Genomic DNA, 71,516 nt, shown 5'->3' with positions numbered 1-71,516 from the left:
CCTTGGCCCGGTTTCCAATCATTGGTTTGGGGCCTTTTGTTCTGAGGTATTCTGGTTTGGTTCCGACCCCCAACTTTTGGGTGAGTAGACAAGGTGTCACCTGGAATGCAGGTATTTTCCCTGGAGCAGAGCAGCCAATGGATTCACTGCAAGTTCCGGGAGGAAGGAAGGAGACTTTGATGTAGACGTACCCTCAGGGAGGCCAGGAGCACTGCAGCCTGTCTTTGTGGTGCTCTGTCGGACTGCAGAACCTATGGCAAGCATGTAGCCCTTTGGCTTTGGAATGCACACCTTGGGAACTCACTCAGGTTTCAGGGTAACCAGGGCAAACAGCCGCAGGCCAGGACCAGCAAACAGAACAGTCAGGTGTGGTAAGCCTTGGGCCAGTCTCAGGATGTCTTTGGTGGCTAACCAGAGGGCGGCTCAGTTTTTCATCATGACCAGGCAGCGAAGCACCAGACACACTCAGTATCACTCGGATCCTCCAGGTGACATCCGTAGCCAACCTGTTTGTCTCTGAACAACTTATTAAAAATTCCAGAGAGGCTGCATCCAGTAAAGTCCTAACTGCATTTAGTCAGCGGTTTCTTGCTTTCCTTTTTTCTAATGGCATTAAGTAAAATAACATAGATTCCAAGGGCTTAACCCAAAGGACTCTCTTTCCTCCATTACCCTCCCCCCAAGGGTCACCTCAAACAGTTTAGCACTCTGACTGCCTGGGAGTTTACAGGCTGATGCACCTTTGAGAGCACTCAAGTTCACTGCTGTGGGACAGAGTAGAGCTGCCTCTATGGGTTTCTGAGACTGTAACTCTTTATAGGAGTAGCAGCCTCATCTTTGTCCTGCTGAGCGGCTGGTGGTTTCGAACTGCTGATCTTGTAGTCAGCAGTCCAACGTGCAACCACTAGGCACCAGGACTCCTGCTGTGACACCACAGGGGGACCAAGAAAGCTCCGACCCAGGGGGCTTTCTGGAGGGTGGTCTGTGTCCGGTGGCGACAGTGCCCTGTGGGGCCTGGAGCGGGTTACCTGTCCACTACCTTGGGAGGAATCTAGCTTCACAATGAGCAAGCTCTCCAGGGTGCCGGCAAGGATAGGCAGCACCCCAGAAGGCCATCTGTGACAACGTGGCACAGACTCTCAGGCAGTGACCTTTTTCTCAGGTCAGTATGGAAGTCAAATTTGGTTCATCCAGGACGGGTCTTCAGAGGGCTTCATCAGAAACTCCACACAGAAGGTGACCACGCCATGCGAAGCTGAGAAATGGATGGGCTTTCCAGAGGTATCCGAGCAGGTGCGGAGCGACCAGTGGCAGACGGATGGCCTGCTGCCCCCACCCCCCACCCCACCCCAACCCCTGCAGGGCCTGGGGAGGGTGCAAGGGGCCAGCGCTGGCCTGGGCTGGTTTCCACTGGCCACGGTGAAGGAGGAGGCCATGTGCTCTGTGTTGACCTCACCCGACAAGCTTTTGGGGGTTCCAGTGTTTTTGGGGGGCCCCTTCTCCCCGAGTTGCAGCAAAGACAGCTTGAATCTTCTGGCCACAGGCTTCGTGAGGCTCAGGGGACGCCCAAGCGAGGCAGTCGTACAGGACTTCGGAAGCCCCCGGGACATCAGGGGGGCCTGTCTGAGGTTGCAGTGGCTGTTGACCTTGTCCCCAATCCAGTGTCTGTGTTGTAGAAACCTAGGACGAGGAGCGGGGAGGAAGCAAGAGGAGAGACAGCTGCTTGTCCAAGGGGTGCTGCCTTTGCGGGGAACCCCAAGGAAACTCAGCTACTGACCCGCCGAGTGGCACGTGGGTGGAAGAAAGGCCTGGACATGGGTTTCCGTAAGCCTGCCAGCCACGGAGACCCCGGGAGCAGACTGACTCTGTAACACATGGGGCCCTGCGGGGCAGAATCCATCCGACAGCTATGTGATGGCTTCCCAGGAGACAGCCGGGATGTTGGGTGAGCGTTCGACTGTTCATCCCAACGCCAGTGTGGTCCCAACCCACCCGCCGCTCCAAGGGCGAGAGAGGAGGCTGTCTGCTCCAGGACAGACTGACAGCCTCGGAGACCTCATGTAAGGTGGCTGTGAGTGAGAACCGATTGATACCCCTGGGCAGCAGGGAGCCATCAGCCATCTGCCAGACCTCCTTGGGGAGAAAGAGGGTCAGGCCGGTCAGAGGCACTGCCGGCTCTGCTGATGTGCTGGTGTGGCAAGTGGAGCCAGGGGCCCAGCCGTGGACCTGCCATAGAGCGAGAAGGTGGCAGTGAGGCGTGGGATGCCGCTCATGAGGACTCAGGCCATGTCTGTACCCTTTCTCCAGGACACACTCAGTATGGAAAGTACCCATCACACTGCCCCTCTGTGGTGCTAGGCAAGCCTGGGGCTTTCTAGCAACTTCCAGGAGTGTCTGCATTATCCCCATTTGCACTTGGCATCTGAAATGGGGGCCACGGGAAGCCAGGGCATAGCAAAGAGGAGGGGTGATCTCGTTCCGCACCAGTGGAAGGCCTCCTCGGGCCTGACACCAGCCTGCTCTAGGGGTCCAGTCCTGTGATCTTCCCTCCAAGTGAGTCTCCGTGGGGGGCAGTGAGACATTTTATTTGTTTCCCTTTAATATAATTTTATTGGGGGCTTGTACATCTTTATCACAACCCATACATGTATCCATTGTGTCAAGCACATTTGTACATTTGTTGCCATCATCATTCTCAAAACATTTGCTTTCTACTTGAGCTCTTGCTATCAGCTCATTTTAAAAAATCGTTTTATTGGGGCTCATACAACTCTTATCACAATCCATACAGACATCAATTGTGTAAAGCACATTTGTACATTCACTGCCCTCATCATTCTCAAAACATATGTGCTCCACGTAAGCCCCTGGCATCAGCTCCTCATTTTTCTCTTCCCTCCCCACTCTCCCCTCCATCATGAACCCTGGATAATTTATAAATTATTATTTTGTCATATATTACACTGTCCGACGTCTTCCTTCACCCACTTTTCTGTTGTCCATCCCTCCCCAGGGAGGAGGTTATATGTAGATCCTTGTAATCAGTTCCCCCTCTCTACCCCACCCTCCCTCAACCCTCCCGGTATTGCCACTCGCCAGTGAGACGTTTTCCTGGGGTCTGAAAGGGCATTTTTCCAGAACGGGGAGAGAGATGTGAGGCAGTAGACTGAGGACCCTGGAGCCTGCCCCCACTGTCTATGTGTTCCTGGTCTACAGAAGTAACCCCCCAACCAAGAAGGACACAAGCCACAACATAGGCTCTGAGAAACACATTCTCTGGAGCTGTTCTGGCCGGTGCTTCCCCTGTACTATGGGTGAGCAGGTGCCGTGATGGCCTCTTGCTGCTCACAAGGCAGGATGGGAAGAGCCCAGAGCTTGCTTGGGAGGAACGTCCCTACAACTGGTGTCTTGGTGATGTAGCCACAGGCATGACGTGGCTTAAAGCATCAGGGATATTGTGCCAGCTGAAGCCACTATAGCCCAAGACGCTGGCCCATGAGAAGGAAGATCGGAGTAGAGTGGAAGTCATCCAGAACGCTGGCTTAGAGGAATGGACATGTGAGCCAGACTTTAAGATCCACTCCCATACGTACAGGAGGGTTATGCGTAGGGCTGCTAACGGCAAGGTCTGCAGTTCAAAACCAACCACCAGGCTCCTCAGAAGAAAGACCGGGCTTTCTACTCCTGTAAACAATTACAGTCTCAGAAACCTACAGAGGCAGTTCTACCCTGTCCTATAGGGTCATTATGAGTTGGTATGGACTCGGTGGCAGTGAGTTTATTTGTTGTTTTTTTTCCCACATATATACATACATTCAACCACCTGTTCATCACCCACTCACCAATTCACCCATCTGTCCATCCATCCATCCATCCATCCATCCATCCATCCATCCATCCATCCATCTATCCACCTTCCCACCTACCCATATATTCAGCCATTTATCCATCCTTTATCTATCCATTCATCCATCCATCTATCCATCCATCCATCCATCCATCCATCCATATTGGCTGGAACCTTCATTGTGCCCATCCCCGTGCCAGGGAGAAAGTGTGTGGTGATTGGCTCATTGGTGTAGGATGGAGATTTTGTCCACAAAAACTCTGAGCCAGGAAGGAGAACACGATGCGGGTGGACAATGAAAGGCATTGGCGTTCTCTCTCCTCCCCCCACCTTGCTGCAGAAGGATCTTGTGGCTTCACCCAAGGCTGCTGCCAGTTTGGGGCTGCCACATGGTGGCCAGTATGCATTCTCCTGAAGGCTTAAACTCGAGTGGCTCATGGCTAATCATGCAAGAAATATTTATGAAGGGTCGACTGTGTGTCCTTCAAGGCTCCCTGGTGGCGGCGTGGTTACACGCTGAGCTGTTCAGTGCAAGGTTAGCCATTTGAAACCACCAGCCGCTCCACAGGAGGAAAAGGGGGCTTTCTCCCCCCGTGAAGCGTTCCAGTCTCAGACACCCGCAGGGGCCATTCTACCCTGTCCTACAGGGTCCTGGTGAGTCGGCATCAATTCGCTGGCCGTGATTTTGTCTTTGGTTTGGTATCTTCTAGCGTGTTGGGTGAGTCAGGTCATGGTGAAGGGGAGAGACAGAGGGACCAGCAGCTCAGCACAGTGGAGCTCACCATCACACCCTGGCCCTGTTAGTCTGGACTTGACTCCTCTGTGAGTCTCACACTCGCTGTCCTGTGTGACGATGGTGTGCATGTGTGAGGTACACAAGAATGTGTATGCCGGTATGAGTGAAAAGTGTGTTTGTGTGGGTGTGCAAGCATGCCTGCCTGTATGAGTGCGTGCGAGCATCTCTGTGTGAAGGTCTTTGTGCATGTGTATAAGTATATTTGTGTGTCGGTGGCAGTGTGAGAGTATGGGTAAATGTCTCTGAGCATGCCCCTGAGCGTATGTGTTTACCTAGGAGAGTCTGTGTCTGTGTGTCTTGTTGTTAGCGCTTGTGTATCTGAGTGGACATCTGCTTGTCTGTGTGTCCCTGTGGGCATCTCTGATTGTGCCTGAGAGCGAGTGAGAGAGGGGTGAGACCGTGGGAGCACGTGTATGCACATGTGTTTGTGTGCATACGTGAGTATGTATGCCAGTGTGTTTGTGACCCCATGTGGAGGCGTGAGGGTGAGTGTGTACACGCGAGAGCACATGTGAGCACGTGTGTGTGTGTGTGTGTGTGCACAGAGCGCTCCTGGGGAAGGCCACCATGGGGAAGCTCATGCAGGAGCCCCTTAGAAAGATGTCTGGGAGAGGCAGTCACTTGGCTGAATAGCCTGGATGGCTTGAAATGCAAAGCGCTGAGTGGCCTGAGGCTGGGCTAGCCAAGTGGCAGTGGGGATGGATCAGAAAAGACACATGAGGGGCATTAGGGAAGAAAAACGCTCAGAGTGTGACGAGTGATTGACTAGGGGACTGAGGGCCAGGGAAGGCAGAGAGATGGCAGCTTGCAGCCAGGCTGAGGTGGTGACGGCCTCCTTCCGGCGCAGGCACTCGGGAGGCTGGCAGGGGGCGCTGCTCGCAGCCGGAGCCGTGGCGCTGGGTCTCTGGGTTCCCAGGGACTGGAGAGGATGGGTCAGCTCTCTGGGCAGGCTGGGCACGCAGAGCAGGGCCTGGGGCCTGCCCTCACAGGAGGAGGAGGAGGAGGAGGAGGAGGAGGAGGAGGAGAGGAGGAGGAGGAGGAGGAGGAGGAGGAGGAGGAGGAGGAGGAGGAGGAGGAGGAGGAGGCAGCAGCTGACACTCAGAGAGGGCAGGAGTCCTGCAGTCACCTATCACAGCTTCCCGTCCTTCTTCCTGGTGTGCCATTCAGGCGCCTCAGCCCAGTGTCTGGGCAGGATGTGAGGTCCCTGGAAAGGGGAGAGGGGTGGCCCCTCAGGGGGTGCAGGTGCACCTTGGGGAGGAAAGGAGAGTGGTGGCTTGGACTTTGTCACACACCAGGGGCTGGGTCGGGGGCCAGGCACTGTTCATTGGTATCTCCAGCCCCAAGGACTTCGGAGGGGTCCTGGAGTGCAGGGGGGCTTGACATAGTGCGTTGTCTCCTGGAACAATGGTTCACGGGAAACCTGGGGGTCTTGATGCTGCGTCTGGCCTTCCCTTGAGGGCGGCAGCAGGCTCGCCCAGCAAACACCCCTGTCCCTCCCCAGGTCCTCACTGGTGAAACCCTGTTGTGATCCTGGGGGCTGGCACCCAAGCTGTGGCTTGGGGACTCTCACCATAGGCATTTTCATGGTGGGTTCCGTGGGGGACAGCAGTGAGGAAAAGAGCCAGGAATGGGGGGACACAGGGGGCCCAGTGGGGGCCCTTCATGGGGGGGTGGCATTGCTGATATATTGTCAAAGCATTGGGCTGTGGTGGGTGGTTCTACCGGAGTTCCGCCCCATTCCAACCAGGTGGTACAGTAGGAGCACAAAGCCGGCAGTATCAGCAGCACTGCCATGGTTAAGTGCTGGGTCGCTAACCAGAAGGTGGCCGGTTCAGTCCCCCAACTGCTCCGCGGGCAAAAGAGGTGGCAGTCTGCAATGGAACGAAGTGCAGTCTCTGTCCCAGAGGGCCTCACTGAGTGGGAACCGACATGCCGGCAGCAGGGCTGCAGGTTGGTCGGTCAGAGTCCTTGGGTTGTGTTAATGGTTAATGCATTCAGTTGTTAGCCAGTGGTTGGAGGTTCAAGTTCACGCAGAGGCACAGAGTCTGTAGGCGGATGGGTGGGCGTGAACTTGGCTCTGTCTGCCACTGCCCAGCGGTGAACTGTGGGGCAGGGACTGGCTTTCCCTGTGCCTCAGTTTCCTGGCCTGTAAAAGGCGGATGATCGCGGTTCCTTCTTCTCCGGGTTCTTGTGAGTCACAAATGGGTTTGTATCCAGGATGCTTTTAGCACAGTGCTCTGAACACAGAATGTATTAGGAGAGATGTTCCTCCTGTCATGACCAACACCCACAGCAGGGGAGGAAACTGCCACCCTGGGGCCCCCATGGGAGTCAGAGTTGAGCGCCCTCTGTAGGACTTTTGGGGGCTGATTTTTTGTGTGTGAAGTAGATGGTTGGGCCACTCTTTCAAGGCACCTCCAACCTCCAACCTTTCAATTAGCGTCCTGTGCACCACCCAAGGACGACACCGGGTCCCTACGTATGCCTCGGCTCAAGTCACCCCTCCTACAGAGACAAGCAATCCTTCTGCAGGGAATGGTACTTTCTAGAACGTTCTGCGTTTGGATTCCCTCGGTGCATAGATGCGCCTCAAGTGGGAATGGGGCAGGTTGGGCTCTTGACCCCTCAGTCCTTGGGGAGCCTGAAGCTTTGAACCAGAGCTCCGGCTGTGGGCAGCCTCATTTGCTTCCCCCGGCATCCTCCCAATAGCCTCGTTCCAGAATGTTCTCCCAGGAAAACTTCCTTCGCCTATGGCAAAATGAGAAAATGAGAATTGCCTATAAGATCATTTTTTTTCCTCTTTAAGTTTTTGTTTCGTTTTTAATTTGAAGAAGGAAAGAACTGCCTTTTATCCTGAGTTTTCTGGCTTCCCCCATGCGTGGCATAAAGCACGTTCTTTCTCCAGTCACATAATGGTGGCGGTGGGTGGGGGAGGGGCTTGCTGGCTTGTTTGTGCTTCAATGGCTTCATGTGGCAGGAGGTGGCTGTTGTTGCTGTCAGGTGGCATCAAACCGGTTCCATCCCAGGACAACTCCTAGGCACTGCAGAGCAAAACACTTCCAGGCCCTGAGCCATTGTCACATTGTCACTGTGTTGTAGTCACATTGTTTCCATGTCTGAGCTCACTGTGTCATGGTTACATTGTTTCCATGTCTGAGCTCACTGTGGAGTAGTCACATTGTTTCCATGTCTGAGCTCACTGTGGAGTAGTCACATTGTTTCCATGCCTGAGCTCACTGTGGAGTAGTCACATTGTTTCCATGTCTGAGCTCACTGTGTTGTAGTCACATTGTTTCCATGTCTGAGCTCACTGTGGAGTAGTCACATTGTTTCCATGTCTGAGCTCACTGTGGAGTAGTCACATTGTTTCCATGTCTGAGCTCACTGTGGAGTAGTCACATTGTTTCCATGCCTGAGCTCACTGTGGAGTAGTCACATTGTTTCCATGTCTGAGCTCACTGTGTTGTAGTCACATTGTTTCCATGTCTGAGCTCACTGTGGAGTAGTCACATTGTTTCCATGTCTGAGCTCGCTGTGGAGTAGTTACATTGTTTCCATGTCTGAGCTCACTGTGGAGTAGTCACATTGTTTCCATGTCTGAGCTCACTGTCTGCAGTAGTTATAGAATCCTTTGTCAATTTGGGGATTAAGAGTGAAGAGGTGGAGTCTAGTCTGTCAATTGGGTCACAGCCAACAAGGCCTCTGTGTGGGCATGGCCATCTCCTGAGGATTCTGGGAACTCCTGTTTTTCCTCCTTCGGGGCAGGAGACACACACTCTTTCTACTCCCTCCCTGAGAGATGCTCTGCTGACAAGACACAGGCACTATGCCCTGGGAGCTGGAGAAGCCACATGGACCTGCCCTGATGCAACCAGAGCTCTGGAGTTGGAGAAACCAAGTGGAGACCCCTGCCAGCGCTGAGATGATTACAACACCACTGGATCCAAAGACTTTGTACCCACTGGTCTGTGATCGTCTTGTATTTGGCATCATTGCATGTGTTTCATGAGTCTGAAGAGGACTTTATAGATTGGTATCGGACATTTGGGCTAATATCGGACTGATAGACTTGATCTGGACTGGGCTGGGATGTTTTCTCAATATTTAATTTCTCTGTATATAAACCTCTTTATTGTTCACATATGAGTCTCTACGAATTTGTTTCTCTAGTCTACCCGGACTAGCACACTGTCTCAGCTACCGTGTCCCTCCATCTTGTCCAGGGACATCCTCTTTTCACTGTCCCCCCACTTCAACAAGCACGATGCCCTTCTCCAGGGGCTGGTCTCTCCTTACAACATGTCCAAAGTGTGTGCAATGAAGTCTTGAAACATTTTGTCTCAGAAACGCTCTGGCCACAGTGCGATCAGGTTTCTCTTTTGGCAGTCCCTTGGCACTTTCAATGTTCTTCTCCGGCCCATAATTCCGATACATCGATTCTCCTTCAGTGTCCAACACTCGCATGCATATGAGGACATGGGAAATACTCCGGCTTGGGTCAGGCGCCCCTGAGTCCTCAAAAGTAACATCCTGACCTTTTGATACCCTCAAGAGGTCTGTGCAGCAGATGGGCCCAGCGCAATGCATCTTTGGATCTCTTGACTGCTGCTTCCAGGAGCATGGATTGCGGATCCCAGAAAGACGAAATCCTCAACAACTTTAACCTCTTCCCCCTGATCACAATGCCACCAGTGCTGAGGATTTGGGTCTTCTGAACCTTGGGCTAGGGCCGAGGAGAAAGCTGGAACCCCATGATCACTCTGTCCCAGGGCTTGGAGCACATTCCTGCCCACACCGTCTCCAGTCTCGGCTCAGCACTGGTGCTCACAGAGCTCCCTGAGACACGGAATCTCACTCCAGCTTCTCATTTTCCCAGAAGAGGACACTGAGTTCCCGGAGGGAGGGGGGGTGTTTGTCATTTGGCAGTGGTTGCCTTGGTGGCATTGGGCTTCCCAGGAGACAGCCCACACCTGAACCATGTCACATACCTGAGCCTCTCTTTCATGTCTAGCTTATGTTGACCTGCAGACAAGTGTGGCACCTAGCTTCCTCTGGGAAGTCTTCTTTAACAAGCTCACCCCCACCCCGCCCCCCAACTTTTCCTCTATGCCAAGCAGGGAAGATGAATCAAGAGTGTTGGGGGGGGTGGAGGTGAGGAATTGGGGGGGGGGTCCCAATTTAAGATGGGTGGCCAGGCGATGAGCATAGGTGAGGGGTGCATAGCATGGTCCCTGTCATGGGAGTCACTAACTTGTACATGTGGAAAATGTTCACATGGCAAACACGGCGCCCTCTCACTATACATTTTACAATCACCAGAATCAGGAGAAAGTGGGGGTTTCCTACTCCTGTAAAGAGTATCAGTCTCAGAAAGCCACTGGGGCAAGTCTGCCCTGTCTTACAGGGTGGCTATGTGCCCCACTCCACTAGACGGCCGTGAGTTTTTTTTACAGGCTATATAAGGCCAGAAAGGAATCAGTAAAGGAGCAGTGTAGGTGGCTGGAGAGTCTGTGTGTTTCCTCTTTCCCATCAAAGCGCTCAATGGACCCTCAGAAAATCAACCTTCGCCCCCTACTCCATCACCACCCCAACTGACTCACAGCAGAATCAACTGCCTCACAGGGAGTCCTGGGCTATCAGCTTAATGGAGCCCATCTCCCACTGAGCAGCTGGTGAGTTTGAACCACCGTCTGTCAACTATTGATCAGCAATCGATCGCTGAACACTGCCTCACCAGGGCTCCTCCCACCCCCCAACAAGAGCTACCATCCTCTTCTCTGAGAGAGGGAGTTACCTGACTCTGCTCAAAGAGGGGGTACTGTAGGTCCGGGCCACAGACAGGGCATGGGGTCTGAGATAGTTAATGCTTATTCTGTCAACCTGGCCGATAAACACATGTGGGGTTAATTGAAGGGCGGATAGATAAATGGCTTGGTGAGCCTCACCTTTCGAGTTCTCGGGTCTCTTGCTTTCTGATGGTCGGACCAGAGTGCGGTTGCCTTAGCCAGTTCCCTGCTTCAGCTTGCAAGGCTCACTTCCTGTGAGACATCCCTGAGGAGAATCCACATGGACCTACCCTGATGCAGTCCTGGGTGCTGGAGCAGCCGTGTGGAGACCCCTGCCAGCGCTGAGATGCTGACATGTTCACTGATTCGGCTTTCCTCCTGCAGTCAGCATCATTGCATGTGTTTTGTGAGCTGGAGGAGGACTTTGTGGATTGGTGTCAGACATATGGGCTAATATTGGACTAGTGGACTTGGGCAGCATTGGGTTGGGATGTTTTCTTGATGTGCACTTACCCTTTATATAAAACTCTCTCTGATACATAATATGAGTTTCTGTGGATTTGTTTCTCTAATGTACCCAGACTAATACAGGGTCTGTGGTTGGAAGTAGACTCAGGGCAAAGATAAGCTTGTGGGCATTTATTGGGGGGTGCTCCATGAGAAGGTGAGTGAGGCAAGCAAGGTAGGGCAGAGGGAGATGTGAAATGAGGTGCTGCAAGAGGGTCCCAGAAGGTGTGGGTCTTTGAACCTATGCATCAACCAGACACTGGCTACAGGCCCACCCTGGGAAGTAGGGAAACTTGGGCATCACCAGCCAACACTCCCAGCAGCCAGGGGATGATTAGGCTGGGCAGTAGACCCCGGAATCCACCTTCAGGCACAACAGTTGTTGAGTGAGATGTTGTGTAGGAAGTCCTTGGCTAATTGCCCAGCCCCCGAAAGATACTAAATAATTTATCACCCAGAGGATTCTGGAGTCCCTGGGTGGTGCGCGTAATGAAGTGTTTGGCTACTAATCAAAAGGCTGTCTGTTCAAACCCACCCAGAGGCTGTTTGGAAGAACATTCTAGAGATCAGCTCCCATCGAGCAGTTCTGTTCTGCACACTCAGGGACCCCATGAGCTGATGGGAAGGGCAGCGCTGCCTCCTCCTGCAGACATGGTCTTGACTTCACTTCTAGGCAACACAGACCCTGGGTACCCCTTCACTCCCCTGGCTGCTGTTGCTAGCTCAACTCCTTCCCCTGTTGTTTAGGGTGGCCGTACTTTTGAAATAGTCCAGAGACTGTGGCTGAACACACACCCTTCTTGTGAGCTTTTCCATGCTCATGGCCTTCAATGCCAAATGCAAGAGTCTTTCATGCTTATCTGCAGCATGGACCTCATGTGAGGGAGCCCTGGTGTTGTCGTGGTGATGCACGCATGGAGCTGCAGATTACAAGGTTGGCAGTTCAAAACCACCAGAAGCTCCTCAGGAGAAAGATGGGGTTTTCTACTCCCATAAAGAGTTACCGTCTTAGAAACTCAGGGGGGCAGTTTCACTCTGTCTTATGGAATCGCTATGAGTCAGTACTGACACGATCATTTGGTTTTTGAACCCCATGTTAAACTCCAAGCTCATAAATCCTGGAAAATGAAGGAGGCACTCCAGAAGATGGGTCGACGCAGTGGCTGCAACCATGGACGCAAACTTGACAATGGCTGTGAGGCTGGTTTGAGCCAGGCTGTGTTTCGTTCAGTTGTACCTGGAGTCTCTGTGCGTGAAGACCGGCTGACCAATGCCTACCTGCAAACTTGGTGTCTCCACTGACCTGTTTAATAGGCTGCTGGGCCACAGTGGCTATCCACTCACAGTTCCTGTTATGGGGCCAAAGCTACCAACACTCACTGTATATAAGAAAGAGCTTTTTATCAAGAAGAAACTATGTATCAAGAAATCATCCCAGCCCAGTCCAACTCAAGTCCATAAATCTGATACCAGTCCCTAAATCCCTCTTCAGACTCACAAAGCCACATGCAATGTTGCAAAATGCAGGGTGCTCACAGGCTGGTGGGCACAGAGTTGTGTGGATCCAATGTCAGTGGAAACGTGGCAGGGTACTGGCAGCTGTCTAGGTGGCCAGCAGAGTTCCGGCAAGCAGGGAGGCAGAGTGGCAAAGGGAGGAGGCGGTGCCCAGGATGCTCCTGATAAGGCCACTCCCTCGAGGAAGCACCATCTGGCTGCGACCTGATTCACAGGTTGGATCCCACCCTCACGGTTTCATACATCTTCAAGTTGGCATACAATCATCTAACCACCACACCCATACCCACTGCTGCCCCTCTGGTTCTGCGATGTTACCTGGAAGCCACCCATCCTTCTGGCTTCCCTACCCATTGATTAGAGGGGTGGGTACTAGGCAAGTCCAATCCTGTAGGGTGTGGGGTTTTGGCCTAAGGACTCCCCAAAAGTCTAGCTGACACTTTCTTAGAGCTGTGTTGTGTCTGGAGGCTCCTCTCTCCTGCTGTCCTTTCCCAGGTGCCCAACTTGCATCCCGGTCTGACGGCTTTCCCATCCCACCTCTGCTCCCTCCCCCTTGTCCTGCTCAGGCCGCGTCCCCGTACAACTCTTGGACATTGAATCCCATCTTGGTGTCTACTTCTGGGAGGACCCAAACGAACATAGGGACACCTGAACTTCTCTTCAAAACCAAGCAAACTATCCCCTTATCCCCACCCCCAACCCTGCTTCTCTCTGAGCCCCACCCCACCCCGACCAACAGATAGCAGCTCTGTCCTATGCGAGGAGTCCCTGGTGGTGCAAGTGGTTAAACACTGAACCAAACTCCCTGCACAGCAACCCCACAGGGCAGGGTGGCACTGTCCTGTGGGTTTCCAAGACTGTCACTCTTTATAAGAGTGGAAAGCCTCGTCTTTCTTCCATGTGGCAGCTGGTGGTTTCGAACTGCTAACCTTGTGCTTAGTAACCCAGTGTGTAACTGGCTACACCACCCAGGATCCTTCAACAACTAGCCAAAAGGTCAGTGGTTGGAACAGACTCAGAGGCGCCTTGGAAGACAGACCCGGTCACAGTTTCTGAAAGGTCGTGGCCCTGAGAACCCTAGGAAGCAATTCTGCTTTGCACACATGGAGTAAGTCAGAATCAACTTGATGGCCGCCACCACCGCCAGCAGCAGCAATAGTAGCAGCATCATCATCAACAACAACAGCAACAGCAGCCTTGCTTACTCAGGCCAACAACTGCATCGTCCTGGACTCCTTACTCTCACCTCTTTCCTGTCCAGCAGGAGGACCAGCTGGCTCCACCCTCAGAGTAGGTCACCACTCTCACCGCTCCTACCAGCCCAAACCACCACCGTCTCCCGCCTGGACTGTTATTGTTGATTATTTATGTTTCCTATCTTGGGAAGATGCTAATTGCCAAGTAAAGCACACTCCTCGCTTATTGACTATCTCATTATTGGACATTTGCCATCTTGGACCATCATAAAAAATCCATTATCTTGACTGTTTTGTACACGAAGGACATGGGTCTGGCAGTAACGAATGCCCGCCAAGGTTCTGGGCGGGGAATAACCATGGCTTTGATGGTAAGGCTGTGGTTTGATGATGTCATTTGGCAGTAATGCAATGATGAATTTGGCAGCTCTGTAATGGCAGTTTTTTGCAGTTATGTAATGATGTCATTTGGCAGTTTTATAGTGAAGTAATTTAGCAGCAATATAATGATGTGATTTGGCAGCAATGAAATGGTGTGCTTTGGCAGTGATGTAATGATGGTCAGCCTCTAGTTTGTGATCTGATGTGATCGGCTTCCATGTTCCCATAACATCCTGAACTTTGGAACCCAAAGTTGGATCGGGTCGAGTGTGTCTAGTACGTCCAGAGAGGGCTGCCCATTGCTTTGGGGGTGCCACTATGGTTCTTGGTTTGAAGTATTGTTAAAGTCCATTCTTTCTTATCATGCAGAGAAAATAAAGATTTGTGCTGGGTGGTGGTGATGGTGGTGTGGGTAGGGGGAGTAAGGAGAGTTGTGGGAATGAGCCTCCTGCTCTCATTTTTGTCCCCACCCCCAAAGAGTCTCAAGGTCCCATCCCTGTGCCCACTCACTGTGAAAGCGCAAATCCCCAGAGAGGTTCCCAGTCCTCAGGTATCCAGCCCCTCCCCCTGCCCTCTTAAGGAAAAGTCCTCCCTGATCCATCCACCTGGCCCTCCCTGCTCTCCTCTCACCCCCACCCCTTGCCAATGCAGGCCTGTGTTTTGCCTTCTGCTCGTGGACTGTGATCTCCCTTCCTGCATGGTGCACAGGCCACAGAGGCCACAAACTCACTGCCATCGAGCCAATGCCAACTCCTGGTGACCCCACGGGACAGAGCAGAACTGCCCCTGTGGGTTTCCAAGGTTGTTCTCTGGGGGAGCAGAGAACCTCATCTTTCTCCCAAGGGTGGGTGTGAACTGCTGACCTTGGAGTTGGAAGCTCAATGGATGGCTCCTGTGCCACCCTCATCTAGGACAAAGACCAGGTGGAGGAATAAGGGAATCCTTCACCCAGGGATCTGATTCCATATTGCTACCTGACACCTATTAGCTCTCTGGATTGTTATCTGCTTTGGTTTCTTTAGCATCGGAACTCCAGGCAAACACACTGCCAACTCATAGCATGCAGGGAGAAAACCATGACCCCACCGCTCTCCCAACCTTAATGACGTGCCTAAAAAAGGTGAAGGCGATGCACAGGGACAACTTGAATCAGGCATCTCCAAACCCAGCTGCCAAAGGGGGGGACTCTGATTCCTTGTGACCCCTGGTGTGTCAGGATAAAACTAAGCCCCATAGCATCTTCAGTGCCCGAGGTTTTGGAAGTAGAACCTTAAGACTTCCTTCCCAGGCACTTCTTGGGAGAATTCAACCCTAAGCAGCTGGCTGAGCTAATTTCTGTTTGTGTCACCCAGAGCTCCTGTGATCAGTAGATGCAGGACCTACCGGGGCGTTGCTGGCATAGTGGGTTACCCTGGAGAACTCTTCTGTTAGACACCAGGCCAGCAGTTCAAACCCACTAGCCACTCTTTGGGAGAAAGAGGAGGTTGTCTGCTCCTGTGGAGATTTACCGCCTGGGAAACACACGGGGTAGGCCGGCCCTATCCTAGAGGGCCGCTGTAAGTTGGTATCAACTCCATCTGTTGGGAGGGCATGACCTCCTTCACTAACTTGGGCAACCTTGGGAGGGCACCCTTCCCGCAGGGTCTGAGACGGAGCCTGTGGAGGAAGAAACACAGAGAACCAGGCCACAGGTGGTGGTCCCAGCCCTACTGCTCGTCCCAGATGTCAAGGAGGTTTCAAGACTGGGGGATGTTCCTTGGGTCAGGACCCTGTACAGCTCCTCAGTGGGGCAGGAAAAAACCCGCACTCCCGAGGGTCACTCTTCATGAGCTGGACCCTCCAGCCCCTCTCTCAACCTTGCCCCACCAGCCTCCTGGTCTCAGGACCCTGGTCCAGGCTGGTCTCTCTGCCTAGAAAGTCTTTCTTCCCACCACCTGGCCAACACCACATCCTCTGGTCTCAGCTCATCGTGGAGCCTCATCCCTGAGCAGGTGGGCATTGGCACCACTTGGAGGGGTTATTAAAATCCAGCAGCTGGGCTTCGGCCCAGCGTTTCTGCCTCAGTGACCCTGAAGTGGTCTGGGAACCTGCATTTCATCCCTCCCCTGATGCTGCTGTGGTTTTTGCAGGGACCTCACTGGGAAGCCCACATTCCATCAGGAGTCCTGTCTTCATTCTCTTGTGCTGCTACAGGCCCCCCAGTGGGGGTTGTAGAAAACAGAAATATGTCCCCTTATATTCGGGGGGGCCGGAAGTGGGGTTCAGGCTGCCACCTCTAAAGGAGGGGCTTTCTCTCTGTGTCTGCTCTGGCCAAGGTCCCAGTCTCCTTTCAACCTCTGTGGGCCCCACATTCCCCAGAGAGCCCCACGTGCTCGGCATCCATCTTCCCCTGGGTCTAGGAGGTTCTCAGCGCAGGGTCCCGGGGCCCAAAGGATGTGGCCTGCTCCTGGCTCTTTTTCTTTCGTGAGACAGAGGCCCCTCTCTCTCTGCTTACTTTTTTCTCCTTTTGTGTCTTGTAAGAGAAAAGGTGAGCCTCAGGCAAGAGTGTGGTTTGAAAAATGGGGTGACCTGAGCGAGGAGGGACTGTGTCCCTCCCCCTAAGGCCGCCGTAAGATAAGCAAACAGAATAAGCTCACTGCCATTGGGGGGTTCTGAGCCTGAAACTGTTCAGGGGAGTAGGAAGCCCCATCTTTCTCCAGAGGAGGAAACCTGAGTCATTAACAAAATGAAGGATAATGACATCGATCACACAATGGAGGCTCACCATACCATGCTGGGAATTATGACCTAGCCAGGTTGGCACATTTTTTTGTGGGCAGGTTGGGGAGGAGGGGGAACCCGTGTTGGGACAGAGGGAATCCAATCCAATCCACGATCCTTCTTTTAAAGGCCAGCGCCCCTTGGGTTCCCTATTCTCGGCCTTTCTGAATTACAACCTTGTGACTTGTGCTTTCCACTGAAAGCACCATTTTTAATTACAAGTTCATTAGTGCACAATGACTTATCTTCTCATCTAGATGGAGCGGAGCAGAGTGTTCCGCCTCACTCTGCGTCCCTCCTGGCAGCCGAGCGGCAAAGACCAATAAGCACCCGTGCTGCGGAGACAGTCTCTCACCCCAAGAAGGGCGGAAATGAGCATTTATCGAACACTCACAGACGTTTCGCATCAGGACGGAGCCCCCCAGAATCAAAGCCGGCTCAGCGACGGCCATCGATTGAGCGCACACCTGGGCAGGAGCTGTGACTGCATGTGTGTGCTCCTCTCTGGCGCCAGCGCTCAGTCCAGGACAAACAAACAGGCAGTTGTTGCTGACTCACGGCGCTCCATGTGAGCCCAGTGGGGGATGGGGGGGCAGAGTGGGGGGACCGTGCTCCCCAGCTCGATATGTATTTATGTATTCCCAGAATGAATAAGCAGAGAAACTATACTGCCCTTCTGCACAGGGCTCCCGCTCGCCTCCTGGATGGCAGGGAGGCAGGCCCTTCCAGGGAGGGTCCCAGAGACCCACCTTCTATCTCAGGATGTCCCTGGGGTCTAGAAGGCTGGGGTCCTTGCTCATCCGGAGCCTGGTCCCACCTCCCCAGGGAGGGGTATCCAAGAACACTCTCTCTCTCTCTCTCTCTCTCTCTCTCTCTCTCTCACACACACACACACACACACACACACATATACACACACACACACACACACACCTCCTGTACCCCCTTCTCAAGTAACAAAAAGAGGCAACCCGGGGCAGAGCGAGGCCATCCTACCGGGCTGGGAAGAGAGGGCTGAATAGAGGAAGGGGGCAGAGGGGGGTAGAGGGGGGCAGAGGCAGAGGCCAAGAGGGAGAAGGGGAGGGGGGCAGATGAGTGATGGCCGCCCTGAAGGTGGGCTGGCCTTCCTAGGTGTCCGCGGGCCACCTGCCACCTCACTGGAGCCCACCTCTAGGCAGAGCTGATCTTCTCATTTCACACCAATTTTCACCAGCGGCTGAAGAGGAAAATGGAAGGCGCTGAGTGAATGGGAAAAGATGGTTGCACATTGACGTCCGGGGTGGGGGGCGAGCAATGGGGGTGTGGAGAAGCAGGAGACTGGCCAGCAGGTGGTCAGAGATTGCTGCAGAGGGCATTGGGAATCGGGTTCCCCACCCCCAGCCCCACAGAGCACTGCTTGATTCTTTCATGTGTGTGTTTTTTTTTTAAACACTTGTCTCCTGTTTCCAGGTACCTGCTGCTGCAGCCCTCCTGGGCAGAAGAAATGAATGTTCCCAGAACCGGGGAAGCAGGGTGGTCTTACTCCCCGCCACCCCCCCCCCCCACACACACACAACATCCCCAGTCTATTTCTAGCTTGAGAATCTAAGAAGTTGATAAGGACTGAGATTTCATAGGCAGGAGCCAAGGGATCGGTCTCCTCTGCTCCTGCAGCCTCAGTTTCCCAGTTTTCCCATCGGGGACACAGCGATAATTGGTTGCTTGGCTGGGCTGCCCAGAGTGCCAGCAGGGGAAGCCTTGTTGAGGCGCTTTGCAAAAGCAGCAGACCATGGGCACACAATGCACAAACTGCACACACAAAGCACGGTCCCTCATCAGACACCGATGTCCCCACCTGCCACGACTTGCCTGTCAGTGCGCCTGACCCAAGCATGGCGCTGTCAGTGGCCTCCCAGGCGTTTCTGGCAATGCAGACCTTCAGCTGTGTGGATCAGCAAACGATGGGTAGCTTGGAGAAGCATGGAAACACTTCCCTGTGCTCAGGCCGAACCTGGACATGGATGGAGAGGTGGTGATGGGAGCAGAACCAGGGCATACCGCATGGTTCAAAATCCAGACAGGTGTGCAGCAGGGGTGCATCCTGTCACCACAACTATTCAGTCCACGTGCTGATCAATCACTGAAGAAGCTGGCTCGGCGAAGAAGAATGGGCATCAGGATTGGTGGCAGGCTTGTGAACAACCTTAGACAGCAGATGAACTTGCTTGCTGAAAGTAAGGAGGACTCGAAGCACTTGCTGATGAAGAATAAAGATCGCAGCCTTCAGTCTGGATGACAACTCAGTGTGAAGAAGACCCAAATCTTCACAACTGGCCCCGTAGGTACCGTCATGATCCAGGGAGAAAATGTTGAAGTTGTCAAAAGTGACATCTTGCTTGGGTCCACCATCACTGCTCGGGGAAGCAGAGTCAAGAGATCAAATGATGCATTGCATTAGGTCAGTTTGCTGCATGAACCCTTCTTCGAGTGTTGAAAAGTCAGGATGTTCCTTTGAGGACTAAGATGCACCTGGCCCTGGCCCGGGTCTTCTCCATCGCCTCTACAGGTGGACGTTGAATGAGGAAGACCCAAGAAGAACGGATGTACGTGAATGGTGAGGAATATTGAAAGGACCATGGCCTGCCCAAAGAGCAAGCACATCTATCTTGGAAGAAGTACAGCCAGAATGCTCCTTAGAGGCAGGGATGGCAAGATGTTGTCTCATGTACTTTGCACAGGTTGTCAGGAGAGACCAGTCCCCAGAGAAGGACATCATGCTTGTTAAAGTCAAGGGGCAGCGACAAAGAGGAAGGCTCTTAACAAGATGGACGGACACAGTGGCTGCCAGGGAGCCTCCTCTACTAGACACCCCACCCTCCCTGGCCCCCAGTGCAGGTCTTTTACAGGACTCTCTGCTGATGGGAGACATCACAGAGAGGGCATTGGGGTGGCATGTTGGGGTGGGGCAGGGTGGGGCATGGCATTCTGGGAGGAGAGGGTACTTCGGCTGCCAGGTCCTCCGCAAAGAAGGGCCGTATGGGCCTCCACTCCCACCTCCCCCTGGCCCCGCCATGCCAGCCCTAGGGTTGGTTCCACAGTCATGGCACCACTCCCTGCCCCCTTGCCCACCCTGAGACCTCCTCCCGTGCCAGACGAGACAATCTCCTTAGCAATGTTCACTATCCATGTCAACCACAACGTAAGGTGTGATGGATGTCACCATAACCTGTGGAAATGTAACGCTGCCTAGAGTATGTGACTGCAAAGAACAACTGTGGTGTCTGCAGACGAAGCCAGGTGACTCCAGTGTCCCTGCCATTAGGTACTAGTGACGACTCTGACTGGAGGGCACATTGATGAGAAGCCCTCGTGACACAGTGGGTTAAGCGCTGAGTTACTCATCGCAAGGTCAGTGGTTTGAAGCCACGGACCGTTCCCAGAGAAGAGGACGAGGCTTTCTGCTCTCCTCCAGAGTTTCCATCTCAGAAACCCACAGGGGAAGTCGGCTCTGCCCCGTCCTGTAAGGAGGCTCTGAGTCAGAGTGGACTCGAGGTCTGTGAGTTTGGGATTCTTTTGGTTGGATTGATTCGTCATGACTGGGGACCCCGTTACAGGACAGAGCAGACCTGCTTCAGAGCATTCCAAGATGAAATCCTTATGGGAGCAGACAGCCTCATCGTTCTCCCTTGGAGCGGCCGGTGTGTTTGAACCACTGACCTTGTGGTTAGCAGCCAGTGAGTAACCTGCTGCGCCACCAAGGATCCTTTGGAAAACCTTACCCCTGCCACCCAGTGGATTCCGACTCAGAAATCACAAACCACAAAACCACACCAAATCCTCTGACATCGAGTGGACTCTCACTCAAAGCAACCCTGTAGGATCAAGTTGAACCGACCCTGTAGGTTTCTGAGACTATCGATCGATCTTAGTGAGAGAAGAAAGCCTCATCTTTCTCTCTAGGAGAAGCTGGTGGTTCCAAACTGCTGCCCCTTTGCTTAGCATCCCAATGCATAACCCACTAGGCTACCATGTCCCCCATTCTGACTCATAACAACCCGAAATAGGGATTTGAGGCTGCAAATCTGGAGCTGTAAATTGGAACAGACAGTCTCATCTTTCTCCTAAGGAGGAGCTGGTGGGATTGAACCTCTGACCTATTGGTCCACTGCCTAGCCCACAGCACCAGAAGGTTCAAAAAGCCAAATTAGTCTAGAGTTTTAGCCTCCAAGGTATGTTCTTATAGGAAAGTTGGGCTTATGAAAAAAGTGTTTATCGTTATAACTGACTATAGGATGGTTTTATAAAAAATAATAAACTTCTGCATATAGACAGTCACATTTGTGTCACCTCTTCTGACAGGGTCACATGGTATGGTCTTCATCTCCTGTCCACCCGACACTCCCCTGGTACTGCCACCGATCCCCCCCCCCCCATACAGCTTCCCAACTGCACCCCCTGTAAAAGGTTCCCATGTTACAGATGAGATCAATGAGACCTAGAGTGGGGGCAGCATCGCAGTGTCCACGCCTCTCGCTAGGACTGAGGCAGGGTGGGCACTTAGAGAGAGGGCCCCGGAGGAGAGGGTGTGAGAGAGGGGGACCACTCTGGGGTGGGATCATCAGACAACCCTCCCCCAAGTCACTTGGGCATTGTCTTCCTCTCCTGGTCCTTCACAGACCCCACCCCCGGTGTGAAGTGGGGCTGCTTATGGATGAACTATGTGCCCCCGAAAGGTATGCAGGGTCCAAGGGCTGTACCTGTGATGTGACCTTGTTTAGGGAAATGGGAGCGGGCTTCTTCTGTGACCATTTGCCTTAAATGAGGTTATACCAGAAGAGGTTGAGTCACACGGCAGGGGAGGGGGGCAGTGAGGCAAGAAATGCGGGGACTATCCGCAACTGAAAGATCCAAGGAAGCCCCTTCTCCCAGAGAGCCAGCAAGCCAGAGATAAAGACAGCAGAATGGGACAGGGAGTGATGGGGGGAGCCAGAAGGGGGGGGTGGGGGAGGGATGAAAACAGAATGAGAGAGATAGAAAATGAAAGTGAGAAAGAAGGAGAGAGAGAGAGAGAGACAGAGAGAGGGAAGGAGAGACAGAACGAGGCAGACAGAGACATCCAGACAGAAATATAGACAGAAAGACACAAGCACACAGAGAGGCAGACAGACACACAGACAGGCTCGCAGACACACACACACACACACACACACACACACACACACACACACACGCACACACAGAGCAAGAGGGACCATGAGGAAGTCGCTGACACGTTGGACCTGCAGCACCCACAGTGGTGATAAAATGGATTTAGGTTCCTGGAAGGCACCCAGCTTGCAGTGTGTGTGGGACGGCTTGAGGAGACTGGGATAGAATTCACATCTTTCATCTGCTGCTTCGAAGCCGAGCTGAGCTGCCAGCAACATCAGACAGGCTGTGTGGGGAGCTGCCCAGGGACAGGGAGGGACCTTGGGACAGCCCGCTCTACTCCCTCTGGTGGGCCCAGCTGGAGAGGACTTGCCAGTTCTCTGGCCCACCCTACGTGGCTTTCCCCAGAGGCCACTGCCGGCCTGGAGGGCAGTGGGTACACATGGGGCTGACTTACCACCTCGACAGCTGCCCTCTCTACCTTTGGGTTCCACCTGGCAGGCCGGCCTACAAATGTCCGAGCTCCCATGTGCTCTGCATCCCCGAGGGGGCCCCCTGCTGTGAGCTTAACCAGGTGGTCAAGAAACCCAGCCCTCAATGCCCTCAAGTTGATTCCAAACCTCCCCCCCCACCCCACCACCCCCGCAGGATGGGGCAGAACTCCCTCAGTGCGTTCCCAGACCACCAGTCTGTCTGGGGATAGGAAGCCTCATCTTTCTCCCGAGAGTGGGTAGTGGTTTTGAACTGCTGACCTGGGGTTAGCAGCCCAATGCATAACCACCATGCCACCAGGACTCCTTGTCTCCACACATGGACGTACTGAAATTCTGACACTTGTATCTGTAAACATTACCCTGCCCAGAAGCAGGGGGGTGGGAGGCGGGGGCTTCCTTTTGTTGTGGTGATATGGGGAGAGCAGAGCGGGTGGGTCATAAATGAAATCCCTTCTGCATCATCAAGGGGCCAGAGTGGACACAGACACGCATGGGGCAAAGGCAGACACAGAGGACCAGCGAGGAAGACCAGAGAGGGACACCCGTCGACAGGGAGGTCCGCAGAGGAGCAGACACGGCTGAGACCAGGGTCTGGATGTTCAGCCTTCAGAACACTGAGAAAAGGAATCTGGTCCTTCCAGGCCCTTGGTGGCTGCTGGTGTGGCAGCATGGGGTCACTTCCCACCATCCTCCTGGTTGCTGCTGTCAGCTGCTGTCTCCTGGACTGCCGATGCCTGACTTCACTCACAGGGAGAAAAATGGTGTCTAGTCCTGTTGTGGGGTGTCCCAGCCGAGAGCAGGCTGCCCAGAGCCTGGTGCCCAGGGCTCAGGCTCCACTCAGGGAGCCCTGGTAGCGTGGTGGTTACACACAGGGCTGCTAACCCCAAGGTCAGTAGTTCGAAAGCACCAGCTGCCCCACGGGAGTAAGACGGGCCTTCCTGCTCCCTCAGTTACAGTCTCAGAAACTCACAGGGACAATTCTGCTCTGTCCTGTAGACTCGCTATGAGTCAGCATTGACTCGATGGCAGTGAGTACAGAGACTGTGTTTCTCTTTACAGAGGTAGAAAGCCACACCTTCCACCTGAAGAGCAGTTGGTGATTTAGAACCACTGACCTTGTGGTCATCAGCCCAACACAAAACCACTGTGCCACCAGGGCTCCCTGCTGTACAGCCTCTGAAATCCATGGAGTCAGCTCTACTCTGTCCAATAGGGTAGGCTCCTGTGGAGCAGAATGGATTTGACAATGGTAATTTGGTTTTGTTTGTTTCTGACGCTCCGAAGTTGGGCGAGAAGTTTCCAAACTGAGCTGGGATTCCAGGAGAGGAACGCTGGGTTCAGAGAAGGTGTCTTTGAAAGGGTGACATTTGGGCGGGGTCAGCAAGGATGGGGGTGTCCAGGGAGATTGGGGTTCACGACAGGGCTCACGGTATGACAAGAGGTGTCTGGGGCAGTATAGACATGCCCAGAAAGGAGCCCTTTCAATCTTGGGTGAGCTGCCTCAGCGCCACAGCTGCCAGACACAGCGCTCCACAGAAGGTGTTAGGATGGTGGTAGGCGTGTTTCTTCTCGAAACTCTCTCTGTGGTTTTCTAGAAAGAGAGGAATGATGTGTGAACCAATGATTTCATCATTCCTCAACCTGCTGTGTCTCATCCCTTGAGAGCCACCCAGTTCCAGGTCTTCCTGTTCTGCCCTGCTCTTTCTGGGCTCTTCTTCCCATCCCGTCCCGTCCCACTCTTTGCTACCTCGTCTTATCCCATCTCCCTTTCTCCTGTGTCTTCCCATCTCCTCCTAGCCAGCCTGTCTCCTACCCTCCTCTCTGCATCCTATCCCGGCCCATCTTGCCTGGAGTTTTCCCATCCCACTTTTCCTGTCTTAGGAAGAAATATTGGCATGAGGGGGAGTGGGGGACCAGCCCTGTTTGGTGTAGATGGGGAAGGACACGGCAATTGAGTGTCTCCCAAGAAGTTCAAGGCAGAAAGTCTTGGACCTGAAAAGACATGTGGTCTAGGGGCCGCTTGGACCTTGGGCTTTCTGGGCAAACCCCTCTCTATTGTCGGGGGTCAGTCCAATCTGGGGAGAGGGAGCCAGCTGGGGAATCATGGTTCTGAGGCCAGCTTTGAGCTGGATGGTCCCCTGTCTGCTTGGACTTTGGTCTCCTGGTCACTTTGAGAGGACATGTCACCGAGTGGCTAAGAGCTGCTCAGGTTGTGGACCCAAGCAGTCTAGCTGAAGCCCCAGCCCTGCCTCTTGCAACCTATGTCACCTGGCAAACTTCTCAACAGTTACGCCATCTGTACGGGAACTGTTAGGACAGCATCTCCCTCATAGGCGCACAAGCATCCCACATAATTCGAGTAGGAGAATTCCTGACATACTGGAACCTCTATAGTTGCTGGCTACACTGACACCCCGGGGAACCCTGGTGGCATAGTGGTTACTCACAGGGCTACTAACCCCAGAGGTCAATGGTTGGAAACCACCAGTCAGCCATTCCAGGGGAGAAAGATGAGAGTTTATATTCCATAAAGATCTACCCTCTCCTATAGGGTCATGATGAGTCAGAATCACCTCAATGACAGTAACTTTTTTTTTTTAAATTCTGACATCCAAGGAAGCCCAGGAGCATAGTGGTTATGTTTTGGGCTGCTAATGGCAAGGTCAGCGGTTTGAAACTCCCAGCTACTCCGAGAAAGAAAGATGAGGCTTTTTAGTCCCTTAAAGAGTTATCGTCTCAGAAACCCACAGGTACGGTTCTACCTGCCTTATAGGGTTGCTATGAGTCAGAATCAACTTGATGGCAGTGAGCTAGGTTTTAGGGTTCCTCTGACATCCATGGGGGAGGGGGGTCTCTATGAGACGGAGCTGCTGTGGCCTCATCATCACTGCCATCGTTTGGTCTTACAGGAAAGCTAGGAGCAGGGCTCCGGACTGGGTGCTCTGGGGAGGAGCCAGCCTCCGTGTCCTCCAGGAAACCTTCCAGAAGGCAGCTTGGTGAGCACAGAACTGATCTGTGCCCAATGTCCAGGTCTGAGCTGCTGTTCCGGCTCCCAGCCTACCCACCCCCAAGGCCAACTGCCAGCTGGACCCCATGGCTAGGCAGGCATGTTGGAACTCGGGGCCTCCGATGAGCCAGGAGAGGAAGACTCCCTTCCCACTCCCTCCCCAGTCACTTCTCTTTGCTCCTCCCTCCTACCTCTGCACCGGGAGGCAGGAGGGCTGAGACCGCCTGGTTAATGGCTTCTAGATGGAAGTGTCTGTTAAGGTTGGCATGGAGAGCAATACCAAATGGTCCGAGACGGAGCCATGGCTGGCTTCCAGGCCAGGCTGGAAAACGGAGGGAGAGAAGCTATGTCCCTTGGGCTCTGGGAGTCCTGAAACCCCACAGGGGCCCCATCTGCAGAGGAGGGAGCTGTCGGGAGTCTGAAGGAGGGGGTCTCATCAAAAGACAGATAAGTGGAGTCGCCCACAGACAAGTCCAGGAAAGCCTCACTAATTAGCACACGTTTGGAAAGAGGCCAGACTGACCTAGTCCCAGCATCTGAGTGATGGAGCTTTAAAACACAGTCGTAGCACGCTGCAGTGGGTGCCCCCGGGAAGAGCAGGAGGTGTGTGTGTGTGTGTGTGTGTGTGTGTGTGTGTGTGTGTGTGTGACAGAGATGAGTTAGACCTTACCTTTACCCTGAGGAAGCTCACAGTATGCCAGGGACATGTGTGATAGAGCATTATTGTATTCCGTGGCATTTAGCTAGAAAAATTAAATTATCAAAATGGCAACAAAGAATATAGATATAAGTTCTTGGGGCCTGTGGCAGTTACACTGGTGGCGGGGTGAAGTCCAACTTGTCAATCAGGTCACAGTCTGATGATGCCGCCTGGGAGGTGTGCCTTTCTCTAAGAGATGATGGGATCCCCTCTCTTCTCTCTGCCTCTTTGCCCTCCTGCTTGCTGGGGCTCTTGTGAGCCACCCCATCCTGAGAGCTATTGGCGGCAGTACCCTGCCACATTCCCACGGACCTTGGACCCACGTGACTCTGTACCTACCTGTCTGGGATCACCCGGCTTCGCCTTTCTGCATCTTTGGCCCGCTCCCATGGGAGTCTGAAGAGGGCCCAGCTAGCACCGGACCCGTGGACTTGCTGTGAGGCTCCTTCTTATACAGAGATGGAGCTACTGATTTAGTTTCTGCAGACAACCCAGCCTGACACAGGGGCCCCCTCCAATGAGCACATGACTGAAGTCTAACTGCCCCTCACTCAGGGCGGGTGCCCCCTAGGGCTCCACCCAACAGCCCCCTGGCCTCTGACTTGTGCCTAGCCTGTGGTTCAGCTGCGTCCCAACCCCATTCCTTACCATGTGCAGGAGCCTCCCGCCCCGCAAGCTGTCCACCTTTCCCTTGGAACTTGCCTGCTGATCAGACAGGGTGAGCTCTCGGCCCAGGTTGTCTGGGCCTTGGGGCTTAAATTCATTACCTTGCCTTCAAACAAGTGGCTGTCCTGGTGCTGCACGTGTATCCGGGCCGAACTCTGCTCCACAGGGGCTGGGGCAGGAAATCTCCAGGCCTTTATTCTGAGGCACCTCTGCGTGGGTTGGAAGATCTGACCTGTCAGTTGGCAGCAGGGCCCATTGACTGTGGGAGGAGGGAGGGGTGTCCTCCTGCCCCCCCACCTCCAGCCCCGGGGACATCTCATTCTGCCTCATCAGAACCACCACCCCAACCAGACAAAACACCAAACCAATTCTGTTGTCACCAAGTCAGTTCTGCCTCCCGGCAATTCCAGATGGCCCAGATGAGAACTCTGCTCCACGGTATTTTCTTGACGGCTATCTTTATGGAGGCCGACTGCCAGGCCTTTGCTCTGAAGCACCACAGGTGGACTCCCATGCCCGCCCTTTGGTGGGCATCTGATCGCTGCAACCACCTACCCCGCCAGCAGACCTCCTCCTCTACCAGTGACCGAGCTGTCCGGCAGAAGGGTGAAGACCTTCCAGGTGGGGCGGTGCTCGGTAAGACTTACTGAACTGGGGCTGTGCCCTCGTGTGGGCCCTTTAAGAGCCCCCCAAACAGTGGCTTGGCATTTCCATCTCCTCAGTTGGCAAATTGTAAATCTGGATCTGAGCAGGAAATATAGTGACATCAAGGTTATGTGGTCCCGCGCTGACAAGACAGATAGTCCTCCTAGCGTCTGTCGTTCCCGGCCTCCTCTGGGGTCCTACTCTCTCCACGACTCTTTCTTTTAACCTTTTTTTTTTTTTTTTAAAAAAGAAAACATTTTTAGAGACTTTAATAACCGTGGAAGGATGCTGTAAGGCGGGCAGGGAGATCGATCATTTTTATTCGGCCATGCACGATAAAATGTAAGCTTGGGCGATAAATCTTTGCACCTGGAGGTGCAGCAACAGCTCGCCCAGCCAGCTTGCATTTTGGGGGGGAGACTGTAACGAATGAAGAGCACCCCAGTAGGAGCGGTTGATGGTGATGGTTCTGGGCCGAGGGGCTGGGGTAGGGGCTTCACTCGCCCCTTTCTCCAGGCATCGTTCTTGTGAACCACGGATTCGGATTTGCCAGATGCGCATAGAGCATGACTCCTGTGGGGATGGTACCCCCGGGGGTTGCAAAAGGTCAAGGATGAGACTGAGGTGCCTCAGAAGCAAGAGCTGGCTATCGCCTATAAACCGCCTATTGAACATCCCACTGTGCATGCTGGGACTCGGACGGGCATCGCCGCAGGTTAGCATCTACTTTCGCAGCAACCCGTCCAGGTGTGCAGGTCGGATACCAGGCTGAGCACCCGGGAGGCTGTGGGGGTACCTGACTAAGACCTGGGTCCCAGGTGAGGCCAAGGGTGGAGGCGGCTAGGGAAAGGTGTGCACAGGTGGCCGAGGATGTTTGGGGACGGGCGTTTGGAGGTGTCGATCAGGGAAGTCTGCAGAGGAGAGGAGACTTAGAATTGTGGGAGGTGCTATTACACAAGGGGCTGTGGTTATAAAGAGGACCCTGGTGACTCAGGGATTAAGGGACTTGTCTGCCTCCCAGAAGCTCAGGTGGGAGCCCGCCAGCAGGTCCATGGATAAGGTCGCTCAGAGTCATCAGGCCAGGTTTGGGTGGTGATGCTGATTTTGAAGTCAACGTCATCCAGCTGTTCTCGTTTCCCATGGACCAGACTTGAAGGCCACTCTCTGCCCCTGCCAACACCACCTTCCCTGGTCACAGCGCCCACCCACCCCACATCCCCCACCCCGGACTGTGGCAGTAGACAAGGCAAGAGGCTCGTGTTGGCTGTGGGGTTTGATTTGGGGTGCTGGGCACAAGGCCAGCTCCCTCTTGGCCTTTCGCTCCTGTCACCCTAAAAAGACCCCCACTTGGCTGTCAGTGACTGCCTGGGTGACGTACCCGTGTGCAGAAGCTGGACCGGGAACAAGGAAGAGAGTCCTTTCGATGGAGGTAGGGGATGGATGCTGGAAGTCCCGCGGCTGCCAGAGAACAGACACTTCTTTATTGAAGACGTACTGGAAAAGGCAGGGCCAGAAGGCGCTTTAGCAGCGGGGATGACGAGGCGCCATCTCCCATATTTGTGACATGTTATCAGGGCGAACAGTCCCCAGAGGAAGACCTAACGTTCAGTAACATAGAGGGCCAGAGAAAACGCATAAGGCCCTTGACCAGATGGATGGGCCCCATGGCTACAGCCATGGCTCCACTATCGCAGCCATTACGGGGACGGTGCAAGGCCGGGCCGTGCTCCCTTCTGTCGTTCCTGGGGTCCCCGTGGTTTGGAAGTGACCCCATAGCACCTGACTACAACACTACATCCTCAAAGGAAAGGCAGGGACTTTGTGGCCCCAGACCCCCTCACCATCCACTCTGGGTCAGCAGGTGGTACGGGTGGGAGGCTGGTAAGGTGTGATGGGTCAAGAGTGGGGAGTGGCCTGTTGCAGATGGGACCCCGCCCCCTGCCCCCCCAGCTAGCTGCTGCCTATCAAGCTTGTGGTTAGGGTGGAGGAGGGCTTTGCCTCTCGGCAGCCTTACCTCCCAGCCAGCCTCGCCCCGGGCGCTTGCCGGTCACAGCTGCCTCCGACACCCAGTGCACACGGGGCTCTGACCAGCTGTTCTGCAAACAACTGGAATCTGTTTGTGTCTCCAACTGGGGATACGTCTCCTGAGCCTTGGTCCTGACGGAATGTCAGGGAAGAGTGTCGGGCTGTGGGCCTCAGGCGCCCGGTCTGTGGGTTTCTGAGATGGCTACTCTTTACTGAAGTGGAAAGCTTTGTCTTTCTCACTGGACATGGCTGGTGGTTTTGAACTGTAGACCTGTGGCCAGCAGACCGATGCGTACCCACTATACCACCAGAGCTCCACCTTCCTCTCACTGCACGGCTCCGGTTCTCAGCGCCCCATGTAGGTCTGAGCAGCCCTGCCTGCGGTGAGGGTTTTCAGGACAATGACCACCCAGGAGACCATTCCCAGTCCTTTCTGCCCAGGCACCGCTGGTGGGTGATGTTAGTAGCCAAGCGACGAACTCTTCATGGTACCGGTTGACTTCTTGGCTATGCAGCTGCAGCACAGAGGAGAGTAACTTGGTAATTGGGGAGCCTTTCCAGGCTTCTCGGAGCCCCAGCAGCATAGTCAGTTATCCCTTGGACCATAACCGGCAAGGTCACCTTGGGGACCCCCGAGCTGCTCCTCAGGAGATGGCGGAGGAGGCTTTGTGCTCCTGTAAAGACTACCCACCTTGGAAATGCCCGGAGCAGCGGTCGTCTGTCCTGCCAGCTTGCTGGGTCAGCATTGGCGTGATGGCAGGGGATTGATTTGGTTTCAGGCCTCTGACTTGGTGGCGCCATCTGGCACTGGTGCGAACTGAAGCGTGAACCCCAACCCCACTGTCGTTGAGCCAGCTCTGACTCCTAGTAGCCCCCCCCCAGGTGCCAGGGGGACCACCCCTTAGGGATTCCTGCGCCCATACATCTTGATGGGAGCACAGACCGCCCCATCTTTCTCCAGTGGCTCAAACTGCCGACCTCTTGGGTAGCAGCCCAAAGCCTAACCCCCTGCGCCACCAGGGACCCTGCCCTGAAATGGAAGAGCAGGCAGGATCAAGATTCATTTGCCCATAGGCTAGCTATTTCTATTATAGCCGGAACCCTTTGGCAAGTTACACAAAAGCCACAGCCGACACACAGGACAGGGTAGAAAGGCCCCTGTGAATTTCGGAGACTGTAAATCTTTATAGGAGTAGAGAGCCTCATTTCTTCCCCAGCTGCGTGGCTGGTGGTTTCAAACTGCGGACCTTGCAGATTTCAGCCCAACTCGTAACAACTGTGTCACTTAGAGCTCCACTTGTGAGTGAAGGAGAGAGCAATTCAGCAGGGGCAACCAGGACGGTCGTGGGCTTACCAGGTGCAGGGAAATCCTGGCTGGAGAGGAGGGAGCCCACATGCTAGCAGGTGAGATCTCCATTGGAAATACTCAAACACTCATTTGAGTACTAGCCTGTCCACCCTTCAATTGCCCGGTACTTGCTGAAGCCCAGCGTGGATGAAATCACTCTTAAGGATCACACCACTCTAGGGAGAGGGGCTTCTGCCTCAAGGTTATTTAGACAAGTGGGAGCCCAAGGGGTCTGGCGGCTCCCCAGGGCCTGGCTCTGTCCCAGATGCCCAGCCAGATGCCTGCCCACAGCCTGGTGACGCTGCAGGGCCAGTAGCACCAGCCCACGGGGTTTCCCAGGATTTCATCGTTACCGCTGTATTGTGCAAAGACGGATTCAGCATCAGGACCAGACGAAGGCTTCCTACAACCTTCAGCATGCAGATGGCACAGCCTTGATCGCTGACCATGAGGATGGCTTGGAGCACTTGCAGCTGAAGGTCAAGGACTACAGCCTTCAGCATAGGTTACAACTCATTGTAACGAAGGCTCTAAATCCTCATCGGCTAGACCGATAGCTAACATCGTGGAGAATGGAGACTGAGGTGGTCAAGGATGTCATCCAGCTTGGACCCACAACCAATGCTCATGGAAGCAGCTGTCAGGAGATCCAAAGACAAATGGTGTCAGGTCCATCTGCTGCACTTGACCTCTTTAGAGTACTGAAAAGCAAGGAGGTTGCTTTGAGGACTCAGGTGTGCCTGATCCAAGACAAGGTCCTTTTCTCCCTCGAGGCAAGGAAGCAAGACTTGGTCTTACATACTTTGGACCTGTTGCTGAGAGAGACCGGCCCCTGAAGAAGGGCATCGTGCTGGTAAAGGGGAGGGGCAGTGAAGGAGGAAGGCCCTCACCCAGGTGGATGGACACAGGGGCTGCGACCTTGGAAGCAAAGGAACCACTGAGAGGGCGGCGCAGGTCCGGGCAGTGTTTCGTTATGTTGGCCATATGGGGACACGATGGGTCACAGCTGACTTCACAATACCTGACAATGCAGACAGTAACAATTGTTCCAGGAGCAGACAGCCTCCCTATTCACCCACAGATCAGCCGATGGGCTCGAACGAAACCCCTTGATTTTAGCTAGCAACTGAGCACTTTAGTACTGCGCCACCCAGGCTCCTTGAGGGGTGTGTGTAGGACCTCCCCCACCCGCCTTCAGTAACTCCTGGCCCCACTCCGTCCTGTGTTCCCCAACCAGCAGACTGGCGGACTCTCTCCTCTACCCCCTCCACAGCCTCCCGGGCAGGCGCTCCCATGAGACCCTCTGTCAGGATGTCGGGCGCAAACACCATCCCGTTTCTGGGATGTGATTGTTTCGACAGCGCGGCCCAATGACAAAGGCAAGGCCCGTTTGGTGATGAGAAAAGCAATATTGTGGCAAGGATGTCTCCTTTCTTTGAAAATCAGCAGTAAGTATGTTCGGCTGCCCCCCTCCGCAGCGCTGGTGAGGGATTTAAAATGCACGCGGGTCTGCGTTCTTATTTTATAACGGAGAACTGGGGAGGAGGGGCGGGAGGGCATGCGAGGCTGGGGGTGGGGGAGGAAATGAGCGGGATTTCCACAAGAGCAACAAGGAGGATAGAGAGCTCTATATCTCGTCCCCCTCCACTTCCCCAGCCCCCCTCCCTTCCACTCCTCCAAGGTTCCTTAGCTGGCATCGGGGGCTGCCAAGAACCAGGGTGGGCAGACCCAGCCTGGGAAAAGGAGCAGTTGTGTGTGTGATGATTTAGAAGACGCCGGAGAGCCCTTTTCACGAGACCTCTCCAACCCCTCTTTAAAATTCAGCCGAGAGGGGCCCAGGGAAAAGATATACAAGCCTTTGTAGAGAGCCAGGGCGCCCCAGCCACCGGCCAGGACCCGACCCAGCAGACGTGGCTCCAGCCCCAGGGTGGTGGCTGCGGGCCGTGGAACAACATGGTGGCCTTTGAAGGGGCAAAGTGACCAGTGTCTGACTATAGAGGGTTTTGCCATCCCCGAGGGGGGCTGCCCTGGTGACGTTGTCCTGGCAGAGGGGCGTGTGGGGTGCCTCCCTAGTGATCCCCCTAAGTGAGGTGGCCCAGACCAGGCTTCTCACGGAGCCTTTATGCGCCCCTCAGTTTGGTCCTCTTTCCATTTTCCAGTTAGTCCCTGGCGAGCACACTTTCTGCACCACTCTAACCCAGAAGCCCCACGGAGGAAAGGCCTGGCCACCTGCCTGTGGGTGACACAGAGGCCCACTCGTGTGGACCCCTGGAACTTGCTGACAAGGTCCTGGGTGGGGGGGCTGGACGGGGCTTCTAAGAAAGTCTTCTTCATTTACTGTTGTGGCTCCTCCAGTGGACATGTTTTAATTGCTCCGCCTCTTAGGTTTCCCCATGGGCGGTGTCTATACAAGGTCAGGTGGACACCAGGGGCTACAGAGGCGGTTTCTTTTCCCCAAGGAGGGAGTTTTTGTTTTTTAATCAAGAGGGACAGCTGACACTCCCTCTGTACTTAGGAGACACTAGGGTTTTGCTCAGCATGGCTGGGGGGTCCAAGTTTCATACTTTGGGTGCCTAGCTTGCCCCTGCCCCCACCAGTCTTCTCCTACCCTGCGGTAGTTACATAATCTGGTGTGAATTTGAGGACTAAGAGTGTAGGGGTGGAGTCTAGCCTATCAATCAGGATACAGCCAATGAGGCCTCTGTGTGGGCATGGCCTTCTCCTGAGAATTCTAGAAACTCCTATATTTTCCTCCTTGGAGGCAGGAGACTCTCTGCTCACTCCCTGTGAGCCATTTCTGTGGAGAAGACACATGGAGAGAGGCTGATGGAGCCAGAACTCTGGAGCAAGAGAAGCTACGTGGAGAATCCCTGCCAGTGCTGAGATGCTTACAAGGCCCCTGGATCCACAAGACTTCCCACCCACTGGCCTGTGATCTTCCTGCATTCGGCATCATTGCATGTGTTACGTGAGTTTGAAGAGGACTTTATAGATTGGTATCAGACATATGGGATAATATCAGACTTATGGACTTGATCTGGATTGGGCTGGGATGTTTTCTAAATATTCAACTGCTCTTGTATATAAAGCTCTTTCTTATACACATATGAGTGTCTCTGGATTTGTTTCTCTAGTCCACCCAGACTAGCACCTCCCTCCTGCCCCCCCAGTCACGCAAACTAGAAAGGGCAGCTACTGTCACCTCCATTTTACCGGTGAGAACAGTGAGGCACAGACCGGCTGAGTCACTTACTCAAAGGCACACAGCCTGCACATGGAAGAAGGGGCTTCTGGTGGTGAGACCATGTGACCCTGATTCTGAGCCCCTCAAGCACGGGGCTCCTCACCAGCCGAGGTGAGGGGGCCTCCGTGCCACACAAAGCCAACAGTGGCTGAGCAAGGCTGCGCAAGGAGAGAGTTGTGTCTAGAGGGAGCGACTGCGCACAGACGCGGAGGACAGAGCCGGCGAATGGGGGAAGGAGGGGGAGGTGACAGACGCCTGTCTGACTTCCGTTCAGCCCAAGTCAGGAGCCAATCTCCGTGAAACCCATGATATGAAAACTTCAAGTTACAGACGATGGCGCACAATGACAAACAGATGTTGTTCCACAGTGATGACTGTATTATGATGCTAAAGATGTTTGGACTTGGCTGAAATTTTTCTGATGCAGAGAAACGTATGCTGTACACCCTAGACAAAGACAAATGTTTGACTGATGTTAGAGATCAAGTGTTCCTAACGGTTCCAACGTCCACACAAATTCAACTTGAAGGTGGACAGAGGAATGGATCTGGGGGTGGCAGGGGCTTCCTGGGGGCTCTCTTATCTCTGTTTGCGGGCGTCTCCCGTGTAGATGGGGCCAGCCATGGGTCACAGGGAGACGTCTCATCTTCTGTGTGGGAGACTCCCATGGAGCCCCAGCTAAGGCACTTCATGAGCCTGTTTGTCAGTGGACATTTGGGTGTTGCTATTGAGCAGAGCTCCAGACTAAGGCTGACTAGGAAAAAGGGGCTGGTGACCTAGTCCTGAGAAGCCAAGCCAGTGACAGGATCCTAGTGACCCACTCTGCAATTGACCATGGGGCTGGTGCAGCACCAGACGGCACTGTGGTCCACCGGGAGGGCAGTGTGTGGCCCACCGGGCAGGGGTCAACTGGAGTGTGGAGTTGAGTCCATGGCAGCTGACACCAGCACCAGCACCAGCACCATCAACAGCACTGTAGCTGCCAGGTGGGCTGTCTGTCTCATACCTGGGCCACCGGAGCTGTGCATGGATATTGTCACCTTATACTGTAGTGTGGGGGGTCCAGGGGCTGGGGGTAGGTGGTATGACCCCAGGGCAGGGCTGTCCCCTCTCACCAAGCTCGCTCACTACTCAGGTGGCATCAGCAAAGAGCTCTCCGCAGCCAGCCAGCTGTGTGTATGGTGAGGGGGGTGCCCATGGCGCCCACCTGGTGGCAGCTCCAGGCTTGTTTACTGTCACGTTTATTGAATCTGACTAGTCTGGAAATAACCGCACTAATATTATTGACATTAATAGTATACCAGGATGTATTTAGATCTGGCTTCTCCCTCAGCTGAAATTCAATCTCAGCCCCGCTCTTGCCCGGGGTGGCAGGTGACAAGCCGCACTGCCACTGTGGACTTGTGGGTCTTCCAGGAGGAACCTGGTCCAGGGACCATGCCTGTCTGGAAGGCAGAGGGTTTGGAGCCAGAGACCCTGTGGCCCAGACTGAGACTCGGGGCTTCAAGAGACAAAGCTGGGGTTTCTTCAGCCAGCCAATGGGACATGCCTTTGGGGATGGGGAAGGGGAGGTTTGGTGGGGGGTTCAGAGAGGAAAGGGGGGTTTCTCCAAAGAGTTTCCAAGCTGATAAAATGAGCCCCCCGCCCCCACTCCTGTATCCAGGGCTGATTCTCCTCCCATTTTCTTCTCTTCGCTCTGGAAGATGGGAAGTCTCCATCCCCACCCTTCACACTCAACCACGCCAAAGCAAGCCAATGTTCTGGAGCAGTTATGGTGTATGTGGGGCTGTTAGTCTCTCTCTCTCTCTCTCTGATGCTTCCAGGTGTGCCCGCACGTCCACACCTGAGAGTCTCAGATGAGCAGAGGGCGGTCCCTGGGCTCTCCGTCCCTCAGCTCCCCTCTGCAGTGGCCAGGATCACATGATTTGCACATCGGTGCATGCGCATTTCACCCCGTGGTGCAAATAAGTCTGATTCTCAACGTGTAGACTTTTTATCATTCGCACGAGTTATTTTGCTAGTCACCCGGGACTTAAATGCCAAAAAAAGAAGAAGAAGAAAAGAAAGGTTTCTGCCCTTTTTTCTTCCGAAGAGTGCATAAAACGCATGCTTGCAGTTTAAAGCGCAGGCGGATGTAAAGCACCCCCACACTGGCTGTTCCGTTTGAGAAGTCGAGTGTTATCAGCGACAGAGGAATCGCCTGTGTCTCTACACCCTCGCTCACACGCCTCGCTCACACGCCTCGCTCACACGCCTCGCTCTCTGAGGGGGAATTCTGCCTTTTGTGCTAGTTATTTGTTTCCTCCTCCTCCTCCTCCTCCTCCTCCTTCTCTTTCTCTTCCTCCTCCTCCTCCTCCTCTTTCTCTTTCTCTTCCTCCTCCTCCTCCTCCTCCTCCTCTTTCTCTTCCTCCTCCTCCTCCTTCTCTTTCTCTTCCTCCTCCTCCTCCTCTTTTTCTTTCTCCTCCTCCTTCTCTTTCTCTTCCTCCTCCTCCTCCTCTTTTTCTTTCTCTTCCTCCTCCTCCTCCTCCTTCTCTTTCTCTTCCTCCTCCTCCTCCTCCTCTTTTTCTTTCTCTTCCTCCTCTTCCTCCTCCTTCTCTTTCTCTTCCTCCTCCTCCTCCTTCTCTTTCTCTTCCTCCTCCTCCTCCTCCTCCTCTTTTTCTTTCTCTTCCTCCTCCTCCTCCTTCTCTTTCTCTTCCTCCTCCTCCTCCTCCTCTTTTTCTTTCTCTTCCTCCTCCTCCTCCTCCTTCTCTTTCTCTTCCTCCTCCTCCTCCTCCTCCTTCTCTTTCTCTTCCTCCTCCTCCTCCCCCTCCTTCTCTTTCTCTTCCTCCTCCTCCTCCTCCTCTTTTTCTTTCTCTTCCTCCTCCTCCTCCTCCTTCTCTTTCTCTTCCTCCTCCTCCTCCTCCTTCTCTTTCTCTTCCTCCTCCTCCTCCTCCTCTTTCTCTTTCTCTTCCTCCTCCTCCTCTTTTTCTTTCTCTTCCTCCTCCTCCTCCTCTTTCTCTTTCTCTTCCTCCTCCTTTCTTCCCTTTAAAGTTTTACCGACAATGTGTGCGTCCCTAAACAATGTATTATCTAGCTTTGCCTGGTTTGGGAACGTTGTATCGTGGAATCACATTGTGTACTCTTTTTGGATGCCTTGTTTCTTTTGCTCAGACGCGTCCATGTTTAAGGTGACCGTTTTTCATGTCATGGATCATTCCTTTCGTTTCCAGGTAGCACATCCACCTCTCACTTAACCACTTGGTTCCATTCCAAAGACCAGGTCGTTGTGCGAAAGATAGGTGTTAATTAAAAAGATGGAGGGTGATCACATCGGAGCACAAATTGGAAGATGAACACGTCATCACATAACGGCCAGATGTTGCCATTCTATAATGGCCAAATCACTTGGTTGTTCGAACGCCAAACCACTGCGAATCACGTCCCAGCCAAACTGCCACACAGCACTAGCCATAAGAGTGAGGGGTACTCTCCCCTTGCATGTGGGCACTCATTCCTGCCAGGCGCATGGTGTCCATGCACAATATAATCAAGTTCAGAGATGATCTTTTACTATTGTCATTGTGCAAAGTTGGGTTCTCTAGAGAAGCAAAATCAGTGACAACCCCACCCCCTGTGCCCCCACAACACACACATAACAGCAATATATGTGTGGTAGTTACGTGACCTCATGTCAACTTGAGGATATTAAGAGTGAAGGGGTGGAGTCTAGCCTGCCAATCAGGTCACAGCCTCTTTGTGGGTGTGGTCTTCTCATGAGGATTCTGGGAACTTCCTCTCTTCGTTCCTGGAGGCAGGATGCACTCTCTCTCTGCTTTACTTTCCTGTTGACAAGCCACATGGAACCACGTGGATGTTAGCCAGAGCCCTGGAGATGATCCACTGCTAGTAGATCCACCCACTGGCCTGTGAAACGAGGCAACATTGCATGTGTTGCATGAGTCCAAAGAGGAATTTATGAACTAGTGTCAGACATATGGACTAATATCGGATTCATGGACTTGATCTGGACTGGGCTGGGATGTTTTCTCCACATACAACTGCTCTTTGATATAAAGCTCTCTCTTACACATATATGAGTGTCTCTGAATTTGTTTCTGTAGTCAACCTGGAGTAACACAATATGTATATGTGTATCTATGTATATACACATTTGTATTAAGAAAATGAGTCACACGGTTGTAGAAGCGAGTAAGTTCAGGCAGGTTGAAGTCCCTATGTCAGATATTAGGCTGAGGCTCCTCCTGACTCGTGTAGCTGTGGGGCCTGATGACTCAGCAAGCAAGAAGATGAGCCACCACGGAAGAAGACCAGAGACTGCTGGATGGTCAGGCTTGTGACGGCAGAGTCCAAAGAACCCAAGATTGGATCGGCAGACCAAGTGGTAGGTCAGACATACAGCACACAGCTTCTGGCTCCCAGGGTGGGCTAGCAAAACTCAGGGCATTGGCTCACATCCAAAGAATCAGAACTTGATGAGTGAGAGGCAGGTTCTAGATTAGCAAGAAACAAATTAGCTTTCCTACAGTGCCCACTTATATATGAATCAGGCCACACCCTCAGGGAAACTTCCTTTTAATTGTACCAGACCGGAATGGAAGTATTGTGCCCCACCCTAATTTTCTTACAACTGATTGGCTGCCTCCAGCAAGTCCCATGCTGGAGGCGATGACATTGTGTTACATATCATCTTGGGAAGGACTGGGCCTTAGTAGCCCAACCACTGAGAGTCCTGACCCAGCCAAGTTGACACAAAACCTAATTATCACAGACATAAATACAGAATGTAAGATAATGAGATAGTTGTTAAATATGAATTAGATGTATTCCAATGTATGAGTATGTCACAACTTATTTGCCGAGTGTACTGATGATGGGAATTTGGGGATTTTGCAATTATGGATATTGCTATAAATATTCATTATATGACTCCTCATGGTTGCTACAAGGAACTCTGGTGGCAGAGTGGGCTAAGTGTTGGGCCAACAGCCACAAGGTCAGCAGTTCTAAACCATCAGTCGCTCTGCATGAGAAAAATGAGCCTTCCTCTTCTGTACAGATTTACAGACTTGGAAAGCCACAGGGGTCGTTCTTCTCTGTCCTACAAGGTCACTATGGATAGGAATCGATTTAGTGGCAGTGGGTTTTTGAGTAGTGGCTACACTGGAGACCTTGGTTGCTATTGAGTTGATACTGACTCTTGGGAATGCCGGGCTTGTTTTTGTCAGAGTGAAACTATGTTTTTTCTTAGCTGAGTGCTCTAGTTTGTACTCATCTATAAATATAGATGCACAGGGTTTTATTTCAAGGAACTAGCTCATGCAGCCATAGAGACTGGCAAATCCCAAATTCATGGGTCAGGTGTCAGGCTAGGGGCTTCTCCTGACTCACATAGTTGCAGGGCTGACAAGTCCAAAATCAGCAGGCCAGAAAGCAGGCTGGATTGCTCGCATCTGATCACAAAATGACGGATGATTTCACATGGTCTGTCAAACCACGGAGAGTCATGGTCTAACCAAGCCCCAGCCATCACAGTCCATTACAGTCCACCCCTTACCCCTGTGGCTCCTGAACATAACTCCTTAAACAAAATATAATTTCTAGATCAAGATCATTATAAAGTCATTTATAAAGTCATACTTGCACCTAGTGGGGTACAACTGATAGGCATAAAACCAGAATGGCACTGGCCCTTTTACACCTCATATTTTATAACAAGTAACAAGAGACTGAGGGAAGAAAAGACAAAAAATATGTGCGAGTTCACACACACACACACACAGAGGTAAGGGGAAAAAAGCGTGGCCACTAAGGGTCCAGTTCATACGAGCCTGGGTTGATTCCACACAAAACATGTTTAAACATGCCTGTTCAATGCATGGCTGCAGACAAGTTCTCTTGGCACGACACTCGTTTTAATCTGATTTGGGTGATTTCACCAAAACAGATCAATCAGGACACTGCTTCTGAGTGGATCTGCTGGGCTAGGGAAGTTCGTGGCAGAAGGTTAGGAAGAGCATAGAGGCCCGTGAGGAAGATGTTTTAAGAAAACTGGAAAACCTTGAAGGAGAGCCAGAATCCGCAGCCCAAGTCTGATTCCCATGAGGCGGAGCTCAGACAGGCCTCTGCCCGCTCACATATTTTCCTACCAATCATCTGCTTCTCTGCTGGGTTCAGTGCTTCATTGTGATGGCCACATAGAACTCACTGTCCATACTCAGGATGACGAGATTCGTTAGAGAGGAAATCGATGACGATTCAGGATCAGGAAGGCCCAGGCTACAGTCCTATGACCAGGGCAGTCTCCATCAGCTGTGCCTGAAGGCAGCCCTCGTGCTGGCCCTCAGCCTCTCCTCCTGGCCTGTCAAAGCTCTTCTGGTCCCTGTCAAGTGACTGCCCCCTCTGACATCAAGCCTGGGTTCAAAGCCACCCTGCCCTCTCGCTCCTTGGGCTGGGAAGCCCACTGCTCTGTTTGTGCCAGTCTCTTGGTTCATCTGACTCTGGTGCCACCATTTTCATTCCGCCACCACGTCTCACCACCTCTCACTGTCTCCTGGACCCCACATCTCTGTGTCCTGGATGGAGGGAGGGTCAGCACAGGGATCTTGGATCCAGAAGATGTCGGCGCTTCTTTCTTGATGGCTGTGAGATCCCTCGTGCAATGGCAAAGCAGACCCATCCTCATTTTATGTACACTTTATTTGCATGGGCTCACTGCCCCCCCCCTGTGCCCTTTATTGACCTTATTAGCAAGCTAACCACCCCCATAGTGGGGTCACAAGCATCACACTTTTGCGTAGTGCTATGCAGACATTTGATGGGAGCTGCAAAGATGCTGGCCAAACTAAGAATTTACAGCACAGCGAACAACATGGTAGTACTACGGATCTTGGTTATAAGAGAAACAGCAAATGCTGGTTTAGACCCTATACGGCCTCCTGGAAACATTTACCCCAACCTGCCAGGCATTGCAACCTGCCTGGTGTCGTAATGCCATTTTCAGAAGGCCATTCTGTCATTCCACCCAGCCAGTAGTGGCCAGAGTAGCGAATTCACAAGCATGGGCCCATTGCCACACTCATTCGCCGTGAAATGAGCTCCTTATCACGATGGCGGATAAAGTAAGCGGTGAGTCTTCAGAGGTTGTGTTGGCAGAAGCCTCACACGAAGGCAAGGCACATCCATGATCTACAGAACATGTCTATCCCAGTAAGAATGAAACATTGCCCTTTCCATGATGGAAGAGGGCCAATGCAATCAGCCTGTCACCAGGTTGCTGGCCGATGCCACGTAGAAATGGTGACGTGCTGGGGACTAATTGTTGGACTCGGCTGCAGGCAGATTAGGGCCCCAGGAGTGGCTGCAGCCACGTCAGAGGTGGTAAGTGAGCAGCTGTGTGACTGATCCCATGTGCAACCTTCATTCCTGCCACCATGGTAACTAGTCACAGGGCCATTGAACAGTGGCAGGGAGAGGCTATGACAGGAAGAGGCTGACAGGTGTTTACAGGTACATCATCCTATCCGTTTGCTTGTTAAAATTCACCTCCCACTAGCCTTCAATTCCTGTGGAGCTCACCCTAGGGTGAGAATTCATGGGGGACTCCAATATCATTACTTCTTCATCTCCTTTCGAGAGGTCGAGCCATATGCCACTTCCCTGTGCTTCCTTGTCATCGTTTTCTCAGCGTGCCCCTTTCACGTCCTTCACCATCCAGCCCAACCTTTGTTTACAGATCATGGATCCGTATACAGTCGCTCCTCAGGCCATCTCTCCTCCCAAGCAACGTGAACAACGGGGTGCACAGCTCAACGTTCTGCCCGCTCTAGGGATTTCCCTCCACCACTGCCCTTCAGGGGGGTCCCGCTATGCCCCTGCTGCTCTGCACCCGGGGTGGTGCCTGCAGATGGCCCAGAACCATCTATCATCCACCAGGAGTTTTCTCTCCCTTAGTCAGCTGACCTTAGGGAGCTCCCCCTGAGGCCACAGGTGCAGACTAAGAGCAGGAGGGAGTGTGGACCTTACATCATCTGTGGTCAATTTGAGACTTCAGAGTGATGGGGTGGAGTTTAGCCTGCCAATCAGGTCGCATTTGATGACCTCATTTGGAGGCGCTCAGGAGATAAATAGCTTTCTGGAGGCGGGGCACACACTCACTCCCTGGGAGACATGACTGACTACGAGCCTGATGGAGCTACGCAGATATAGCCAGAGCTCGGGAGCCTGAGGAGCCACCTGGTGACCCCTGTCAGCACTGAGATGCTTACAATGCCACCGGGTCCACAAAACTTTCTACCCACTGGCCTGTGATCTTCCTGCATTCGGCGTCATTGCATGTGTTTTGTGAGTCTGAAGAGGAATTTATACATCAGTATCAGACATATGGGCTAATAGTGGACTTATGGACTTGATCTGGACTGGGCTGGGGTGTTTCCTCAATATGCACTTGCTCTTGGATATAAAGCTCTTTCTTTTACACATATGAGTGACTATGAATTTGTTTCTCTAGTCCACCCACACTAACACAGGGAGTGGACAGGAGTGGAGACCTGGGACATCGTGGCCACTTCCTCATAGAACTTACTTGTTCCTTCAGGTCTTGTTCCATCCCAGTTCATACCTAACCACTTCCATTTAATGATGGAGCACTGCTATGCATGGTCACATCGGTGACCTCCTCCTGAGGACATTTCCCCAGCCACGCCAGGCACTGCTACCTAGCTGGTGCCATATGCCATTTTCAGAAGGCCATTCTGTCGTTCTACCAAGCCAATGATGGCAAGACCCGTGAATTCCACTTCACTTGCTGTTGAGTGAGTTCCTTAACCTGAAGCGAGGCTCGGTGGGCACGACGGTGGGTCAGACATTCTGTGAGCCTTTGGAGGGTGTTTTGCAGAAGCATTGCGTGCAGGTGAGGCTAATCTGTCGTCGCAGTACGCATGCGTCAGAGAACACCCAGTTGAGGATGGGCAGCAGTGCCTGTTCCGACTCATGATGAGCCTATCACAACCAAATGATGTGCTGTCTGGTCCTGCCCCCTCCTCATAATTATTCTCATGTTGAACCCCTTGTGTCAGCCACTCTGTCTGTCCATCTCATCAAGCGTCTGTCTTTTTTTCTCTGGCTTCTACTTACCCAAGCGTGATGTCCTTCTCCAGGGTCTGTTCTTTCCAGACAACAGGTCCAAAGCACATGAGACAAAGTCTCACCATCCTGGCCTCCAAGCAGCATTATGGCTGTACTTCTCCCAAGACAGATTTGTCGGTTCTTTGGATGATCTGTGGTCCTTTCACTAGTCTTTGCCAACTCCACAATTCAAATACATGAATTCTTCTTTGGTCTTCTTAATCAATGCCCAGCCTTCCCATGCAGGTGAGGAGATTGAACATATCAGGACTTGGGTCGTGTACCTTCATCTTCCAAGTGATATCCTTACTTCTCAATCCTCTAAAAGGATTTGGGGCAGCAGATTTATCCAATGCAGTGCGCCATTTGACCTTGACTGCTGCTTCCATGAGCATTGGTTGTGGATCCAAATAAGACAAAGTCCTTGACAACTTCAATCTTTTCTCTATTTGTCCTGATGTTACCTATTGGTCCAGCTGTGAGGATTTTGGGTCTTCTTTACACTGAGTTGTCATCCACGCTGAAGGCTGCGATCCTCGATCTTCATCAGCAAGTGCTTCAAGCCCTCCTCACTTTCAGCAAACAAGGTCGTGTCATCTGCATCTCACAGGCTGTTCATAAGCCTTTCTTCCATCTTGAAGCCACATTCTTCTTCATATCATCCAGCTTTTCTGATTATTTACGTGGCATATGTGGGCTGAACAAGTGTGGTGAGAGGATACCTCCCTGACACACACCTGATTTTAAACCATGCAGTAGCTCCTTGTTCTGTTCACACAGCTGAAGCCAGGCTTCAGTGAAGCAGCTGAGTAAACGACTAGGTCCTTTCTAGTGTCTCTGCTGAAACAATGACCGAAGAGTCTCTGCCAACAGGATCAGATCAAGAGATTTGGATGGATCCACCTTGATGGTTCTCTCATCATCATCCCATGTCCTTGCCAGCTATTCCCACACATCTCCCCCAGGCTTCGGTTTGTGACTATTAGAAACACCAAGCAGTTCTTTTGGAATACAACATCTACCTCTTGCTGGGTCACGTTCTGCACTGTACCTCCTGGAGTGTTCTGGTACTTACGTTGGGTTCCAGATCTAGAAGCCAAATGGGTAGAGGTGGTGCGTCCTGGACATATTCAGCAATGTCTTGTTAGACATTCAACTCAGATGCCACCCAAGGTGACAGCGCATATCATGGGTCTTCAGGCCCAGTGGGTAGAAGGGAGACGGGCTCTGCTGGAGAGGGTGGCTTAGCAGGAAAAGAGCAATCTCTCCAAGTGGGAGTAAGAGGGCTGGCTCTGTTGGCAGGAGTGATTCCATGGAATTCAGGGACTCGGTGTCCCTAGCTTCCTGATTATTGGCCGGCATATTGCCATCCAATTTTAGGATGCGGTTTTCCCCACAATCAATGCCCTCCCTTTAACTTCAGACACCGTTCGAACTTAAGAATTCGATTTGGCTTGTAATGCAGCCCCTCTTTTTTAAAAAAGAAAACTCTGGGTTTGGTTTTCATCAAAATCAGCTCTGCTTTCTTTCAGGTCTTCATGTGGTGCTTGAGCTGTGACTCTGAAGCCCTGAGTTTGTCTCTTTCTTTCACCTCTTTGACTAGGGAAAGTAGGATCAACCGTTCCGTTTCCTTATACTTTTCATGATGATAAAAGTGCAGGAAAATATCCAATATGCAATCACTGGGAGTCTTGTACTTCCCCAATATTTGAGCCATTACTGGTTATGCTTTGGCTCTTTTTGTGGCCACCTCACCCCAGGGGTTGGCAGTGTACTCTTTACTACTGGAGGCTAACAAGACTTGAGAGCCAATTAAAAATATCCTTAAGATATTTTCCCTTCAGAATCACTCTTGGTACATTTTTTAGGCTGGATTCTCAGAGGAGCACCAGGTGTGTGTGTGTGTGTGTGTGTGTGTAATAGTTATGAGGATGGTGCAGAATTGGGAACCCTGTATTGTTGTTAGGGAATGTGTTAGTCTAGGTTGACTAGAGAAACAAATCCAGAAACACTCATCTATGTGTAAGAGAGAACTTTATATCCAAGGTTAATTGTACATTCAGAAAACATCCCAGCCCAGTCCAGATCAAGTCCACAAGTCAGATATTAGTCCATATGTCTGATACCAGTCTATAAATTCCTCCTCAGACTCACACAACACATGCAATGATGCAGAATACAGGAAGGTCACAGGCCAGTGGGGTGGAAAGTCTTGTGGATCCAGTGATGGTGTAAGCATCTCAACACTGGCAGGCATCTCCATGTGGCCCCTCCAGCTCCAGGGCTCTGGCTTGTCAACAGGAATGTCTCACAGGGAGCGTGTGTGTCGTGCCTTCAGGGAGGAAGACAGGAGTTCCCAGAATCCTCAGGAGAAGGCCATGCCCACACAGAGGCATGACTGGCTATGACCTGATTGACAGGCGAGACTCCACACCTTTGCTCAAGTTGACAGGAGATGATGTAACTGCCACAGGTACTAATGAGTTTGTTTCGACTCACAGCGACCCTGTAGAGAATAGAACAAAACACTGGCCAGTCTTGGGTCATCCTAACGACTATTGTCCTGTGTGTGCCCATTGTTGACTTACAGTGTCCCTCTATCTTGTGGAGGAGCGTCTTCTTTTTTGCTGACTCGTTCCTTTACCCAGCAGGCCGTCCTCTCCTGTGACAGGCCCTCCTGATGGCACATCCAAAGGATGGGAGATGAAGTTTTGACATTCTTGCTTTCAAGGAACATTCTGGCAACACTTCTTACAAAACAGATTTTTTTTTGGTCTTCTGAGAGTTCATGGTAACATAACCCACTTCCATCGAGTCGGTTTCTTACTTATAGTGACCCTATATTGTGTCTACAAGATTGTAGATCTTTTTAAGATTCAACTGTTTTATCTTTGTCCTGTGGAGTGGCTAATGAGTTTGAATTGCTGACCTAATGGTTAATTACCCAATATCCACCGCATTGTTCCATATATTATTTCTCTATATCTCTATCCATCTATATAGAGAGAGAGGAGGGAGAGGGGGAGAGAGAGGTTCATATAGAGAGATTTATTTAAAAGAAGCGATTCATGCAGTTGTAGAAGCTGGCAAGACCCAAATCCATGGGCAGGATGGACGCTTCTCCTAACTCACATGGTTGTAGAGGTTGCCACACTCAAAACCAGCAGGTCAGATGTCAGGGTAGCGGGTCATGTCCCAAGAACCACAGGCCAGATGATGACAAGTTGGACGCAAGGTTGAGAAATGGCAAGCTTTACCAGATCATCTATCCATACTGGATGCAGGCCACACCCTGAAGGAAATTTCCCTTTCAACGAATTAATTGGCTGCTCACATCAGCTCACCAAATGGAGGGTGGTTATAGGCTATGTACATCATAGTCTCGCCAAGTGGACAGGTAGCCCCGACCATCGGAGGACCTAATAAGAACATTCACAATGCTCTGGGGAGATGTACTTCTCATGCTTATGTGACGGGACACTGAAGCTAAGTAGAGATAAGTAAATTGACCAAGGTCACATACCAGTCAGTAGAGGAGCCAAGATGCCCCAGGAAGTGTGCTCACACCCACTGCTGAGCTCAGGAAGGTGGGAAGCACTCTGTGGATGAATATAATTTTCTCTGACAAATATGAGCTCATTGGCCTGATGGATCTGCTGCTTCTTAAAGGTGCTATTTAGCATTTGACAATCTGTTGATGGAAACATTGATGAATCATGATGGTTCGTGGAACCGAAGACCAAATAGCTGCTTGGTTTGGTTCAGGGAAGCTACAAATAATAATCACATCAACATATTTTGACCATCAGCCCAGACCTGAACTGCCCCTTAAAGCCAAAAAGTAAGCAAATATTTTATTTCCGAATTGTTTTAAGTTTACAGAACGATTGTGCAGCTGGTATGGAAAGCTCCCACATGTTCCATTCCCAATTTCCCCCATTGTTTCCATCTTACATTAGGATGGCCTATTGGCCACAATGAATGAACCAATATTGATACATTAATATTAACTGGAGGTCAGGCTTTATTCAGATTTCCTAATTATGTGTATTAATTTTTACTCTAGGATGTTATCTGGGATACCACATTATATTTAGTCGTCTTATCTCTTGTGTTAGACCACCAAAGCAAATCCAGAAACACTCATATATGTATAAGAAAGAGCTGGTGTTAGTCTGGGTTGACTAGAGAAACAAATTCAGACACTCATATGTGTATAAGAAAGAGCTTATATAGAGGAACAATTGAATATTGAGAAAACATTCCAGCCCAGTCCAGATCAAATCCATAAGTCCAATATTAACCCACATGTCTGATACCAATCTAGAAATTCTTCTTCTGACTCACGAAACACATGAAATGACATTGAATGCAGAAAGATCACAGGCCAGTGGGTGGAAAGTCTTGTGGATTCAGTGATGTTGTAACATCTCTGTGTTGGCAGGGCTCTCCACATGGCTCCTCCAGCTCCAGGGCACTAGTGCAGCTCCACGAGTCTTGTAATCAGAAATACGAAGCAGAAACCATGTGTCCCACCTCCAGGGAGGAAGACAGGAGTTCCCAGAATCCTCTGGAGAAGGCCATGCCCACAGAGAGGCCTCATTGGCTATGACCTGATTGACAGGCTAGATCCCACCCTTCACAAATTGACAGGAGATTATGTAACTGTCACAAAGCTTTATATCAAGAAGTAATTGTATATAAGGAAAACATCCCAGCCCAGTCCAACTCAAGTCCATAAATCAGATACTAATCCATAAATCCAATTCTAGTCCCTAAATCCCTCTTCAGACTCAGGAAGCCACATGCAATGATGCAGAAAGATCGCAGGCCATTGGGTGCACAGTCTTGTCAATCCAGTGGACACACCTGCAGGGCTCGTGCAGGTGTCAGTGTGGCTTGCCAGCAGGAAGGTGAAGGCAGAGAGAGAGAGAGAGAGAGAGAGAGAGAGAGAGAGAGAGAGAGAGATTCCTAGAACCCTTCTTATGAGAAGACCACGCCCACAAGGAGGCACATCAGGCTATGACTGATTGATAGGCTAGACTAAACCCTTACACTTTCTTATCTTCAAGTTGACAAGAAATTATGTAACTATTACATTGGTTATGACTTAGAATTTTTTGTGTTTGATGACCTTGGCCTTTGAGGACCATTGGATGTGTCTTCTAGAATCATCTTCCACCAGGGAATTCTCCCAGGCTTTCCTTGTGGCTCTGAGAGTTGGTTGGTTGCTCTTATTGATGGTTAGTTGCCGTTGACTGGACTTCGACTCCTGGAGGCCTTCTGTGTAGCAGAATGAAATACTGCCGGGCCCTGGGGCAACGCTCACAGTCGTTGGTATGTTTGAGTAGACTGGGGTAATGAGATGAAGTTCACTGAGGGAGACTGGGACTTTCACCTTGCCATTGCTGGTAGTTCTGTTGAGTCGGTCCCGACTCACAGCAACCCTGTGTACAACAGAACGAAGCATTGCCGGGTCCCGTGCCAGCATGGTGATTGCTCTTATGATTGAGCCCATCATTGCACCCGCTGAGTCCATCTGTCTTGTCGAAGGTCTTCCTCTTTTTCACTCCCCCTCTACTTTACCTTTTCCAGGGACATGTCTCTCCCGATAACATGTCCAAAGTATATCAGATGAGGTCATCGTAATCGTGTGACTTAATGGCACTGGCTTTGATCACCTGCCTTGAGGTCAGTGGCTTCACTTGTACATACAAGGGAAGGTGGACCTCGGAGCCCTCTCATTAGCAGAGTGACCGCAGGGTCTGTGGTGGCAGTGGTGACGGGTGGGCCTTCTGTCGCATGCGGATGGACTGCCATGTCCATGGCTGTCACTAGGGTTGGTGTCCCCGTTCTGTCAATGGGCTAACTCCTCACCACCAAGGAGGTCCTCAACACCTTCCAGACAGGAGGTGGGTGATCGGGCTGCCACAGGAGGGACAGTGGCATGGGGTGATCGTTTCTGCCTTGGCCAATGGGGGAGGAGGAGCTTTGGGGAGCCATGGTGGATAGGTTGGAGAGGGAGAAGGCTGTGGTACTTTGCCGTGTGTGTGTATGTGTGTGTGTGTGTGTGTGTGGTGGGGAGTGACCACACAGGTCACCACACTGAGTGAGACCCAACCTACTGAGCTGGCCCTGTGTGTCCAGAGTAGAACTGCACTCTCCAGGGTTTTCATGGATTTGACTGTCTGGAAACAGATGGACAGGCCTATTCTTCCGTGATCCCTCTGAGTGGATTTGAACCTGCAACCTTTTGGTTGTTAGTCAAGTACTTACTCATTTGTGCCATCCTAAGACTTTCAGAGCCATCTGTGTATATACTAACACACATATATACACATATCTATGTGTATGTATATGTATAGATTATATACTATCTGAGTGCTTTGTCCATTCATAACATACATCGGGCATTTAGTGAATGCTTAGCAGTTAGGTATCAGCCTCCCTGGGTCAGGAGTCTCAGTGGCTTGGCGGTGAGTTATGCAATGGTGTGCGTTGTCACTTGTATAATGATGTGATCATCCTCCATTGCATGACGTGATCTGACATGGCCTCCAATTTTTGCACGGTGCCACTGTTTGCCTAACTAACTACCTGGCCTTCGAGACGTAACCGCGTTGATACGTAGGGGAGTGGTTGCGTTCATAAATATTTCCCTTTGTAGCCCTCTGTGTCTGTTACACTCAACCTGAGTTCTGCCTTCTATCTCCAGCTCTAATCTCGTACCCCATGAGTCATCCTGGCTCCCTTCCCTTGCTCATCTGCACCCCCTTCTCCAATCGTGGGAAACGTGGCTCTCACAGTGCACCGCCCACTGACTCCACTGGTCAGTTGCAGCGGGCATGCATAGTGATATCAGGATTCTTGGTCCCTCCTCTGTAGGAGGCTGCTGGGGAAACCGGGCTCGGCATTGACACCTAAGGACAGTTTTTCTCCCTGTAGCCTCACGGACCCCGCTCAGTCCCAGCGTGACCAAGGCCAGCACCTTAGTCCCTCCCCTCTCCAGGGAGGTTGTTCAATTACTTGCAGTCTACTTGTCATATTCGGTACTCCATTCCGGATCTCCTGATGGTCTAATGATTCTCTGGAACTCACATACCCTGAACTTCAGTGGGTTTTAATGAATGCTCACTCTTTCCTATTCCTCGAGACACAAAATTCTTGATTTAACCCACAGCCCACTAGGTTAGCGTCCTCTAGACCTGTCGTGTCCAGTATGTTCACCGCCGACCACGTGGAACTGTTTGACTGGAAAGTCAGACACCCACCAAACTCCCTGCCCTCGAGGCCACGCCGGGGCACTGCGGACCTGCAGAACAGGGTCGACCTGGCCCTGAGGATGTCTCCGACTGTAACTCTTTGATGTGAGTAGCAAGCCCCATCTTTCTCTCTCAGAATTGCTGGCCTTGCAATTAGCCGCTGACCGTGTAACCACTAAACCACTACATCACTAATAAACTTCTGCCTGTATACATTGGCCTGTTGAGTGAGAGTGTCTATTTGTTCTCATGTGACTGACGGACGGACTTCACAGCATAAGATTTTCAAGATTCATCCAGATTGCCGCCTGCACCCGGCCTCCATTTCTCCTGACTAGGCCGCATCCTGTCTTATTTGCCTACAAGGTTGTTGATGAACTGAATGTGTGGACCAGTGACACATGTCCTCTAGGACTGTTTAGCTACTTTAGGCATTTAATTAAGTGACAGGTATCATATCCATGGGGGCCCTGGGCAGCATACATGGTTCCCTACTTGGTGGTGAGCCCAAAGTTGGGCATTCAAAACCACCCAGCAGCACATCAAGAAGGTGGGCCCAGGAATCTTCTTCTGAAAGGTCATGGCTCCAAACACCCATGGAGCAAGCAGCACCTCACTGAGACCATGTTCACGGACAGCCAACACTGAGGATTGCAGCCACGCTGCATCCATCACTGCCAATCATTTCCAAGGCTCTTTTATTAATGGCCCTATCAGAAGTGAGCACTGGCTTTTATGGGGTGGATGGTCTGTCCCCTGTAACAAGCTCACAGCTTCTCTCTGGGGAGTCTACATCGTTCATTAAATTGTGTGGGGGAGCAAGGGCACTGGGAGGTGTGGCAATTTACGGGTCTGGGGAGAGGGCACTGTGGCCGCTGGAGGGTGAGAAGGTGCCCAGGCCGATGCTAGGGGGCACCCGGGATGACAGTGCCTGTAGCTACAGGTTTCAGCTTCCACCTGTGACACAGTCAGTCCTGCCAGGTGAGCAGGGAGTCCAACAGCAGATGGAGAGACCGAGGCACGGAGCATCAGCTGCCTGCTCAAGGTCACAGCCCCTGTCGTCCCAGCTGGGAGTGGACGGAGTAGTCTGGTGTCCCCTCCTTCTTCCACCCAGCCACCATCTCAGAAAAAGCCCCGTGGTTTATTGCTCCAGCAGCAGTGAAGTTAGACAATTCCTTCCAAGTCCAGGACTCTCAAGAACATGCCCAACAAACCAATCCACTTAAAATGCAAATGCCAGTGACACTAATAAGCAATATATATACACATGCAGTTACACATGCAAATGAGCGGAGAGGGACCCGGGACTTTCCCCCACCACACGTGGCACTCAATAACTGTGCCCGAGACACTCTGTCAACACAGACTTGAGAGGCTGCCTCCCCCTGGCCCCCTCCTCTCACCAGGCTCCATCCTTTTGAGACAGTTAGGAGCCAGCACTCCATCCAAGTCCAAAGCCTATTTTAAAAAATCACCACCACCAAGCAGCTCAGGTGCACGTGGACACAGAAATGGTAAGTGACCCAGCAGACTCCCCACTCAGGATAGACCGGATCCTCAAGCTCAAAGGGGCAAAACATGCCCAGATACACCGCCTGTGCCCACCACAGCGCTTCCTCAATCGCAGGAAGATGGAAGCAACCTCAGTGCCTATCGGTGGACCCCAAACCCCAAACCAAACCCACTGCCTTCGAGAAGACTGACTCCCAGTGACACCTGAGGACTGACTCCCAGCAACTCTATCGGGTAGAGTAGAGCTACCACTGTGGGTTTATGAAACTGTCACTCTTTCACACCAGAATTGTTTCAGCTTCCGCCCCCCCCCCCCCCGCCCCTCTCTCTATTTCAGAATGGCTGGTGGTTTCAAATGCCCTTCAATTAATCCCACAATAAACCTTAACTATCTCAGGCCTTGTGCATGTCAGTAAGTATTTCCCAACCATACACTTTCCGGTGAGGAGCCCTGAAAGTAGAGCGGGTTAGGCAGCTAACGGCAAAGCCAGCAGTTCAAAACTATCAGCCGCTCCGAGGAAAAGAAATGAGGCTAGCTGCTACTGTAAAAATTTAACCCACTGAGGTAGTTTATTGTGCCAGCCTGGCCAATACATACATGTGGGGTTAATTGAAGGGCGGAGAGATCAATGGCTCAGTGAGCCTCACCTTTCTAGTTCTCGGGTCTCTTGCTTTCTGATGATCAGACCAGGGTGCAGCTGCCTTAGCAGTTCCCTGCTTCAGCTTTCAAGGCTGACTTCCTGCAAGACATCCCCAAGGAGAAGTCACATAGACCTACCCTGATGCAGCCCTGGGTGCTGGAGCAGCCGTGTGGAGACCCCTGCCAGAGCTGAGATGCTTACACATTCACTGATTCGGTGTTCCTCCTGCAGTCGGCATCGTTGCGTATGTTTTGTGAGATGGAGGAGGACTTTGTGGATTGATGTCGGACATATGGGTTAATGTTGGATTTGTGGGCTTGGGCAGCACTGGGTTGGGATGTTTTCTTGATGCTCAATTAACCTTTATATAAAACTCTCTCTTATACATGAGTTTCTGTGGATTTGTGTCTCCAAAGTACTCAGACTAACACACCTACCAAACCGAATCAGATTGATTGTGAACTCAGACTGACCCTTTCTAGGGTTCCCCGGGCCGTGTAAATCCCTAGAGGAGCAGGCAGCCTCATCGTTCTCCAGAGGAGCGGTGGGCGGAGGGACTTGAACCGCTGCACCTGCAACTTTCAGTCCAGCGCTTTCCTGACAATGCAGCACTGAGAACCCAAAGTGTGTCCTGTGGGGCAGTGGATGGAGAGTGGTCAGCACTGGCACGGCGTCATGCAACACGGAAACATCACAGGTGGGCCTGTTAGGGTGTGCCCCAGCTTTGTCCCTGCCAGCACGGCTGCGCACATGGATCTCTGTCCATATGCTTAGAAAATTCCTCCCAGTGAATTGGTGGCCCAAAGGCTCCTGCTTATTTTTGTGGCTTAGGCCTGGCTCCACATCCTCCCCTGGCCCCAGGCTGTTTCTCACTCCACAGGTAGAACTGACCTGCTGGACACCTGGCACTTCCAGTCGGCCAGAGGGTGTGGTTGGAAAGCTGAGCAGATTTCAAGGGAGCTGCCAGACTGGGAGAGGCTAGGAAGAAAGGCCTGGCTAATGGCAATCAACCAACCAGTGAAAACACGATGGGGTCACGGTGGTGGTCCCAGTACAAGTGACTAGGGGAGAGGGCAGCGCCCAGCGTCTCCTGCCTTGGTGCTGAATCCAGCCCAGCAAGGACTTCAAGGGTCATTTGCATCTGTGGTTCTAGTTCCGACACGCTCTGTCCTACCCCCTTTCCTCTATCCCCAGGCTAATGAGGCTGCAGTGTTCCCAGACACCCTCCCGCCCGTGCGATGCACACAGCAACTCATAGTAAATATCCATGATTATGGGACAAGAGCTCCATCGCCCCAGCCCCGCCTACCCTGGCCCTCCCAGGTGAGGGCACTTCCCTCTCCTCTGGCGGAGGCGGATGGATAATGGATGGCCACCAGCCCGCCCCCGCTGGCCCCTGTGCGGTGATGAGGAGCCGGATAAATGCGAAGTGAGTGGCAATATTTCCTGTAAGCAGCCGGTGCAGAATCCATCACTCCCCACCGAGTCCCGGCAGAGCTGGGAGGGAGCTGCTGGTGGAGAGGAGGCAGCTGTGATCAGGAGTCAGGGTTAGGGGCCAAGAAGCAGGGGGAGGCTGGCGAGACAGTGGTGGTTAGGGGGGTCAGGACACAGCTCTCTGGACACAGCCAGATGGAGTAAAGCCAGCTCCTGGACAGATCTGCTCAATCGCGTCCTGGCCCAGGCTCTGCAGTGAATCTTGGGGTTGTGTTTGTTGCTGGGGAGTTCACTGCCTCTCAGAGTGAACCCTGGCGGCGGAGAAGAACTGCCCCAGGGGGATTTCCAGGCCATAAGCAGCCCCCGCGGTGCAGCGGGTTCCATATTGGGCTGCTCACCACGAGGTTGGCAGTTCAAAACCATCAGCCGCTTCTCAGGAGAAAGATGAGGTTTTCTACTCCCGTAAAGAGTTACAGTTTCAGAAACCCACAGGGACAGTTCTACTCTGTCCTATAGGATCACTATGAATTTGGATTTTGGTTTCGCTCTGTGGCTGTCAGGCCTGCATTGGGGTTCCTCTTCATCTCCCTGGGAGCCCACTATAAAGAAGACAGTGGCCAATACCCTCCTCAGTTCTTGGATGCTCCACCCCCTACCCCCCAAGGCAGCCTCTTCTCTCCTACAGAAGCTGTGAAGGCCTCCCATCTCCAGCTGGCTTCCTTGTGGCAGCGATGGTGCTCACGGCCCTGCAGATGCCTTCCTGTCTCCATTCTTGTTCTTTGCTTGGCACTGGTACTTGCTTTAGTCAAAGGACAGTAGGAAGCTTGACCCAAGTTTAACCATGTAGATTTTCCCCATGCCCTCGGGCCCCCACCATCAGAGTTGGCCCGAACTGGCTGACTGGAGGGATGTGAGAGGCTCAAGTGGGTGATCCAAGTTGGCACAGCTGTGGTCATTTGTGACTGCCTAGACACCAGCCAACACACCCTCTGATCACAGATGCACACCCAGCCAAAGTCAGCAAGTCTAACCCGGTCAACTTGTAGGCGCACGAGGTTGTCATACGTAGTTGCTGATTCAAGCTGTTCAATTTGGGGATGCTTGTTATGCAGTGACAGCTAGCTGATGCATCTCTTTTATCTAGACAGTAAAATTCCAGAGATCAGCCTGGAGCCCACCGGGCTGGGGCCCTAGAACCCCGCCTGCATTGAAATACAGAGACGGAGGAAGACCTTGTGGCCAAGTTTTCAACCCACTGTCCAGTGGATGAAGACCCCCAGGAAGCTCGAATGTGTCTCTGATGTTCAACTTTGCATTTGTGGAATGGGCCTGAAGCTGTTTGATGAAGAGCTAGTGGAATGATGTAGGCACTGGGAGTCACCAGAATTCTCTTAGATCCTACCAGGTTGTAGATTGTGCTGGTTTTCATCAAATTAACACATGCTCACTGTGAACCTAACTTGGAGTCAGAGGGTCTGTGAGTCAAGGTAGATGTTCCTCTTTAATGTACCCCTTACTCCCACACCCTCCCTGCTTACCCCAACTCCAGTTTCCTTCTCCAGACAAGACCATCATTAATGCTTTGGTTTGGAACCTTCTAAATCCATGGTTCTCAACCTTCCTAAGGCCATGACCCTTTAATACAGTTCCTCATGTTGTGGTGACCCCCCCAACCATAAAATTATGCTCATTGCTACTTCATCACTGCCATTTTGCTACTGTGATGAATCATAATGTAAATATCTGATATGCAGAATGGATTGGGTGACCCTTGTGAAAGGGTCCTTCGACCCCCAAAGGGGTCGCGACCCAAAGGTTGAGAACCACTGCTCTAGCTAGTTTACAGTCCATATGTACAAACACAGAGTGTTGCATATCTCGCAAACTGAGATCACAGTTGTTGAAACAATCTAACTCTTCTGAAGCCTGTTTCTCAGGCAGTCTCCCTCATGCATTTCGACAGCAGCATCCTGTCTCGAGGCCTAGGGCCGGTGCACAGGTATTAACACCGTTGGCTGTGGACCAAGGAGCCTGGGGGGTTGAGGACCTCCGGGAGGACCACGGAAGAAAGACTTGGCAATCTCTTTCCAAAACACCAGCCCATGCAAACCCCATGGAGACCTCCTCCACCCGGAAGCCCGTGCTAGAGGTTGCCATGAGCCAGCGCCAACTCTTGATGGCCGGGAGTGGTTGTCCTTGATCTGCTGCAATGTCACCACATCTACCCGGGTAGCTGTTTACATTGGTTCAAAGTCCGTGGCGGCATTGGAACGAACTCTTTTGTCTGTCATCTTGAGTACTTATGGTGGTAGCGCCAGGAGTTGGGCTACATCCCTAAACTTGGCACTGCCATGGTGGGGGGAGGGCTCGCCTTTCTCATTGGACTGTGTGTCGCCCAGCTGCCCTTCCAAACAAGCGCAGGGCTCTGGAAATCTCTCTTCCTCCACACGCTCACCCACGCAGGCTAGTCTCCATCTCACGTGCTTTTTGCCAATGTGACAGGACAGGGGGAAAAGTAACACCTTGTTTTAATTATCAGCCATGCTGAGGTCGTTTTAGATATTTATTGGCAATTTGCATGCCTGTTCGGGCGAATTGCAGGTTGGCGTAATTTGACTGTTTTTTCCTATCAGCATGTGATTACTTTCTTATCGAATGTGGCGGGTCTTTATATATGATGGCTGAAAGCTCTTCGTCATCGAAACCCTACCCACAGGGTCCTAAATCCATCACGCCTCTGCCCTCTAGACAAGCAACTCTACATAGCAAGAAACAGCCCGCCCCCCACCCCCCCTCAACGGGTCTTCATCCATGATCACGCGGATTAGAAACCTGGCCACCAGGTCCTCCTCCATCCCTGTAATTCAGTGTAGACCCTAGAATTGTCTGAAGAGGAAGGCGGTGAGAGAAGGCCCTTTCCATTCATTTTCGCCTCCCTCAGCCCTACTGCTGCTGCTCTTGCCCTCATTGCCACCTAACCGTGCGACAGAGGACTGCCCCACCGGGTTTCCCAGGCTGTCATCTCCGTGGAGCAGCTGGGTGGATTTGAACCAGCCACCTCTGGGTTCGCTGCCAGGTGCTTAACCCCTGTGCCTGCAGGGCTCGTCCAGCAGGGCTAGATGACTGCGGTTCCTCTCTGGGATCGGCTTCAGGATGTGGGAGCTGGGGTCAGCGCACAGGCTTTGCTTCCCCCCTTTAAAAGATTCCTTTGCTTTAATGATCAGAGATGTGTTTCCTCATCACTCCAGGGGCTCAGAGCACAGATTAGGGCTTTGCCTGTGTGGGTTCCTCCTGAGGGCGCCCTGCCTGTCCCCCAGCTCTGTACCTGCAGCCATCCTCGGACCTCATTTGCGTCCGTGGTCCAATGGCATGTGATGCCCCGCCATCAGACACCACCCAGGAGGGCCAGGGACAAGACACAGCGCCTTGTTTAATGGAATGAAGCAGTGGGGAGCTTTTGGCCAACTGCCACGGGCTGCCGTCAGAGGCGGGGCCCAAGCAGGGCTGGGGAACACTGGGCCACCAAAGCCATTCCCACCAGCCGGCATCACACGTCTCCCCAACAAGGAGCAGCTCCGGCCATCACGTGGTTGTCAGGTGCCATCGAGTCAGTTCTGACCCACAACGACCCGATGCCCCACAGAATGGAACACTGCCCGGTTCTGGCCGTCCTCGCAAGGGCTCCTGTGTTGGAGCCCATTGTTGCAGCCGCCGTGTCCGTCCATCTTGTCCAGGGCCTTCCTCTTTGTCACTGCCCCTCCACTTCCCCAAGCGTGATGTCCTTCTCCAGGAACTGGTCTCTCCTGACCACGTGTCCCAAGGATGTGAGATGAAGTCTGAACGTCCTTGCCTCTAGGGTTGCGTTAACTGTTTGCCCTTGAGTGATATTGTAAAACTCCTAGTGGCCCTTGCCAGAGAAAAGGTCCCCCCTGCCCCTGGTAAAGTGAATCCTTCGCCTCTCAGAAGGGTGTGCTTGTTCTCGCGTTGAGCTTCCCACAGTGACTCTGTTAGGTTCTTCTCTGCTGCTGCTGCTGCTGGCGTGTGTGTGTGTGTGTATGTGTATGTGTGTGTGTGACAGCACTGCCACAAGGTCACACTGGGTGGGAATCACAGTTCCATAACAGGGGAGGGGTGGGGGAATGGGCATGTAGGGGCAGGGAGTGGGGACAGCCATTTCTTGGTTGGCACTTAGGTCAATAGGTCCCAGTAAGTGCCCCATAGAGGCACCCCCTTGCCACAAGTCTATTGGGAGAGTTCCCCTTGGATAGGCAGCTGGAGATTCAGGGCCTGCTGGTGCCTTCCCAACAGGGCTGGGACCCCTCAGGCTAAACCTCCACCGGTAGGTCCTTCTGAACCTGAGCACCAATGCTGGAGCACCTTCCAGATCGGAAAGCACCTTAGTCCGGGAAGCAAACCTGCTCTACTCTCATGGACGTTACCGGAGACTCCCCGGGTGGGGGCCCTTTGCAGCACAGCTTGGGGACCTAGTGGCAGGTGGGAAGTCCCAGACCTGGTAGTGCACTGTTTGTGAGCTCGGCTGTTAACTGGAAGATGCACCGAGGAAGAAAGATGTGCCAGTTGGCTTGCAGAGAGCCCAAACCAATGGGCGGCGCAGAAAGGACTGGAGCTCTGCTTTGGTACAAATGATCACAAATGAAAACATCATTCAGTGGGAACTTGACGGAGCACAATGGTTAGACCAACCCCCCCCCCCTCCATCATGGAATGGTGCGGGATCTCGTGAGGATGAAGAGGACCTCGTGGGAATGGACAGGACCTCGTGGAGATGGGATCAGACCTTGTGGAGATGGGCAGGACCTGGTGAGGATGGCCAGGACCTCGTGAGGATGGGCAGGGCCTCGTGGGTTTGGGGGCAGGGCTTTGAAGACATTTGCCCAGTGTGTGTGGGGCCATCACGGGTGGGGGGGACCACTTGGTGGCACCTAATGGCGGCATCGGCGTAGGACGTGCAATGTGGCTCCAGTTCTGCAGCTCCAGGCCTTTCCTGGGGTGGCCTTTCTTCAAGCCTCCGGCTGTTGGGGCTGAGCCACCTGCTTCCCTGCACTCCACTTCCCTCTCTCTTTCAGCACTGGCCAGGACACCTGGCTCTCCTTTGACCTAATGAAGCAGAGGATGTCCGCGTTTATCTGCCTCCATCTTCTCCCCTCAAGACCACCCAGGGACCAGTCGGCCCAAAAAAGAATGGCCCTTGAGGGTGTTCCCTGGCTCATCCAGGCTGCCCTTCAAGCTTGGCTCAGAGAGTGGGGAACATAAGTGAGTGGGGTGGGGGGCAGGTAAGTTACGGCTTATTAGTAGGAGGCTTATTAGTAGGTGGCATGGGGACAGGCAGGTCAGAGGCCAGAGATCGTGCAGGCACAGGGAGTATCCGGGTATGTGTGCACAGAGAGGCCAGGAAGTAGGGAGAAGGTTGAGGGATGGACGGTCCTTGGTTCTTTGTCTTGGGAAACCCAGCCCCCTGGGTCTCTCAGCGTCTTGTCAGGAAGCTGACCTCCAGCAGGCTCACCCGGGTAGGCCAGAGCTGACCTCCTCTGGAAGAAGCAGGCCCAGCTGGCTTGTGTGACCTGGGGCAAGTCGTGTGTGGACACCTGTTTCTGCAGGTCAACGGAGGAGCTGCCTCAATTCTTGTCCGGATGCAGAGGAAGCATCCGGGAAGAAGAGGAAGGACAAGGGGCTGGGAATCACCCCAGAGGCCGGGTCAGCCTCCCAGCCCCTTCTGGCCCCCGCCAGAGAGGGCCCAGGCAGGTGGCCAGCTGCAAGCGGGGAGGGGCAGGCTGAGGGGCAGCAGCTGGCTCTGGTGCGGTGGCCCCTTATTAATGAGGCGGCAATTCAGTTAGCTCTGATCTCCCTGTCAGCAGCTTTCCCGAAAGGCAGGGGCTGCCTAGCTATTGAGGACTCCAGAAGAGAAGCTGAGGGGCGGGGCAGGGGGGGGCACGTTGTTAACCAGATTAGGAGGGGGAGGAGTGAAATAAAGAGGAGACAGGATGAGATGAGGCCTCCAAGGAGGAAATCAAATGCAAAGCCTCCTGGGGAGAGAGAGAGCTCGGCCAGCCAGGGACCCCATCAGCCATTCAGCCTACTCAGACCCCCAGAGTCCCCTGGTGTGGCCTGCTGCCTGGAGGCCAGGGCTGCTGCCCGGGGCAAGGGCGTAGGCTTAGGGCGGCTGCTGTGAATGAATGTCTCCTTTACTTAAGGGGGTGAGCCTGAACCTGCATTTACTGTGCAGTGGGCAAAACGCTTGCCTGCACCTACATCTTCGTGATCCTATTAAGAGAGCATCTCCCCACTTTATAGATGAGCAAACAGTCCCAGAAAGGTTCAGATCATTATGACCCCCTTCCTGTGTGCCTCAATAAAGTTTTATTGGAACACGGCCTCACTCGTTCTTTTTTTTTTTTCCGAGAAATGCAAACTTTATTAGGCACAGAGTGACATATAGGCAAAGTTACACAATAGCCACTGGGATTCCTCTTAAAGTGGACGCCAGCATTCCAAAGGAATAGCAAAGGGGGGGTGTGTTCTCTGCCATCTCCTTTCAGGGCTGCATTCGGATGGCACCATCTAGTCGAATGACTTCTCCATTGAGAAATGGGTTCTCAATTATGGCCTGGACCAGATGAGCATACTCAGTAGGGTCGCCCAGTCGGCTGGGGAAGGGCACCTGGCTGGCCAAGAAGTTGCGCATCTTGTCTGGGAGGCTAGTCAGCAGTGGAGTGCCAAACAGACCTGGAGCAATGGTCATCACCCGTATGCCTATGGGAGCCAGATCCCGAGCAATAGGCAGTGTCATGCCTACTATGCCCCCCTTAGAAGCAGCGTATGCAGCCTGTCCAACCTGGCCATCAAAGGCTGCGACACTAGCAGTATTGATGATGACTCCACGTTGGCCTCCTTGGTCTGGTTCATTCTGGCCCATTTCTTGGGCCACTAGGCGGATCATATTGAAGGTACCTATGAGGTTTACACTGAGAACTTGCTGGAAGTCCTCCAAGCTATGGACCTGGGCCCTCTTTAAGTTGTATGTTTTGATGGCCACGGCAATGCCTGCACAGTTGATTGCAACATCCACACGGCCAAACTTTGCTTTTGCTACAGCCAGGGCTGCTTGCACGTCCTTCTCTGAGGTCACATCGACAGGGGCGAAGACACAGCTCTTCCCTAATTTCTTGGCCTGGGCCTCTCCATCCGAGTTGGGCAGGTCCAGAAGCACAGCAGAGGCTCCCTGGCCCACCAGTCGCATCGCCGTGGCTAAGCCTAGACCCGAGGCTCCTCCAGTTATCACTTCACACTCCGACACGCAGCAGCCATTTTGCTCCCCTCACTCGTTCTTGGATGCGTTATCTGCACATTTCTTTGTGCCCCCCAAATTGGGCAGAGTGCAGGAGCATAGACAAAGACAGGTTGGGTTGAGTCGGGACGGACAAAGCCATGCGCACCTGGAGCCTGTGAGTGACGTCAGCTGGACGTGGGTTCTCTGCAGGGTCAACAAGGATGATGACAATCTGGATGAGGGCGGGCCTCGGTCTGGGCCTTCTAAGGAGAGAGGGGTCTGGATCCAGATACCTGCAGAGGAGACAGACATGTGAAGAGAGAGGGAGAGACGAAAGGGGGCAAAGCTACAGCTCAAGGAGTGCCAGGGGCGGGAGGCAGCCCCCCGAAGCCAGATGTGTTAGTCCAGGTGGCCTGGAGAAACAAATCCAGGGAGACTCCTATGTTTGCAAGAGAGAAGACCAATTGTATATTAAGCACCCTGGCCCAATCCAGAATAAGTCCCAAAGTCTGATATTAGCCCATATGTCTGGTACTAGTTCATAAATTTCTCTATAGGTTCACAAAGCACTTGCAATGACGCCGAATGCAGGAAGATCACAGGCCAGTGGGTGGGAAGTCATGTGGATCCAGTGGTGGTGGAAGCATCTCAGCACTGGTGTGGGTCTCCACGTGGCTCCTCCAGCTCCAGGGCTCTGGCTCCATCAATGTGTCTCTATGTGGCTTGTCAACAGGGATGTCTAGAGTATGTGTCCTGCCTCCAGAGAGGAAGACAGGAGTTCCCAGAATCCTCAGGAGAAGGTCATACGCACAGAGGCCTCATTGGATATGTCCTGATTGACAAGCTAAACTCCACCCCTTTGCTCAAGTTGATGGGAGATTACATAACTGCCACATTAGAAGAGGCAAGGGGGAGCCTCCCTTGGAGATATCAGGGGGAGTCTGGCCCTGCAGACACGTTGATTTTCAACTTTTGGCTTCGAGAACTGGACCAGGAGATGGTAAAGTCAAACTCAGTGCTGTGGAGTCAATGCCGACTCTTAGCAACTCAATGGGACAGATCACCCTGTGGGTCCCGGAGACTGTAGCTCTTCGTAGGAGGAGAGAGCTTCGTCTTTCTCCCTAAGAGCAGCTGGAGGTTTTGAACTGTTGACCTTGAGGTTAGCAACCCAACACATAACCATGGAGCCACCAAGGCTACCTAGGTGGTACACCAGCCTTAGGAAATCATGACCATGAACATCATGACCATGACCTGCAGGCCTAACGTTTCTATTCTCTGAATGCTCATAGACAGGCTTGCTGACCGCTGGGTTAATTAGCCTTTTCAAAGTGACAGAACCAGAAAGAGAGAGGGAGCTGGTCTTCCGTCAACTATGCTCTAGAGCAGCAGAGAGGGTGAGACCCCTTGATTGGGGTCCACAAAGCTAGGGCCAGCCTTGTCAAGATGCCTGCAGCTGGGACCGGCAGCTTCTCCCTCACTGTGTGTCCACCTCCTGTATGGACGCAGTGGCCCCTTTGGCCTGGGACTGCCTCTGAGCATTCTCGCCTAGACCAGCTTGGCCATGATGCTGATTCTCAGATGAAACCAGAGAGGCCTCATGGTGCCTGGAGTGGACAGCAAAAGGCCTCTCACTCAGTCTGGCAGGGCTTTGGCCTTTGCTGCTCCTGCTACTGGTGACCATGCCAGAGGATCTGGATGCTGAGAGAGGCAGAGAGCAGAGCCCATCTGGAAAATGGTGGGGGGCACCTCCCAGCTGGGGAGCATCTGCCCTCCTGAAACCTATTGACTGGCCAAGGGAATGGGGAGGAGGGGTGCAGCAGGGATTGGACAATTGACCCATAAAATAAAACCAAATAAAATTTCCATATGCTTGGAGGTTCTGTGCATGCAGTTCTGTGCATGATTGTTTAGTGGTTATGTATATCCTGCGAGCACTCATAGGGAGCCCTGGTGGCGTGGTGGGTTACACATTGGGCTGCTAACTCAAAGGTCAACAGTTTGAACCCATTGGCTGCTCCACAGGAGAAAGTCGAGGCTCTCTGCACCCATAAAGATCCACAGTCTTGGAAAATCACATGCATGATAGCCAAGGTAGATAACCCTTCAGAAACAGTAAAGGGAGTAATGATTCCCTGAGGGTGTGGGAAGAGAGAGTGGGGGTGGAGAGGGGGTAGGGGGAGCTGACAGCAATGATGACTGCAGAACCCCACTCAAGGGGAGCGAGTAACAGGATTGTAGGTAAATGGATACATTGGATGGTGCAAAACACAGCAACACATACACACACAGATATAAGGGTTGTGGGGGTAGGTAAGGTGGGGGAGGGAGGGATTACAGGGGAGCTGATATCAAAGAGTTCAAGAAGAAAGAAACTGTTTTGAAGCTGACGGTGGTAGCCATTGTAAAATGATGCTTGATCGAACTAATTGTGAATTGTTGTACTATCTGTCAGTGCTCCCCATAAATGCGTTATAAAAAAGAAAGAAGAAAGAAAACCACAGGGATAGGTTAGCTCTGCCTCGTGGTTACAGGTTGGGCTGCTACCTGCAAGGCCAGCGGTTCAAAGCCACCAGCCGCTGCTCCTTGGGAGAAAGACAGGGCAGTCTACTCCCATAAAGCGTGACAGTCTCGGGAACCCACAGGGGCAGCTCTACCCTGTCCTGCAGGGTGGCTGAGTTGGCATCGGCTTGACAATAGTGGGTTTAGGGAGTGACAGGGCCACCGTAAGCCAGAATGGACTCCATGGCAGGGACTAACGGACCACAGTTGTAACCCATAATCCCAAAGCAAACCCAACCCGTTGCTGGGGTGGAGGTGGGGGGTTGAGCTGAACCCATGGTGACCCCGTGTGCTTCATCCTGTGTTCAGGTGGTGCCCCACTGCAAACAGACTGCTGGGCGTCTCCTCTGAGGTGCCTCTGCGTGTGAGCACCCCGCTAAGCTGTCAGTGAGTAGCTGCGGGCGGTACCATCGAGGGACGATACCAGATTGTTAGTTGCCACTTCCTTGGTCTAAGAAGAGCCGGCTGTGTACCTGCTGCCTGCCAGGAACTTCCCAGGGCTCAGAGGAAGTGATGGGGACAAAGAAGTCCCTGACTCCAAGGCCTACCTTGCTTAGAGAGAAAGTGCTGCCCCATACAGGTGGTGGAACACCACCTGCAGAAGGCAGTCCTGGGAAGGAACAGACAGGGGAAAGGGTGAAAGCTGAGACCTGCGGACACCAGGGCGGGCGACCTGTGGACATGTGGGGAAGGGCATCCTGGGCAGAGGGAACAGCCACTGCCTCTGGATGAGGAAGCCAAGACCGTGATGGGAGGGACTTTGAATGTCCGTGTGTGTGTGTGTGTGTGTGTGTGTGTGTGTGTGTGTGTGTGCATGCGCAGTTTTTGGAAGAGGGAGGCAGATGGGGTGGGGGTAGAGATCTGTAAAGAAGGGTGGGGTGGTAAAGTTCCAGGGCCTAGAAAGTTCTTTGCCTAGAATCTAGGCAAAGGCGGGGAATGTGAGGCTGGAAAGTTGTTTTTCTTTCTTTTTTTTAACATTTTATTAGGGACTCATACAACTCTTATCACAATCCACACATACATCAATTGTGTAAAGCACATCTGTACATTCTTTGCCCTCATCATTTTCAAAGCATTTGTTCTCCACTTAAGCCCTTTGCATCAGGTCCTCTTTTTTCCCCTCCCTCCCCGCCCCCCCCTCATGAGCCCTTGATAATTTATAAATTATTATTTTGTCATATCTTGCCCTGTCCTATGTCTCCCTTCACCCACTTTTCTGTTGTCCATCCCCCAGGGAGGAGGTCACATGTAGATCCTTGTAATCGGTTCCCCCCTTTCCAACCCACTCACCCTCTACCCTCCCAGTATCGCCCCTCACACCCCTGGTCCTGAAGGTATCATCCGCCCTGGATTCCCTGTGCCTCCAGCTCCCATATGCACCAGTGTACATCCTCTGCTCTATCCAGACTTGAAAGGTAGAATTCAGATGGACAGTTGTTTTTCTTCGAAGAAGATGCACTTCCTCCCGGCTGCTCAGCTGGTAGCAGTGGCCCAGGCCAGGGGACTCACCCGCATCCAGTTCCACGAAGACAAGAAGAGTGGGGATGGCACAGGTGCTCCCCCAGGCTGTTCCGGGAGCGCACGCCTGTTCTGTTAAGAGACACACCTGCTTGATCAATGGCCACAGACCCCTGTGGTCCTGGTGGAATTATGAACCCTTCTCCAAACGGGCTCAGTTTGAGAATTCAATGGCACGACCATTCCACCCACCGGGTCGGTTTCTGTCCCCGTTATATCCACGGCAGTAAACAGCACGGGGCAGGGGCGTGTTAGGATCTCCTCCCCAGACATGGGCCAGATGAGAACGGGAGCCATAGACATGCAGTCTGCTAGTGGTTCATCTGCCATGGGCTTGGCGCCCAAGGGTGCTTGCTCGCAGCTGTAACCTGTTGTGTCTAAAGCCCGGAGCTGCGACCAGTGTGCCCCTACCGCTTCCCCACGCAGCTGGTGGCCCTGAGGTTGGAGCATGTTGCAGCATTCAGCACGAGCTAGCAGAGGTTCGGGGATCAGGAAACTGCTCAGAGGGTCACGGACGCCTATCTGCTGCGATGCACCACCTGCTTACAGACTTCAAAGACAAATGAACAAGCTCGCTGCTGCGGAGCCAATTCTCACTCGTGGTGACTCTATCGAGCAGAGTGGAACTACCCCGTTGGGGCTCTGAGATTGTGAAATCTTTTCCAAAGCAGACTCAAACCTCACTCACTGCCCTCAGGTCGGCTCAGACGCTTAGTGACCTCGTAGGGCGGGGAAGAACTGCCCGTGTGGGTTTCTGAGACTGTAGCTCTTGATGGGATTAAGAAGCCCCGTCTTTCTCCCGAGGAACGGCTGGTGGTTTCGAACTGCCGGCATTGCAGTTGGCAGCTGAATGCATCACCCCCAGGCCGCCAGGACTCCTCTCCGGTGTAGATAGGGCCATCTCTCTCCCATGGAGCAGCTGGTGGGTTTGAACCACCGGTCTCGCCAGTCATGAGCGGCTCATTGTGTAGCCCCGCTATGCCAGCGGTCGGAGTTGTACCCAGGGATCTCTTGGTCCAGCAATGGTCTCCCTGGGGCAACCTAGGCAAAGTCCTCCCTCTGTAGGGAGGGCAATGGGGACACCAGCCTCATAAGGTGTGACCCCAGGACTTTGTGTGTGTTCCCCAGTCATTCCACAGACTTCATCCACTGCTGCACGCACCTCGTTCCAGTACCCCATGTTCTGCAGGGAGAGCGGGGCCAAGGGCGAAGGAAGAGGCCGGCGCTGAGTGCATGTTTCGTGGGCAGGCTCTGCTGTCATGGCAACCTTCATTAAGACCTCAGACCAGCATACCTTCTTCCCCCTGCAGTGTTTTCTAAGCAGCTGCCACCTCTGGTGTCTTTTGCTCCATCCCTGTGCCTATTTCTAGAAGACCTGGGGTCATGGTCTGGGCAGGTGGGGAGGGGAAGGACGGCTAGCTGGTGATGCGGGCCCTGTGGCCATGGCAGCTGATGACCTCGGTCCAACATACAAGAGACACTGGAGAGGGCCGAAGGAGAGGCGCGTGGTGGGTGCTTTCTCCGGGATAGCAGCACTTGAACCCAGCCGCCCTGGAGTCCGCCCTGCCTCTCGGCTCCTCCTTGCACCGAAGCAGCACTGCGCCCCACCCCGAGGGGTGTCCTGGGGCCAGTTTTCACATGCAGATTGTCAGGACTTTCTTCTGAGACAGCTCTGGCTGGACTTGCATCTCCCACTTTCTGGTTAGCATCCAAGGGTGCTGGCCCTTTAAGCCAGCACTGCCGACATTGTGATTTGGTACCATCTCGCCCATTCTGACCCACTGTGACCCCGGGGGACAACGGAACAGAATGCTGTCCGGTTCTCCCCCATCCTCATCACTCTCCCTGTGCCAGAGCCCGTGGCTGCAGCCACCGTGTCTGCACATCTCCTGGAGGGCCGTCCTCTTTCTCTCTGCCCCTTCACTTGACCAAGCAAGGTGTCCTTCTCCAGGGACTGGTCTCTCGCCTGACAACACGTCCAAACCACAGAAGAAGTCTCGGCGTCCTGGCAGGAGCATTCCACCTGTGCTTCCAAGAGAGATTTGTCTGTCCTTTTGGCAGTCCAAGGTCCTTTCAATATTCCTCTTCTGCAACGCCACCATTTCAATGTACCCATTCCTCCATCTGCCTCATTCAATGTCCACCTTTCACGTGCCTGGGAGGGGATGAAGGACACCATGGCTTTGGGTCAGGTGCCTCTCAGCCCTCAAAGGGACTGCCTTGCTTTTCAACACTTCAAAGAAGTCTTGGGCAGCAGATGGACTTCAAGCCATGTGCTGTTTGATCTTGTGGCTGCTGGAGTTCATGGGGGTCCTTCTAGCCCCCAAAGCTGCTTGTTGGCTACCTGATATGTGCCAGGTAGGTACCTGATATTGCCAGGTGGAGTGATGGTGACACACTTGGCTGCTAATCAAATGGTCAGTGGTTTGACACCCCCTCCTTCCCACAGCCGCTCTGTAGGAAAAGGATGTGACAGTTGGTTGCTGTACAGTTGTAAAGACTTAGAACCCCCCTGGGTCGGTTCTATCCTGTCTTGCAGGGCTGCTCTGAGCCGGAATTAGAGTTGACAGCACGGGTTTGGTTGGGGTGGTTTAACGAACAATCATCTGTTATTCTTTAGACGTTTCCGAAGGCTGAAAGTCTGGCTCGGGGCCTCAGCTCCCTGAGATCCCTCTTGGGGGCTTCTCTCCTCGATCTGGCATCTGCCGGTGGTCGCTGGCATCCCTCTGACCATGGATGCAGAGGCATGGGGGTGGGGGTACAGCTTCTGGCCCAAATGCCCCTACAATATAAGCCCTGGACCATCCAGGGATCTTAGGATAATGGAAGATGGGAGGGAGGGATGGAGAGAGAGAGAGAGATCCCATCAACACCCTCAACTCAGATTGTTAAGAAAACACAGTTCTATTTCATCAAGCTCCCTACTATGTGGCTTCTTGCTATGGTGGCCCTAGGAGACCGAGAAGGAGGCCCCCCCTGACATCTTTACCCTCCCGCACCCCCAAGTCATGGTCTTTTTAATGACCTCACCTCCATGGGAAAGTTGAACATTGAACAAGGCAGACCAAAAAAAAAAAAGTATGCTTTTGAACTCTAGTGTTGGCAAAGAATATTGACAGTATCATGGGCTAAGAGAACAGACTTCAACCAGGTGCGCCAAGACATGAGTGAAACATACTGGCATGAATCAGGGAACCAATAGAGAGGTCTGCGGCGCTGGTCCCAATCCAAACTATGTAGACATCGCCCTCTCCCCACAGAAGAATTCACTCCAGAGGACAGCACTGAAGCTACAGCTCAGGGAGAGGAATATGTCTGATCAGAGCACACAGGAGTAAATGAAGGGGGAGGAAGAGAGAGTGGAGCACATCCTGGCCCACCAAGCCCCAAGAACGAAATTCCTGCTCAGAGCAGCCAATGCATAGTAACCATAGGGCTGGCCCCACCATGAGACACAATGTCCTTCACTGACCCATAGCACTACGGGGGACAGCACTGGAGACACAGTGCTGGAATTGTGCCCAATCTGACCCCACAACACTGAAGCAAAACACTAAGGGGGTGCAACAGAACAGCAAGGGGAGCAGAGCAAGGAAGTCCCGAGGGCATACCAAAAATAGAATGAAGGGCCAGGGCATGGCGCCCCATCAGACTCAAGAGGGAAACACTCCTAAAGGTCAACAAACAGACCTTGAACTATTTATAGGCTTTTCTCTTTTTGTAATTGTTTTGTTGTTGTATTGTTTTGTTGCTTTGTTTTGCTCTGTCTTGTTTTTGTGCTTATTGTTGTCTCTGCATGTCTATCTAGATAAGGTAGGCGGGGATAAACAGTATGGAGGAGAAAACAATGGGACCGATGGTTCAGGGGGGACATGGGAGAGGGGTAGGCACGGGGAAAGAAGTGGGTGTTAACAAACCCAGGGACAAGGGAACAACAAGTGATCTAAAATCAATGGCAAGGAGGGTGTAGGAGGTCTGGTAGGGCATGATCAAGGGTAATATAACCGAGAGGAATTACTGAAACCCAAATGAAGGCTGAGCATGATAGTGGGACAAGAGGAAAGTAAAAGGAAATAGAGGAAAGAACTATGAGGCAAAGGGCATTTATAGAGGTCTAAATACAGACACGTACATATGTAAATATATTTATTTATGATGATAGGGAAATAGATCTGTGCACATATATTTATAGGTTTAGTATTAAGGTAGTATTGGGCTTCTACTCAAGTACTTCTTCAATGCAAGAACACTTTGTTCTATTAAACTGGCATTCCATGATGCTCACCTTCCTGAGATGATCACTGAAGATGCCTAAGCAAATGTGGTGAAGAAAGCTGATGGTGCCCAGATTTCAAAAGATATAGCATCTGGGGTCTTAAAGCCTTGAAGGTAAACAAGCAGCCATCTAGCTGAGAAACAACAAAGCCCACAATGGAAGAAGCACACCAGCCTGTGTGATCATGAGGTGTCAATAGGGTCAGGTATCAGGCATCAGAGACCCAGAACAAAAAATCATTTCATTGTGAATGAGGGGGAGTGCAGAGTGGAGACTTAAAGCCCATCTGTAGGCAATTGGACATCCCCTTACATTAAGGGTCTTGAGGAGGAGATGATGAGCCAGTCAGGGCACAGTGTAGCCACACTGAAACTTTCCTCTAGTTCTCTAATGCTTCTTCACCCCCACTATCATTAACTCAATTCTACCTTACAGTTCCGGCTAGACCAGAGCATGTACAGGGGTACTGATAAGAGCTGGAAACACAGGGAATCCAGGACAGATAAATCCCTCAGGACCAATAATGAGAGTAGTGATACCAGGAGGGTAAGGAGAAAGTGGGGGAGAAAGGGGGAACCAATCACAATGATCTACATACACCCCCCTCCCAGGGGAATAGAAAACAGAAAAGTAGGTAAAGGGAAACATCGGTCAGTGTAAGACATGAAAAATATTAATAATTTATAAATTATCAAGGGCTCGTGAGGGTGGGTGAGTGGGGCTGGAGGGGAAAATGAGGAGCTGATACCAAGAGCTCAAGTAGAAAGAAAACATTTTGGAAATGATGAGGGCAACAAATGTACACGATGGATGGATGGATGGATGGATGGATGGATGGATGGATGGATGGATGGATATAAGAGTTGTATGAGTCCCTAATAAAATGATTTTTTAAAAAGGACAAACAGATCTGTCTTGATGGAAGTACAGCCAGAATGCTCCTTACAGGCAAGGGTGGCGAGACTTTGTCTCATGTGTACTTTGGACATGTGATCGGGACACACCAGTCCCCGGAGAAGGACATCCTGCTTGGCCAAGTGTAGGGGGCGTGAAAAAGAGCAAGGCCCTCGACGAGGTGGATGGACACACTGGCTCCAGTGTAAGAACAGTTGCTGAGGATGGCCCCAGACAGGGTGGTGTTTGGGCCTGTTGGACACAGGGCCAGCCAGATTTGGACCTGAGCCCATGACACACACACAACAACCCTACCTCCATCATCCCGTTCTTTTTGAGAAGCAGAGCCTGCTTGATCAAGTGTCTTCAGGGACAGGGACAGGGACCCCATCCCACCCAACCAGAACCCCACCTGCACATGAAGAATGATGGTTGGTTAATATTCGATCCTCTGCTGGAGGTTCACAGGACGGAGTCAGCCCTTCCTCAGGAATAAGCTGATACGGAGAGAGGACAGGGGTAGCTTCACGGTGGAGAGAGCTGGTCCGCACTCTAAGCCAGGTTCAAGGTGAGCATCATCAGTGATGAGTCCAGTGGATATCACGTGTCCTCATGTGATGTGACCAGAGGGGCATGTCACCTCTGTGGTCCTTCTCCCCAAGCCCCTATTTATCTCCAGCTGGCATCAGAAGAATGGAAGACGAACTCAGATTTGAGTTGTTGCTATTGTTTGGTGCTATTAAGCTGGTTCTGATTCATAGGGACCCTCAGTGCAGCTGTGCCGAGTTCGGTCTACCCCAGCTTCCCAATTGCTCTTATGTCTGACCCCATTGCTGCCGCCACCGTGTCCACCCATCCCCTTGAATGCTTCTTCATGCTTTCTGGTCCGCTGTTTCACCAAGCCTGATGTCCTTCTCCAGGGACTGGTCCCTCCGGATCACATGTCCAAAGTATGTAAGACA

The 71,516-nt window shown here is 52.5% G+C and overlaps 1 pseudogene; it reads right to left on the bottom strand.

Annotated features, from left to right (window-relative positions):
• Positions 1-60,471: 60,471 nt before the first annotated feature.
• On the bottom strand, positions 60,472-61,342 carry LOC142458403 (3-hydroxyacyl-CoA dehydrogenase type-2 pseudogene; annotated as a pseudogene).
• Between the last annotated feature and the right edge of the window lie 10,174 nt (positions 61,343-71,516).

This window comes from Tenrec ecaudatus, chromosome 10 (assembly GCF_050624435.1).
Source record: "Tenrec ecaudatus isolate mTenEca1 chromosome 10, mTenEca1.hap1, whole genome shotgun sequence".
NCBI lineage: Eukaryota > Metazoa > Chordata > Mammalia > Afrosoricida > Tenrecidae > Tenrec > Tenrec ecaudatus.
Note: the sequence above shows the minus strand (reverse complement) of the source record. Positions and strands in the feature narration are given on the sequence as shown.